This window comes from Mastigoproctus giganteus, chromosome 4, assembly GCF_048544385.1.
Source record: "Mastigoproctus giganteus isolate SK-2022 chromosome 4, ASM4854438v1, whole genome shotgun sequence".
In the NCBI taxonomy this organism is placed as follows: domain Eukaryota; kingdom Metazoa; phylum Arthropoda; class Arachnida; order Uropygi; family Thelyphonidae; genus Mastigoproctus; species Mastigoproctus giganteus.
Window position 1 is genome coordinate 75,373,237 of NC_143578.1, and position 72,089 is coordinate 75,445,325.

Sequence of the window (72,089 nt, forward strand, 5' to 3'; positions counted from 1 at the left end):
ATAGTAATTATATGCATTCTGATAAAGATGAGTGTTAAAGATTCAACTTTATTTAAACATTTATTTTCCTGCATCACTTGTAACTTCAAATGTAACTGAAAATTCTCTAGCAAATTTCTAAGATGCCTATTCATTATGGACAAATAGCAAAATTGCCTCTTGTCACATGTTTTGTAACTTTTCTATATCAGTGTTTGTAATCAAGAATTATGAAATAATGACATTGCCAAGCTTGTAAACAAACAGAGGCATTTCATTTTTGAGTGCATTTGTCTTTGTTGTGATAGCTGGTAAAAAAGATGACAAAAAAAAAAAAAAAAAGAAAAAAAAAAAGGGTACTAGATTATACTTGAGGGAACTGAGGGTCTTCAGTGGTAAGGCCATGATTTTAATGCGAAAAATTGCTGTGAACATATATGGGCCACAAAACATCCTTGCATGCTCACTTAAAGAGTTAATCCTCCTCCAAGTTTTTCTACAATTGTATGTGGCAATTAATCAACTGTAAAATGTAAAACAATTGATAAAAAATAAGGTCCCTTATGAAGTAAAAGATCATAAATTACAAACAAGAGAAATAATACTTAATTACAGCAACAAATACTTAATTCTATAACTGAAGCAAAAATTTCACACATGAAATACTTATGTGGCCTTCCTAATGTGAGTAATAAATAAATAAATGATGTGGGACCATAACCAACGTGTATAAAGAGACAAAGTTACCTATTTTGGTTTCCAAATATTACAATGCCCATTACTGTACAAAAGTGAAAAAATATAAACAGTGTAAAATTATATCACAATTGTCATTCCCTAGTTATAACAGACAAAATAAAATGTGCTTATAAAAATAAATGTTTTTTAACATGAGGTGCAAAACAAGCTACAGCACTAAAATTTTCATTTTATATTACTTTCAATATAACTAAGAACAAGCACCAAAAAAGTGTTCTGCACATTTCTTGAAGTGGATACAATGAGATGGCAGCATACATATATACAAGCATGCATACATGTACATGAGTGAAAGCACATCTAAATATATCTATATATACATCCTACAGTGAATCCATAAATATCTTATTATATACCAAATAAATTTGCATTCAAGCTGCGCATGATGTGTGATGATATATCTTTTCTATACAAAGTTCTCAACTGTGCAGAAGTCAACACGGACAATAAAAGGCACAGGACTAAATCAGATGTGATTAGCAATGCATAGTAAATATCTTCAAAAAAGTTAAAGGCAAATCTATATATATAAGATAAACCAGTCATACTGCAAAATAGCTGGTAAGAACAAAACATTTTGATTAGGGTGTAGCACACTCAAATAAGTGCTAAATGCTAAGTTGAAATATAAAATTACACATATGTGCCCTTCCTTCAGATTTAGTTAAATAGTTACATGTGAACTGCATACATACATATACACATACTCGCACATATACAATATACACACACTTATAAGAATATGCAAGGAAAAATGCAGAAATATATATAATTCATATATACACAAAAATGTATAATTATACACATAAAAGGCATATAGGATTAGAAATATGAGATATAAAATAATATACAATATGATTTTAAGTACAGTGACTAGATTAATGAATAAATATCACAGAGCAACAAAAAAAACTTTAAATGCAGAAATGTTTCATTGAAGCTGTACGCACTATATCTGTCAATGCAGCAACCTGATTCTTACTCTACAGAACAGCTGCAAATATTATACTGCTTCACTATCTGTAAAGAAAAGATCATGCATATCAGTTTGAGATATCTATTAAAAAAATGAGATACTGTTTAAACAAATTACAATTACACTTTAAAGGAATAGATCATACAGCAAGAATAGATCATACAACAAGAGCTACATATCACTATTTACCTTCCTCATCACACAATTTACATGTGTGATGAGATAAGCAAATTTTTATGCATATTTTTAATATCTGTTGTCATTAACTTAGGCCCTGAAGTCGAAGTGTTTGGAAAGGCAAAAATATTATCCAGGTTTTGTGGGTCTGAAGCCTATACAATTTTTGGGCTCTCTTTAAGAAAAAGAATACAAAATTATGAATACAAAAATTATGTACAAAAGTGAATATTTATTTAGAATGAGAAAAGAAATCACAACAAATTAAAAATTAAAAAACCTGACAAATATCACAAACATCACAAAATCCAGAAAAATAATATTTTTATTGACTGCCTGACACACCTCTAATACTTTTTTCCCCTACATTTTTTGGCTGCATACTCTTTGATTGTCTCTTCATATGGTGATTTTGTAATATTTTCTGTAGAGAGAATAGAAAGATAATTCAGTATTTCCTCTAGCATGGTTGATCGAAATTTTTTATTATTATTGATAGTTTAGAATAGTTTCTTTCAGCTTCACAACTCGTTATTGGCAATTTCATATAAATTTCTAGAATTGTTGTAAAATTTGGGATTTCAAGTATTTTTGTGCAGTGACTAATTTTAATTAGTCTTTGAATTGACGACACTCATTAACCAGTTTGTTGCCAAATTCCTTGTTGTAGCAGCGTATTTTGAGTTTGTTATCTTTGTCGATGCCAGTATTTCGTATCAAACCAGAGTGGAAAAAGATTGTGGTTAAAATATCTTATTTTTGCAAATTTTATAAAAACATATTACTGTGTGAACATTTTGCTAGGGGCCCCTTCCCAAGCCTGGGAGGGATCCTGAAGCTTAAGCTTCATGGTAAATCTGCCTTTGCTTTCAGATAGTGTTCAGGAATTAAAAAATTCCTAATGCATTCAGCTGATATCTCATGGTTAAATTATGAGCTGTATCTTTCAAAGAAGTATTTTGGAAACATGCAACACATGTTAAATCACAAATTGGAATACACAATGAAATGATGGGCTACTTTGAACTGGCTGGTTCTAATTTTAAATATGTATTTAGCCATAAAATTTGACTGTACTTTAACCCTTAACATGTATAAGATGTAATGAATAGTTGTATATTTTTAAACTTTAAACATTAAAGCATAAAATTAAGATAAATATTGATATGATAACATTGACATGATAAATTAAGATAAATAAAAAAAAAAATATATCTAATTACATTAAATGAATAAACTAAGATCTGTAAACATTAACCATAAATGGAAATGCCAAACACTATGAGGACTATTGTAGAAAAAAGAACACCACTTATACTATGAAACTAATGCAACAATTAGGATTATGGTTGGAAAAGTGTAGTTCTGCTACCAAAGTATCAAAATACCCTAGCAAAAAAAATTAAAATAAAATTATAAAGATAAAAAAAAAAAAAAAAAAAAGTTATAGTGAGACTCACCACTAGCTGTGCACAACTCCCCACCCAGGGAGCTGCACACTCACACCTACCAAGGTGAAGTGCCACATCTCCAATTAATGGAATAATATAAAGACAGACAACCTACAAGAACTGCTCCTTAAGGGAACATCAGCCCTTATGAAATTCAAAATATTCATATTTCAGTTGTTGACTGTCCCTATATGATCCAGATGCAGAATTAAAAAGTAATGAATATACTGAACTCAAAAATATAAACATAACACATGGCATGGCCACTGCCTTGTCCAGGTCAAACAAACATGACAAATGAAAAGCAAATTTATATATTAACTCTGTCAATCAACAGGTATAAACCAAATGAAAATTATCCAAGAAAACCAAATCATAATAAACAGAATTAACATAAATAAATTATTCAATTATAATAAAATTCATTAAGTTAAATCACATGTATAGTTAAATTAAAACATAATAAAGAGAAATGATCGTAAGCAGTCAAACTAAAAAGGAAGGCGACAGAGGGAGGGAGGGAGGGATAGAAAAAACACACCAATCAAGAGATGGGATAAAAGAAAATGAAGTGGACTGCATTAGTTTTACACCCCACATTAAAAGTAACTTTATTACAAAGACGTGTGGGTATATTGTAAAAAAAGAACACTGCACAAAACTAATGCAGCACATTAATACAATTAGGGTTATATTTGGAAAGGTATCATGATATTCTAACAAACAAATTAAAATAACACACTTCCAGCAGTGCAAACTCAAGGGTCCTTGCCCAAGGAGATGCACCCTTACGCCCACCATAGAAAGTTTTTAGTCATAGTAGTTACTGAAATCTGTATTAAAAACTGAACAATTCAGTATTATTAGGGTACTACCTTGTGGGAATGAAACAGTTTCATGGAGGAAGAAAAGTTTAATACAGTATATATTTGATTATAATTTGACTATTAACATATGATGGAGCAAAAGCATAAGAAATCATGAGTGCTCAATGCATTATACTATTCAGTGCATACTGCAATTTCTCAAAAATTCCATGTATTATTGTTGATTGGGTACTCACAATGATAATCTGTGAATATGCAGGGTAATGATTTCTTGAACTGCCTGTGTGACAACTTCTGAAGGTAGATATATTTAGCATAAATGGGCAATAACATGCTATTGTATGTGCTGTATACTAACACATACAACTTTGCACACTGAAACCATGTTGCTAAGTATAGACAGAATTATAAATTTACAATTAATTATTTTTTGACAATGATACAGTCAATAACTGTATTTACTGCACTCTCTCACCTTAATACTTAGCTATGTCCTTGCTCTTCTTTGTAATTTTCAGTGCATTTATTCATATTTTTACCTTGGCTATTCTAACCAAATGAGTCACCCATCTTTAGACCTTTTCAAAGAAGCTCAATGTCTTTCCTTAAATGTGACCCCCAAATCTGGACACTGTTACAAATGCAACCCTGCCACTGTTTTGTATAATGAAACAATAACTTCTTTCTCCTTAGATATAAAGGTATGGTAATTCACTGATAAGACCCTGTTTGCCTTCCTGGCTGCTGGCTAACCTTCATGCTTTTATTTCCCAAATGTAAAAACTTACATTTGACAGCATTAAAATGTAATTACCACTTCTCTGACCATCAAAAATGCCTGTTCACATCATTCTGAAAAAGTACCAGCCTGACTTGCCATTCATAACTACCCTCTGATCATATCGGTAAATTTCAACAACATAAAAAAAATAAATAATAAATAAATAAATAAATTTTCTGTTTATACTCTGGCACAACAACCAAGTCAGTAGAGTTTACAATACTCTTTATTACCTCATCTATATCATTCAGTAAGATCTGAAACAAGAGTGGCCTTAGCATCAAACCTTTATGGATCCAACTCATAACCCTAGTTCACTGAAGACTATATTTATAACAACCCTCTGCTTTGTGTCCTTCAGTCAACCCTTCAATCTGATCTGCCTCAGGATCCTGCCTGTAACCACAATAGATGCTAGCTTGTACAGCAAGCTCCCATTTGGAACTATGTCAAATTCTTTAACAAAATTCAAGTACATGATGTCAAAACTGTTTCTTGCATTCAACTTCTGTGTAACCACATCATACAGTGAAATGTTAGTATAACAAATTCGTGCAGGCAAACAAAATATTTGTCATAATAAAATTTCATTACAGTGAAAGGCAGTAAAAAAAACAAAAAAAAAAAAATGTTTGAAAAATAAAATGCCTGAACGATTCATACATATTAGAAAATAATTGTACCTTTGTACCTTAACACTCATACTGCAGCCTAGTTTTCTGAACTTCTACAGCATGTCAGTCACAATTGTCTGAAGACCATATTTATAACAACCCTCTGCTTGTGTCCTTCAGTCAACCTTCAGTCAAAAAAAATTGCGCACTACATTTTTAAAGCCAGTCCAAGCACATCTCTTTAATGAATTCTTGAAATATAGAGTTCAGCAGCAGTTGCGGATTTGAGGGCCAACAAAAATTCCTGCTTTGATTTTGTAAGCAATAGGAATTTAGTGCAACATACTTGAAACAATTTCCATCTTTATTCAGGGCTTGGATGAACCCTTTCATTAACCCTAGCATTATATGCAGAGGAAGTAACAGTACTTTGTTACAATCTACTAGTTCATCTTTAATGTTATTTGCATCTTGGTAGTTACGGTTTCCTTTCCGATGGACGCTTCTTGCTTGACTACCCCACTTGTACAGAAAGCAAAGCATTTTTGTTTTGCATTCTGTACAAGCAAGAATAGTCAAGTTGTTCGCTGAGTAGCAGACCAATAACTTTAAAATCACCACACACGCTAACCAACCACAATCCATGTAATGAATTTATTCCAAAAGAAGCTTAACATTTTCATAGTTTTCTTTTAAGTTTGCTGAATGGGATAGAATGGATGCATACTTATTTCGGCTAAGGTAGAGAAAGCCCACATGAGAAGCATGGAAAAGTTTGATGAAATTTACCGATAAAAGTACTTTGTTGTAACGGCATTTGTATCGTAGCTCGCTCGGTAAACAGATGGTGGGTGTTATCAGTCTGGAGTAGAAGTTGAATCCCACAGGAGCTTGAAACCCTCCCAAAATGGAGGGGGTAATAACCTGACCTTTTTTTCTTTAGAATCATGAATCATATTGGAAGTTCTGGCGTCCTAAATAATGTTCGTAATGTAGTTTCACAAGTAAACTTTTTCAAAGTTTGCCATACTTCTCGCGTGGGCTTCCTTTACCTTTGCCTTTTTTTTTCTTAATAAACAATTTATCCACTAGTCCACCAATGATTCTAAAGAAAAAAGGTCAGGTTACCCCCTCCACTTCGGGAGGGTTTCAAGCTTCCATGGGATTCAACTTCTACTCCTGACCAATAACACCCATTGTATGTTTATTGAGCAAGCAACAATACAAATGCAGTTACGGCAAAGTACTTTTACTGGTAAATTTCATCGAACTTTTGCGTGCTTCTTGTGTGGGCTTTCTTTACCTTCGCCCTTATTTCCATTATGAAGAACTCCTTTGAGGCTTTGCTTCGATAAGTCAATACATAGCCTCAATTCCATTGCTTGGTAGAAAATTCCAAAAGAGTTCATAACTGCAGGAATGATATTGCAATATAACATTGAGCTTTCACTGAAAAAAATGGGGAACCAATTATTTTTTATGATGTTTATACCATGAAAAGGTTGCAGTCTTGATCTTAAAAGCACTGCAGATCTTTTACATATATTTAAATCCCTTGTGGGATCGTAGCATTCAATGTGTGTAAATAGCTGTGGCCCAGAGTTGTGAAGTTCTTCATCAAAATAGTTTATATCATCCTCTAGGTTAGAAATGTCAGATTTGGGATGTGATGGCATATTTTCAAGAACTAGCAGAGGTGCTACTGGTAGTTCAGGCTCATAGGGTACTGGCCTTATAAATGAAGTAATGTTGTTGATGTAAAGAATAATGCCCTGCTTGTTATTTGCATTATAACCTCCTACATCTATGGAGCAAGAGTGGCAGTCATTAATAAGATCCTAAGCTTCCCCTCCATGCCATAGGATTGAAAAACGTGGCTTTCTTCTTACACTCCACAATTGCAAGCTCTCCACATATGTATGGCACACATTATGAGACCAAATTTTTATCTTGGTCACCTAATTTAATTCCAAAATATGAGGCACATGTAATGAACTAATGTAACAAAATATGAAAATCACATTAGAAGCAGCTACTAATTAGCATGACTGCATTAGAAACCAACTGGATGCAGAAGGAACACTTCACAGGTTTATACAGATACCAGACTTGCAGGTCTACACACATCCAGGAATGTCTATACCTCTTAGTCACATTCAAGTTCTAACATTCAAGAGAGCAAATTTCTATGTACTTAATTATCTGCTTTTTCAAGATCAGAATCCTAAATGCAGGTTCTTGTTATTTTCTTGTGACTTCTATAAATTCTTAGTGCAAATATCTGATTCTGGTATCCCGTTTAGCCTAAAACCTGAATGCTCTCCCCAAAGTTGCATCCAAGACTACTTCTAATCTCTCTTCCATGGTAATTGCATAGCAATGGAAGCACACAATCGGGTTGCAGGTTTGTATAACCAGGTTTCCCCACTAATGATATGTTATGGGTGTTAACTTTCACTTTCCTCAAAGAAGGAATCATCTACGGGTCATCAAATACATTACTGGTTCCACATTTCATAAAAAACATAGCACAAATGGCAAATGGTTAGTCACTTCCATTTGTCTTGTTGGTATCAAATTGTGATTTTGCGATTTTGTACCTTTGTCCATATGATCTACTCCTCACACATGAATGCTTTAAATCAGTGCTACTCAAAGTGTGGTCCACAGACCAGCACCAGTCTGCAACGAATTGGAAATTGGTTGTGGATGTTTAACCCAATGATTTGTCCTCTACCAGTCTGCGACGGATTGGAAATAAAAGAAACTGGTCCTTCACCACAGATAGTTGAGAAGCACTGCTTTAAAATGATTTGATAAGTAAGATTGTGGGTTGGTCACTCACACACCAGCAAGGCTTTTGTGGATTTATTGGATGATTGGTTTCTAAATCAGCATGTTCGGGAGGCAACTAGAGGGAGCAATACTCTTGATTTGATTATCAGTAGTGATTCTTCATGCATTAAGAATCTGCAGATACAGGAACCACTAGATGGCAATGATCACAGTGTGCTGAAGTGGGATTTACTCGAGGAGGTAACTACCATCAGGGGTAAAGGGAAGGGTTATTGCTTTCATAAAGGCGACTACGATGGTCTGAGACAGTATTTAAATTCTATACAGTGGGACCAACTGATGATGTTACCAACAGCAAACTCAAAATGGGAAGCATTCAAAGAACTTATCTTGGAAGCTACTAGTCTTTACATACCAACTAAGAAATATTGTTCAAGGTTCAGGACTAAATAGATGTCAGATGAATACATATAAATGTATTCATCTGACATCAGATACATATAAATTAACACGTGACACAGAAGCCTATGATAGATATCAGTTGATCTGTAACCAAGTTACAAAGGAGGTTAGGCAGGCAAAGGCAGATTACGAGAAATCTTTGGCAAGAGATGCAAAGAAAAACAGCAAGGAGTTCTTTACTTATCTAAACTCTAGAAGTAAGGGGATGAATCAGATTGGTCCACTTGATATTGATGGTTCAACTTTTCATGATCCTGCTCAGGTAGCTAACAAACTAAATCAATATTCTGCATCTACATTCACACATGAGGAGTTATTCAGGAAGGGGAATGCCATAGATGAAGTAAACACTGGCAGTGAACTAGATGATCTTGTAATAATTGAGAGTAAAGTGGAGGAGAAATTGTTGAAGATAAATACAAGAAAGGCACCTGGGGTGGATGGGATCTATCCAGTTATATTAAAGGAGGCGGCAAAGGAAGTAAGCAATCCATTAGCCATAATTATGAAAGCTTCCTTGGACTCAGGGGAGGTATCCACAGACTGGAGATGCGCAAATGTAACCCCAATTCGCAAAGGAGGATCAAAGGCTGACATAAGTAATTATAGACCGGTGAGTTTAACTTCTGTTCCAGGAAAATTAATGGAGGCACTGGTTAAAGAAGCACTGCAGGATCATCTTGACAAGAATTCAGTTATAGCTCAGACACAGCATGGTTTTGTTAAGGGAAGGTCTTGCCTGACCAATTTGATTGGATACTATGATGTAGTCACAAAAGAACTGGATGCAGGGAATAACTTTGATATTATATATTTGGATCTTAGAAAGGCTTTTGATACTGTTGCACATGGAAGACTGCTGCACAAATTGGAGCAGTGTGGCATTGGTGGCAAATTGTTGCTATGGATAAAGGGATGGTTGAGTGGCAGAAGACAGAGTGGTAATTAATGGACACTGCTCATCGTGGACTAATGTTATTAGTGGAGTCCCTCAGGGTTCAGTCCATTGTTGTTTTCTGTATTTATAAATAATATTGATGATGGTATATCAAGCTTAATGTCCAAGTTTGCAGACAATACAAAGGTTGGCAGGGTTGTTAAGGACACTACTGACGCTATGCTGCTGCAACAGGATCTGGAAAGGTTGAGCAGATGGGTTGAGAGGTGGCAAATGAAGTTTAACATTGACAAATGTAAAGTACTACATATGGGAAACAGCAACCTCAGAGCAACGTATCAACTCTGTGGTATTACACTGACAGTGGTAGAGAATGAAAAGTATCTGGGGGTAATTGTGCAGGCAGATATGAAGTTCTCTGAGCAGTGCAGATGGGCTGCAAGAGTAGCTCATGGTGTCTTATCAATGATATACAGGAATTTTTCTAGCAGGCGTAAGAAGGTGATTATTCCCTTGTATAAGGCCGCACTTTGAGTACTGTATACAGGTCTGGAGGTCTCATTTCAAGAAGGATGTAGAGCTGCTGGAATGAGTACAGAGAAGGAAAACAAGGTTAGTGAACGGAATGAAGGGTTGCTCTTACGAAGAAAGGCTTAAGTTTTGCAAATTACAGTGTCTGGAGACTAGGCACCGGCAAGGTGATCTGATAGAGGTGGTCAAAGCCTTGAATGGTTTGAGCATGCTCAATGCTGATGGGATACTGCCTCTTGCTCAGAATAATCACCTGAGAGGGCATAAATTCAAACTGAGGAAAGACAGATGTAGGATAGATGTGCGGAAATTTGCTTTTAGCCAGCGGATAGTTGGTTGCTGGAACAGACTTCCATCCCTTGTTGTGGAAGTTGATAGCTTAAATAAATTTAAGGCTCAGCTGGACAGGTATTTCGAACGAACGGAGGGGTGAAGTGGAAGGGTTTTTTTTTTGGTTTTTTTTGGCTGATGCTGCATAAGCTTGCTTTCTTGCATCATATGCCTCTACTAATGCTAATACTTATGCTAATGTCCAATGGCTGCAGTTGGCTAAGAACTCCTGGAATTGCAGCTATGCCTTTAATTCAGCAACCATACTTTTCTTGTTTCTGTTGCATGTGATCTGAAATGGTTGCACAATATGAGCTAATTTAAAAAATCCAATTAAATTAGACTGCCAACTGAACATTTTAACCATACCATCTAGTCATGGCTAAAGATATAAACATCACTGTGTGAAGCTAGTATATACTTTCAGATTATAAGATGCAGGGGAATTTTAGGTAAAGTTTTCCAAGAAATAGCTTATGGTCCAAAAAATATGGTAATTGTAAATTAGCATATTTTCATAAAACCATAAAACATCAAAAATGAGAGTAGGGAATGACTGTGATGAGTATATCAAACAGCTATACAGAGAAATAGTGGGCCAACAAAATTAGAATGTCTTATAATGGGGGATTTTAACTAAGAAATCCACACTAGCAAACTTTTGTGGATTTCTTGGATGACTGTTTTATACAGCAGCATGTTAGAGAGGAAGCAATACTCTTGATCTGGTCATCAGCAGCAATTCGTCATGCATTAAGAATCTGCAAGTAAGACCCACTGGGTGACAGCAATCATTGTACACTAATGTGGAATTTAATTCCATCATAGTGCACTAATGTGGAATTTAATTCCACATTAGTGCACTATGATCTACTGTAAAGGGAAAGGTTTTTGCTTTCGTAAGGGTGACTTCAGAGGTCTCAGTTTTTAAATTGTGTGCAGTAGGACCAACTGACGATGTTACCAACAGCAAATTCTAAATGAGAAGTATTCAGGGAGTCAAAAAAAGCTGCTAGGCTTTTCATACCAACAAAGAAATACTATTCAAAGCTTAGACTTAAATGGATGTCAGATGAACTATTGAGACATGTGGCAGAGAAGAAAAGTGCATGGAATGCATATAAATTATCAGCTGATACAGAAGCCTATTGTAGATATAAATTAGTCTATAATCAAGTCACAAAAATCAGGTTAGACAAGCTAAGGCAGATTATGAGAAGTCTGGAAAGAATGCAGAGAAAAACAGCAAAGATTTCCATGCTTACACTAACATTAGAAGGAAGGAGTTGAATCACATTGGGCCACTTGATGTCTATGGGTTAACTGTTGATGACCCTACTCAGGTTTCAGACAAACTGAATAGGTATTTTTCATCTATGTTCACACATAAGGAATTCTTTAGGGGGTGCAAGACGCTCATCAAACTCCAACGAATAGCTAAGTGACTTTGTGATAACTGAAAGGAAGGTGGAAGAGAAATTTTTGAAAATGGACATAAAAAAAGCCCTTGGGGTGGATGGAATCTATCCAATTTAAGTGAGGCAGCAAAGGAGATAATCAAACCCTTAGCCATAATTATGAGAGCATCCTTGGATTAAGGAGAGGTCCCTATGGACTGAAGATATGTGAATGTATCCCAAATTCATAAAGGAGTTCAAAAGGAGACACGAGTAATTACAGACCTGTTAGCTTAACGTTTATTCCAGGGAAAATAATGGAGTCACTGGTTAAAGAAGTAATGCAGGACCATCTGGACAGGAATGCAATTATACTGTAATCACAGGATGGATTTGTTAAGGGGCGGTCTTGTCTACCAATCTAATAAGTTACTATGATACACTAACCAAGAAACTTGAATGCAAAAAATATTTTTGACATCATATACTTAGATTTCAGGAAGGCTTTTCATACTGTTGCAATGTGGCATTAAGGGAAAGTTACTGCTATGGATAAAGGGATGATTAAGTGGAAGCAGACAAAGAGTGGTTATCAATGGGCACTGCTCTTTGTAAACTAATGTTATTAATGGAGTTCCTTCAAGGTTCAGTGTTGGGCTCATTGCTTTTTTCAATATTTATCAATGATATTGATGACGGTATATCAGGCTTAATGTCAAAGTTTGCAGATGATACAAAGGTTGGCAGGGTGGCTAACAACAGTCATCAGGGTGAGCTACTGTTGTTGTTATTTGGTTTTTAGGAGCATTAGCAATAAGGCCATATTGCTCCGGGGATATGCGGTGGTCATTCCCTGACCTTTCCGCATCCTCCGTATTTGGTGGTCACAGGCTCGAACCCCAGTCTAATCAAGAAGCGTGTGCTATGCACTGCTGCTCCTGCCAACCTGGCTACAGAGGCGCCTGGTGAGCTACTGCAACAAGATCTAGGAAAATTGGTCGATGGGCTGAGAAAATGGCAGGTGAAGTTTAACATTGACAAATGCAAGGTACTGCATATCAATAGTAGTAACCACAGAGTAACTTATCAAATGTGTGGTACTACACTCAGGGTAGTTGGAGAATGAAAAAGACCCAGGATTAATTGTGCAGTCAGATATGTTCTCTGAGCAGTGCAGACATGCTGCCAGGACAGCTCATGGGGTTTTTCTAAATGACAATACAGAAACTTTGTTAGCAGGGCGGAGATGATTATCCCATTGTATAATATCTAGAGAAGGGAGTGATTATCCCTGTTGGTTAGGCCAAATCTTGAGTACTGTATACAGGTCTGGAGGTCTCACTTTAGGAAGGATGCAGATCTGCTCAAACAGGTGCAGAGAAGGAAAACTAGACTGGTGAAGGGAACGAAAGGGTGCTCTTACCTAGAAAGACTTCAATTCTGCAAATTTCAGCTTCTGGGAGACCAAGCCTGTGGGGAGACCTGATTGAAGTGTTTAAAGCTTTGAATGGATTGAGTAAGCTGAATGTTAATGGCATTCTTCCACTTGCTGAAACTACGCACATGAGGGGACATAAATTCAAGTTGGGAAAGGATTTTTGCAGGACAGATGTGTGGAAATTTGCTTTCAGCCAGCAGGTGGTTGATTGTTGGAACAGGCTTTCATTTTTTGTTTTGGAAGTGGGTAGGCTGAATAAATTGAAGGGAGAACTAGATAAATTCTTGGAGGGTACGGATGGGTAAAAACTGTGTAGGCTGATGCTGTATAAGTTTGCTTTCTTGTGTCATTTGCCATTATTACTACTAATAATAATTATGTTAATTACTCAGTGACTATAAGCTGCTATAAAGAATTAGTATTTACTTCTGACAAGTACAATGAACTAATAAGCTGCAAGCAGCACAACAATGTAATTTTACATTTCACACTGGTGTAGCTGGTTACAGTGAGTCAGGAAACCAAGCATGGAGACTTATGAAAATGAAAGGGAATCCAGATATAAAATATCATCAGGCAATAAAGTTTGGTTGGGTTTGACTGACTTACTGAGTTTGCAACTCAGTAAGTCAGTGAATGCTTTGAAGCCTGCTCAAAATAGGAAAACTTATGTCTATAAAGTAATGATGATGATAGAGCTGCAAAAAGAAACAAAAAATGAGGAAGCTCATGAAATAATGCTTGAATTTCACTTACCACATACAGGTGGGACTCCATTGCAATGAGCTGCAGAATTAAGCTTTTGTCCATTTTTTGATGATTCTTTAGGTAGTGTTTTCATTCCAAAATCTTCATCTTCTTTTCCTACTGGAAGATAATTTTTATTAAAATATTGAAATATTGTGGAACTTTACAGTTCTTGATAAACTTTGTTTGGAGAGCACTTCTTTTTGAACCATGATAAACATAAGCCTTTTCATGCAACAGTCTAACATGAGAAATCAAAATTAACGATGAAAAAGAAGTTTTTTTTTTTTTTTTTGAGCCACCTCTTGTTTGTTTACTGCAGGTATAAAATATTATTTTATATAAAGAAGTATGTCAAAGTACTGGGATGTTTCATAAACTTTAAGCATATTAATATGAAGCCAATATGCTGATGTCAACTACCTGAATCTGAAAATTGAAATGGTTCAATACAAACTACCTTCTCAGAAGTATTGAAAAACCACACTGACAAAGGTGAGGTAGTGTCTCAATGCATACTGCCAACTTTTAGAAACCTGAATTAGTATTTTATACAGACCAATCATTCTGCTGGAATATTTATTCCAAATTAATAATAATAATTAATGCCCATTTTTTATAATGTTGTAATGACTTTTTATAATAATAATTTTCCATTACAACTGGAAAATTATGTTATTATGAAAAGCTACAATCCATTTGAAAGTGATTTTTTTTCATTTATACATTCTCTTTCGGTCATGGTTTCAAAGAAAATAGGTGGGGGAGGATTTTTTTTCCTGGAAATTATTGTTTCAGCATTCAATTTTGTCTATGGATACTTACATACCCTCAGTGTCAGGAAACAGACTTTCTGCCTTCAGGCTTGGGCTAATGCACACATTAGAAGTAATACCATTCTAAATGGCTAATATCATTTTAACATAAATACCATCTAAAAAAACATGTTAGTTATTGTTTGCAGTATGGTACATTTCAGGTATATTCAATTTTTTCTTTTAAATTAATTGAATTTTATTTTTCTGTGATTAACAGATATGAAAAGTAATAGTCATTTCCTTATCAATTAGAGATAAGGTTATAACTAATCTTATAAGATCGTTATAACTTTATATAACACTTAATAAAACTATATAGTTTTATGTTTTCTAAACTTAGCAGTTCAGTTTAATTATAACTGTATAATATTTATTACTCTCATCCCACATACTTTTTTATTTTCTCTCTCTATGTATATCTCTCCACAAGCAAAACCATGTTCATGATCTTACATAACAATACGTGCAAAACATGCATGGACTGTCTAAAGCTAACGATACTGCATTAAAGCTACATTTAAACTATGATTTTCTTTTTTAAATAAAATTGTATGGAATAAAGAAATAATAATTTCCAGATTTGTATTATATTTGTATTTATATTTGTTCAAATTTAATGAAATTTGAAATGGCTAAACAAATATTTTTAAAAGGACCAAACATAAAATTTCATGAACATTCACCCACTGGGAATAGAGTTGTTACTTGAGGTGGACAGAGGGACAACCATAGTGAGGAAAAGAGGTGCATATCTGATGTATATATATAAAATATATATGCAAACATGCCTAAAAAAGGGTGAATCCTATTTATTTAATACTCATGGCATGAAAACTAGCTAAAACATTGCTTTGCAGGGTTGAAATTCTGACTTAAGCAAACCAAAACTAAAATCACTGATTTATTTATTTAAATACTCAGTGGAGTGAAAACCCAATAAAGCACTGTTTTGCTGGCACAAATTTCTGACTGAAGCAAATCTAACCTAAAATTAATAATTCAAAGAGTCAATAACAGTTGAAGGTTTATATTTAATGTCTCCATTGAAATAATTTGCAAATTGTACAGTTGTACGTTTAATTTGTCTCAGGGACACTATGGTCCCTCCAGTGACAGAGACCGACTTTCCATTAACCAAATATGAGCACAAGACTGACAGGGCTAGTGCTCATATGGCACACTATCCAAGTTAACCCAAACTGCCAATATAATTTTAATAAAACAGCATCTCCACTAAAGTAATCCATTCTTTATTTAAAACTAAGACACTGTCATGACAGTGACCTGAGATTTAGGCTAGTGGATTCCCCTTATTCATCTTTTTCAGGCAATTAGCAAATTGTGGCTGTAACTAGAAAACATTTATTGACCAACTGAGTGGGATGTGGAAGAAAAAATTCCTTTTAAACATCTAACAAAAGTCGTGTGTATTGGGCTGCATTTTCCCTACACAAATTGAACACAAAAATGTGTACAATTTTCAAACTGTTTCAATAAGAATTATATCCCTCAAAACAAGTCATTAGGCAAAATATCATTAAGTGAACGGCACTTCTTGGAGGGGAAAAAAAAGTAAATTTTAAATAAACATAAATAAATATAGAAAAATAGGGAAAGTAGACTTACCTATTTTGTATAAATGATGCAATGACAACAGCCTAGCTACATAACAATGCAGTAATAAGAGAAGGTGAAAACTTCATTACGTTGTTTATTTATTTAATGGGGAACCACCATCCCTATTAGGTCTATAACCACAGAAGTGAAAATTGTAGAATAAACTTTTTTTTTTTTTTTTTTTAAATCTTAGTGGATTACAAAAGATTCTTCTGTTGCAGATGCAAGTGGCTAAAGCATTTAAAATGCAAGTCTACTGACATCTACATATACTGTTCAGTTTGTATAATAGCTGATAACATTCATATGCTCTTTTTTTAACTGTGTTGTTCCTCTGTTAACTGTGTTGTTCCTTGGCCTGTTCTTCATTTTTCTTGGCAAAGATAGCCATTGCAGCTTCTAAATAAGTAAATGCTTGACATGTTCTTGGTTGTTATTAACTTTTGGGAGCAGCATTAGCATTTCTACAATAACATTCTTCAATTTTCAAACTCAAGATCTTTAGTAGTTAAGTCAGTGGTTTTCAACCGGAGTGCCGCAACAACATTCCAGGGGTGCCATGTAATTTGGGTTTAAGTTACTAAACTTATTATTTTTTTAAATTTATATGTTTATTTCATTATAAAAAGGTGTACAGTATCTTTTTAATTTTGTGGTGATCTATAATTGATGTTTACTTAGTACCTCTATATAAAGAATAAAATTATTATATACTGTATACATATAATTTGTATTATGAAATGTAATTTTTATAATTATATTATTGTAATAACTATCTCTCTCTCACACACACACACACACACACACACACACACACACACACACACACACACACACACGGATCTAACAGGCAGAAAACTAAGTAGGGGTGCCGTTATTTAAAAAGGTTGAAACCACTGAGTTAAGTCTTCACCACGTGATTTGAATATTTCGACCATATTAGCCCCCTCAACATTATCCAATCCAGCCATTTTTGCAATCTCCATGTTTTCTTGTTTCTTTGTGTACTTTCCACTGGTTCTCCTAATCTAAGATAATTTTGGATGCAACCAGGGCACAGTTTTCTTTAAGTGATATTTGATGTGAACTTCCTCCATGCTTCTTCTTTTCATCAATGTTTTGGACCTATTTTAATAATTAGGCTCTAAATCAGGGGTGGGCAACCTCCGGCATGCAGGCCAACTATGGCCCGTAAATGTGCATAATCCAGCGAGCAACAGTTTTCAAATATTTATTATTATATATATTTTTGAATTAATGGAATTTCTGATGTAAATTTAAAAAATACTCTGCACATTTTTCCACAAATATCGATCCAGATATCGATTCACTGATAAAAATAAACAGTATCAAATCTCTCATTAAATATTATAAAATATTACAATTTTTGTTACTGGAATCTTATTTGTATCTTGTTACTATAATTGTATTTTTTTAATTTTATCGTGAATTTGTATTACTCTTTTCTTATTACTAAAATTAATTTTAGTAATAAATATTACAATAAATAACATGTTTATGACAATTTTTTCATTATACACCATTTTAATAATTCTAAAAACCGTGGAAAGCTAAAAAAAATTTGGCAACATGTACCTCACAGAGGTACAAGCTGGCCAAATTTTTATTTAGTCTGCCATTTATAAAGGTTTGTCACCCCTGCTCTAAATGGATTCAAAATTTTCAGATGCTGCAATTTTCGGAAGTGAAGTCTTTTATGGTAAGAGTATCTCTTGTTGCTCTTCTCTGTGTCTGTTCCCAACAGATCCACATCCTTCCTAAAATGAAGCTTCCAAACCTGTACTCAGTACTCAATATGTGGCCTAATCATTGCCTTATACAACAGAACGATACCTCTTATCCCTGCTGGCAAAATTCCTGTATATCATTGGGAGGACCTCATGAGCTGCCGTAGCAGTCCATCTATGCTGCTCAAAAAACTTCATGTCTGACCATACAATTACCCCCAGGTATTTTTCGAGCTCCACTACCTTGAGTACAGTACCATACCACCCAATTGGTATGTTATTCTGGGATTACTACTTTCCCATGTACAGTACTTTACATTTTACAGTGTTAAACCTCAACTGTCACTTCTTGACCCATATGGCTAATTTTTCTAGGTTTTGATGCACCATACCCTGATTTCTGTCATTAACTGCCTTGCCAACACCTTTGTATCATCTACAAACTTTGACATTAAGCTTGACATATATTTTCATCGATATCATTCATAAATACCGATAACAAATGACCCAGTACTGAACCCTAAGGAATAACATTAGTCCACGAAGGGTTGTGCCCATTAATAACTATTATAGCCTTCTGACATTCAACCATCCCTTTATCCATAGCAATAATTTGTCCCTAATGCCACAATTTGTATAGCAATCTTTCATGTGGGACAGTATCTAAAGCTTTTCTGAAATCTAAGTATACAATAACACAATTATTTTTTGCATACAGTTCCTTTGTTAATATGTCATAATAGCCAATGATTGGTCAAACAAGATTTTCCCTTAATATGATTGCTGTGTCTGCAAGAATATAGACTTTCTGTGCATTATTTGTGCCATAATTGAGTTACATAGCATAAAATATAGAGGCTTGCCTGTCGTGCTAATTCTAAGAGTTAACTCTTAGACTCTGATTCGCTGAGACTTCTTTATTTTTTAAATCCAGTGGGTTAGAAATATTTTTGTCCATACAAATAATCCATATTGGGAGAGCCACAGTAATGAATAATCAAATCATTGTGGCTATAAAACATAACTAGGTAGATCTCACAACAAACTAACTAGCATATTAGCAGCAATTAGTTTATCTGTTACTTCTACAGTTTTATTAGAACTACTGGTAGGAGTTCTAACTAATAAGTAATATGTGATTTACTTATTAGTTAATAATAAAAGTTATACAATTTCAATAAATTAGATGAACTACATACAAAAATAATTTTAATATTTAATTTAACATTAATCATATATTTTCCATATGTCAATCACTTATTTACAATTATCTTTCACATCTTGCATAATACAATAAAATCTGCATTAAGAACCAATGAACACTGTCTACATTTTAATTCAATTATTTCCGCTCATGCTTCTAAAAGGTTATATTGCAGAATTTTATTACTGCACAGCAAATTTCAAAGAAAGCAGTAAGCATATACAGTACTTCCTTATGTAGGTCACAAACTAAAACCTATGGGCATAGATAACAATTTGACATCACTGTTATTGATGCTATATGTGTACATGGGGCAAGGGCTTTGATATGTAACTGAGCCATTATTGTTGTTTAATACTGTACTATAAATTGGTTTCCCTGTAAACAATTCCCCAATATGGAAAAACATTTACTATGAGAGATTGAAAATCAAGTATTTGAAGCATTACTGATAAGTAAATTCACAAAATTTTTTTTTGTCTGATGGAGTTGAACAAATTCATGGATTTCAAAAGATGAGCAACAATGTATATTTATGTAAAAAAAAAATATATATATATATAATAAATTGTAAATATATTAGTAATACTTCATGTCTTCTAACAATATGCCCATGCCTTTAATTCAAACTTATGATTTTATACATGAGGCAACCATAAAATTTTATACAATTCTGTAGTGCTTCAAAGCTCAACTTGCATGCTAGAATATATAGTAATCAGTAGTGCTGCCTGGTCATAATGCCATCACACTTACTACAGATTCAGGTATAAAGTGGGTGTCAAAATGTCTCCCTTTCTCAGTATGAAAAATCTTAAAATATTAAGTTTTTTTTAAATAATGTTGTTGTTTATTTTACATAATATTACTTTTGCAATATTACTATAATATTCTGTATTTTATTATTCATATTTGATATACAAACAATATGTGCACACAACATTTCCAGTATTTGTATGCTCATTTATTCTTTAATTCACCTTATCATTTATTTATGCCTTATACAGACATATATATAGGATACCTATATCTGTCACTCTGACATTACAAGTGATATGTTCTACAGTTACTGGTAATACTGTACTCTAGGTGTAACAGTTAAACTAAAAATGTTCTTATTTATACTCTGGCATGACTACCAGGTCAATGGAATTTACAATAAATTATCAATACAAACATTAATTGTATTTAGTAGTCACGGGCTTGAACCTCTGTCAACTCAAAGGGCATGTGCACCTGCACTCTCACTCCTAACCTGGTTTTAAATATTATACACCATGCACGACAGCATGATCTCTTTTATACTGTGGTTGGTGTTATAATGCAGGTCCCTTTAAGTCCGCATGCTATAATCGGGGAGCACTGTATTCACTTAAAGGTAACAGAATACTATATTTTCACACCTATAAGCCCTCAAAATGTATGGAAGTAAAATTAATGAATATCTATAGTGTAGATAATATTCATCTACAGAAAGTTAACCAAATAATCAAATATATCAATGGATCAATAGAAGTTAAATAAAAAAAAATAATTGTCAGAATATTTTAAGCAAATTTGTCAACTGTCTTGACAATCAGTAGAGTTGCAAGGTGTGATGATTAGAAAATGCTTTGGAAAATTTTTTAACAGGCTGGGCTTTAAGGTGCCGATAACAGTGTAATCCATGTGTTACAAAATAAATGTCAATGAATTCAAAATATTTTTAAGAAAGCAATAAGATTATAAAATATTTGTTATATAAGTCTAATGTTAATACATTACCATATGTAGCAACATCATGAGTATATCTCACTCTACAGGCTGTGTAAAGTGGACAACGAGACCAGAAACAGCAAATAATGATAGTAACTGTGATGATAACACATGTCAGAGTGACTGATACTGCTATCACAGTTGCTAACCTAAAAAAGAAAAGATGGGAAAAAATAATAAAAAAATTGTCTGTCATAACATACATTTGAAATGCATAAATGACACATTATATACAGTATATAAAACGGCTGTGTCAAACATATAACTGAAATTAAGGCAGGGAATATACACAGGAAAGACAGAGTAATACTTCATAAATCTAGTATTCAAAATCCAGTCCTATTATTAGGAAGCTACGGTCAGTAAGGGACTATGTCTGACATATACAATTGTATGATTATCAGAATTTATCATTTAGATTTATCAGAACTGTTGAACTGTTTTCTTTTCTATTTTAAAAACAGACTTATCATTTTAATCTTTTGGGTGAATGAACTTTTTCAGAGAGAACTGCAAATTTACTATGTATACACACTGAGCTAGCTTGCATTAACAACAGGTGGCCCCTACCTAATACCTCTTTTGGGATATTAGGTAGGGGCCACCATTTGCCTATAATACAGCCCATGTGTCTTGGCATGGGCTCCACAAGGTGTTGCAGGGTGTCCTGTGGTAGTGCTACCCATGCATTGCACAATGTGTCCAGTAGTGCACACATTGTCAAGTGGATGGTCATAGCATGGAATGTCATTTTCCAGTAGGTCTCAAACATGCTTGGCTGGGTTGAGATTGGGTGAGCTGGGCAGCAATGAGAAGGTAGAGAATTCACTATCATGTTCCTGCATCAGTTGGCAACCTGCTAAGCCTTGTGGCATGACATGTTTTCTTGTTGATAGACAAAGTTGTCTGGATACACTGTCATCATTAAGGGGTGTACTTGGTTGTCGACAATAAAAGAGTAGGTGTTCCCATCAAGCTGTTGATTAATGGCGATCAGAGGAGCTAGGGCATGCCACGAAACAATCCCTAAACCGTAACACTACCACCTCCAGTCTACAGAACAACAGTGCATCCAGGTGCCATAGCCTCATGTTGCTTTCTCCAAATGCAGATGTGCCCATCAGCATGACAGAGTTCTACATGTCAGTGGTCCAGTGCTGGCACTGACATACCCATGCAAGGTGCAGTTCCCTGTCTCGAAGCGACCATAGTACCTGCAACAGCCATTGACAATACAAGCTGTCCTGTGCACAGTCCATGTGGACATTGGTCTTGCTATTCCTACATGTACTATTTGGTTACCTGGGCTGCTGTACTATGTCGCTGCTGTGTTACAAGTGAGACATGACTCCTACCACTCGTGGCTGTCCCACACATGAGCTTTGGCTGGCTGGTTGACCACTGTTGAGCCAGTCATGGTAGACTCGTGACACTATAAAATGTTAGCACTCAACAACCACGTTGGCTGTTGTCAAGATACTGGCACCTGCATGTCTTGTCCCCACAATCATTCCATATTCGAAATCAGAAAGATCCTAGCGCTGACCTATTCTTCATCGCAAATACTCAAAAACTGATCACCATGTGTGTGAACTACAATCTTATATCAGCCTTCCAAACTTTGGAGTATTCACTAGCATCACAGTCTAGTCCATTCCTATACAAGGTGTTGCTAATGCAAAGCCAACTCATTTTTTATTTAATTAATTCTGAAATGTACTGTTTGTATCTTATCTTTATCAAATGTGCTATTTAACCAAAAGTTAAAAATGTTTCCTTTATTATTAAACTTTACCTACGAATGTTTAAACATTTGCATCTGTTTCATGTGTAAAAATGTGATGCATACATGTTACCATTAGGAACACCAGAGGCTTTTTTCTTTTTTTTTTCTCAGAGAAAAGGTTTTTGGAATAAGAATTAATGTTATAACTTTATCATTAATGAAAAGGAAAAATCACACAAATATTTAGTATATTTGTATATCTGCAATTGACCTTAACATATACAGGAACATATAAATCATAATTAATGATTTCACCAACAGATTGTCAGATTTTAAGTGGGTTAAAGAAAATATTATTATTCATGTGGACACTAATGATATTAAGCACACACAATCTGACAATCTGTTAGACAAATATAGGACCATGCTGAAGAAATGCCACGATTTAGGTCAGAATGTCTATGTGTCAGCAATTCTGCCCAGGCACGATAGGAGGGATTATATGCTGCAAGCCTTGTGAATTAACTCAAGACTTGAAGGACTCTGCGAGTGAAATTTTTATCAGCATGGCCTGTGCTCATAGGTAGAAGGAATCTTTTTTGTAGAGATGGGATATATTTAAACAAAGGTGGTGCAAAGGTTTTTGTCAGAATTATTGAGGATACCATAAAGGTTCAGGGAAACTGCTAGTTTGGGGGGTAATACAATGATAATATAAATGTGTTTATCTGATAATATTGGTCAAAGTAACGCTTGCACATACCTCAAGAATTCTTGTTTGTTACCACAACAGATCATATTAGCAAGATGTTCTGAGGGCAGAAACGTTTCAAATGAGTGAGTAACCAATGACAGGGAAGCAAGCTTAAATAACTTCAAGGGTTGTGTCAAGGTAGTTAACTATACAAGAAAACTAAGTCTTAATTGTTTAAACAGTAATGTCAGAACTGTCGTCAATAAAATCAGTGAATTCGTACTGCTGGTTAGGACAGGTAACGCTGGGATACAAGTAATAGGGCTTATGGAAATGTGTTGCCACCTGGAAATAGTGGATGATGAGTTTCAGTACAGTACGTACAATGTATTTAGGAAGGTTAGGAAAGATAGAAGTGGTGGCTGGATCATGCTTCTTATCAAAAGCATGCCAGAGTGCGATGAAAGCTTTCCCAGATTCTGACGTTTTGCATGCTAGTATAGAATCTGCATGGTGTGAGATAGTTGGAAGCAAAGGTATAATGAGAATGGGAATAATCTACAGGCCCGGTGATTGTGAAGATTATGTTTGTTATTTGGTTTTTAGGAGCATTAGCAACTAAGGCCACATTGCTCCGGGGATATGCAGTGGTCATTCCGTGACCTTTCTGCATCCTCTGTATTTGGTGGGCACGGGCTGGAACCCCGGTTTAACCAAGAAGTGTGTGTTACACACCGCTGCTCCTGCCCACTGAGGCGCCATGAAGATTATGACAGCTTCTACATGCAAATGGAATGGGCAAGTAAGCAACAATGTCTTATTATAGGCGCAAAATGACTGGAGCAAATGGGAAGGAAACTTGACATGGGGGTCAAAATTTTTAAAACAACTAGATGATTGTTATTTGTATCAACATGTCAGGAAAAGTACTGGGGAAAAGAATATTCTAGAGACCTGATCATCACCCATGAACCAGATGACATAATAGAGCTGACAATACAGGAACCAGTAGCAGGAAGTGATCAAGGAGTTCTACGATGGACGATGAAGAGAGAGGTTGCAGTAGTTAAAGGCATAGGAATGGGTTATAATTTCAGAAAAGGAAATTATGATGCCTTAAAGTGCTACATAGCCTCTATTAACTGGGTAGATATTGCTCAGAAAGTGAATACAATTGAATTATGGTATACATTTAAAACATTAATTACAGAAGCCTTGAATACATATACACCATTAAAAAAAATACTCCACGAGAAAAATTCCAAGTTGAATGAATAATGAAATTGCCAGATTACTTGAGCAGAAAAAGATGGCATGGAAAAGTTACAGAACAATAAAAAGTACTGAAGCTTATAACAGCTACAAATTTATCTGTAATAGTGCCACTGAAAATGTTAAGCTGGCAAAGGCAGATTATGCAAAATCATTGGCAAAGATGGGGATAAGAAATTATTCACATATATAAATGCAAAGAAGAGGACAAATCAGATTGGACCCTTATGTAACGGATGTGGGATAGTATTAGATACCCCATCTAAAGTTGCAGATAAACTCAACGGTTACCTTGCATCGATATTTACATAAGAAAAACCCTGTGTGTCAATGAGAAATTATGGGCGTGAAGTTGAAAAAAATTTAATTAATTGAAATTTCACATTCATATGAAACTGATACCCTATCATATTAAGGGAAGAGGCAAATTAGTGCACTGAACCATTGGGGCTAATCATGAGAGCATTACTGGACTAAGGAGTGATTCCGTTAGATTGCAAAAGTGCCAATAAAAGTGGCGGTTCCAAGAGTGAAGTGTGAAATTATCGGCCAGTCAGTCTAACTTTAGTAGTACGGAAAATCGTGGAGACAATGATCAAGGGTGGAATTCAGGATCATTCAGATAGAAATGGAATTCTGAAGGATACTCAGAAATGGAATTCTGAAGGGAAAATCACGGTTAACAACTGGTTAGTTGTTTTGACACGGTCACTCAAAAGTTGGATTTAGGGAATGATTTTGACATTGTTTATCTGGATTTCAGCAAAACATTTGACTCAGTTCCATATGAGCGGTTACTTTATAAGCTGGAACAGGTTTGAATCACAGGGAAAATCCTTGGTTGGATAGCAGGATGGCTTCAGGGCAGGAAGCAGAGGGTTGCGATAAACGGTTATTCCTCAGATTGGGTTAATGTAAGAAGTGGGGTTCCCCAAGGATCAGTATTGGGACCCCTGTTATTTTGGATTTTCTTAAATGACATTGACAAAGGGATAGAGGGCATGGTGTCTAAATTTGCAGATGATGTAAGATTGGTAGAGTAGTTAATGTTCACTGCCAAGCAGAGCTGCTTCAGAGTGACCCATATACACTTCAGGGATGGTCAGAAAAGTGGCAGTTATGCTTTAATCCAGCAAAGTGAAAGGTCTTACACCTGGGGAACGGTAACCCAAAAATAACTTATACACTTGGTGGAGTTGAACTAAAGTCAGTAGAGGAAGAAAGGGACTTGGGAGTTATGATATCAGACACAAAGTTCTCCAAGCACTGTAGACAGGTTGCAAGGAAGGCCCATGGTGTACTATCGATGATTTATCAAACATTTGCTAGTAGAGATAAAGACGTCATAATCCCATTATATAAGGCTATCGTTATACCACACTAATAGTGTGTTCAAGTGTGGAGACAGCACCTAAAAAAAAAAAAAAAAAAAGACATCCGAGCTTCTTGAAAGGGTCCAGAGACAACTTGCCTGGTGAAATCAGCAAAAGGACCTCCTTATGAGGAAAGACTGAATATGTGGGTTGCACAGCTTGGAAACTGGGCACCTTAGTGGAGACTTGAGAGGCAATAGTAAAATGAATGAGAATGAAATTTTCACAGTTATAAATGATTCTATCACTAGGGGTCATAAATTCAAGTTATGGGGAGAGATGTTTGGACTGGATTGCAGGAAGTTTTATTTTAGCCAGTGAGTTATAAATTACTGGAATAAATTACTACATGGGTGGTAAAGGCTAACAGTTTGGGAAAATTCAAAGGTCAGTTGGATAGTTACCTATTGGAGGAGGGAAATACATAGGTTGTCTATTTCCTTTTCTCTTATTATTATTTATTAATTATTTATTTTAATTGTTTATTTCTTTTGGCTGGTGCAGCATAAATCTTATGCTTCCTTGCACCATATGGCCATTACTAATACTAATCAGTGTTCTCCCCAAGAAAATTGAATGGGTGCACCACCCGGTAAATTTAACTGACTGCCCAGCTAAAATTTAAGCGATTCTCGCGGTACCGTATGGTACTGCTCACTGATCTCGATCAATATTAATTCAAACATACTATGCGAGGTCAATGCAACAGGAGCATATAATGTTAAATTATGCGATTAATTTTTGCTCTGGATCGCTTAAGTCACATTTATAAATAACAGAAAATTTTATATTGCAAAGTATTACACTTCCCCACCCAGCTACTTCATGATGCCACCTGGCTGGCAAAATTTTCCAGGGAGAACACTGCTAACACTAAATCACTCATTTTAGATATGCACATTCTCTTCCAGGCATGTCAATTATTTGTCATTTATTTGTAACTGAAAATGTAATACATTTGAAATAAATTTCCATTCTTTTCTTTATCAGACAACATTTGAAATGGGTCAGAGATAATTAAATCTTTGAAAAATCACCTTCAACTGAAAGCTTGTTACCAGGCAGTGAAGAATTCACAGGTAAGAGAGGATGCTAATTCTTTTCAATCTAAAAGAAACTGCCAAAATGCATTATAATCAAACACAAAGAACAATAGCCTTTAAAAGAGTTTTAATGAAGAAAACTGTTAATGCCTTATCTTAGTTACTCTATTTATTCAAGATGTTGTGCTATTCTTAAATTGTACTGGGTGGTTAGTTGGGCCACTGTGCTACAACACTACTGTGTTACGAGACAAGGAGCGGGCACTACGTTGTTTGTACTGCTTGTGCAAATAGATTATGTCACTGGTTGAACAAAAGGTAAAAATTCAATGTTGTTTGCCATACCCATATGCAGGGAACCAAAAGGCAACAATGGTGATTGTTACCTAACCAAATTGTTGCTTAACCAAATCTGAATTCAGCAATGAGGCTAATCCCTTACGATAACAATATGCCAATTCCGGTACCGCCACAACACAGACTATTCTTTAGAAGTAAATGGAATGTGATGATGGTGTGATTGGCAGAGACCCAAGAATTTCAGCCAATCCTGAGTACACACCTGACAAAGAGACATTGGGGCCAGAGCGGTTTACCCAAGATGAGTTGGAATGACCAACTCATATTCGGTAAACAGCTCTGGAATCAGAGATCTAGTCTTCTCAAGATAAAGCTGAACTTCACACTTAAGGCTAAAGCACAAACACTTGGTTAAGAAGAATGCCAAAGTGTCTCACCAAAAAACAAACCATGTTTTGGCAATATTCTTTACAGTAAATTGTCTACTCTGCTACTGCCATGATATCAATGGAATTTAAGGAAATGTTACAAGCATATCTGTGACACACACACACACTTTTGGCGCCTCCGTAACCAGGTGGACAGGAGCAGCAGTGCGTAGCACACGCTTCTTGATTAGACCGGGGTTCGAGCCCATGACCACAAATATGGAGGATGTGGCAAGGTCTGGGAATGACCACCGCATGAGCAATATAGCCTTAGTTGCTAATGCTCCTAAAAACCGAACAACACACACACACACACACACACACACACACACACACACACACACACACACACACACACACACACACACACACACACACACACACACACACACACACACCATCTGAATGGAACTTCTTCATCTCCTTACACTGAAGTTTAAAAGATGTTTCAAGTGGGAACTTAAAAGCCATTCATCCTCATTGCTCACTCTCTCCTTGGAAAGGTGATACAATAAGACAAAGACTGGGTGGTTGGTGCATCAAGTCAAATGGTATAATAAAATATAAATTTATAATGGTACTTTTTTTTTTTTAAATGAAAACCCCAAACACGAGAGGTATTAGAACCTATAGTACTTAGTACCGTGCTTGGGTTGGAGGTTGAGAAGACGATGTTTTGTTATGTTTGTTATTTGGTTTTTAGGAGCATTAGCAACTACGGCCATATTGCTCCGGGATATGCGGTGGTCATTCCCTGACCTTTCTGCATCCTCCGCAAGATGAAAAGTTGGTTCTGTGAGTTTGAAGTTGAACAGTAAATGGATGTTGGCTGGTGGCGGCACGTGTTCGGACTGTTTTGAAAGAGAGAGCAGGAATTATAGAAGCCAATTCAGAAGTACAGTGCCCATGGAAATATCTGTAGAAAAGGCATGCAGCAGAAACAGTACATCTATGAGACAGCGAGTGGAAAGACTCTGTTAGAGAGGAGTCATTAATTAACCTAACTGCCATCTTCAGAATGGAATCTAGAAGCCTGAGAAAGGCTTTGGGGGCACCGCCCCAGATGTGGGAACAATATTCCACGGTAGAGCGGATTTGTGATTTGTACAAAGTGAACAGCTGTTTGGAAGAAAAGTAATGCTGAGAGAGAAAGAGAAAACCAAGTTTTTTAGATGCAGAGGAAGCAATATTTTTAATGTGCTTGTGCCAAGTGAGATTAGAAGTCAGGGTAATCCCCAAAAGAAATATATCATTTTGCCTAGAAAATGAAGTGTCACCAAAGATAAGCAGAGGAGCAGAAGAATCCTTTTTGCGAGATATAAGACAAGACTGAGTTTTAGAAGGATTGAAATCAACTAAGTTGTCTTTCCCCCACTGGAGAATTACCTGGAGATGGGTATTTAAGGAATTGGTAGCAAATATTCAAGAAACTGAAGTTGATTGGGAAAGGTTTCTCAAAATGGAAAGTGGAATGCAATGTGCTATCATCGGCAAAACTATGGATAGGATTTCCAGTCAATGGAAGACGGTCATTAATATACAAGAGGAAAAGAGTGGGGGAAAAAAACTGAACCTTGGGAACACCAGCATTAGTGGAAAAGTTAGAAGACAGAGAGCCATCCACCATCACCCTCAATGAGCGATCAGGGAGAAAACTGGATAACCAATTACTAAAAACAGTTGGCAAACCATAAGATGGAAGCTTGTTTAGGAAACCTTTATGCCAAATACGATTGAAAGCCTTTGAGATGTCAAGAGCAACTGCTTATGTTTCGCCGAAATTTTCCATTGAGAAAAAACTGGATTACCAATTACTAAAAACAGTTGGCAAACCATAAGATGGAAGCTTGTTTAGGAGACCTTTATGCCAAATACGATCGAAAGCCTTTGAGATGTCAAGAGAAACTGCTTGTGTTTCGCCAAAATTTTCCATTGAATGGAAAAATGGGTAACATAAGCCAGAAAAATGGGTAACACAAGTCCATAAATGGGTAACATAAGACAGAATGTCACCAGTGGATTGACACTGACGGAATCCATACTGGCAATCACTGATCAGACAGAAGGTTTCTAGGTAGTTTAAGAGTTGGCAGTTAATTGATTTCTCCATTACTTTAGAAAGAGTAGAAGTAATTGCAATGGGACGATAATTGGATGGGAGGGATTTGTCACCCTTTTTAGGAACTCGCTGGATATGAGCAAATTTCCAAGCAGAAAGAAAAACACCTTTGGAATAAGAAAGTGAAAAAAGGCGGCAAAGAGCAGGAGTAAGTTCAGGAGCACAGGTTTTGTGAACAAGTGGAGAAATACTATCAGGATCTGCAGCTTTCTTAGCATCAAGATTCATCAAAATCCTTCTGACATCCTTTTGACGGAAGACCACAGGAGGCATTAAATGGAGCATGTTGGGAATGGTGGGAGGTATTTTACCAAGATCATTGATACAGGAGTTGGAAGCAAAATGGGTTGCTAGCAGGTCAGCTTTATCCTTGGCTTAAGTGACAACAGAACTATCTGGTTTTGACAGATAGTTCTGTTGTCACTGTGTTGCGGCCAATAGCTTTTGGCAAGAGACCAGAATGCTCGGCTACCATTAGAACAAGAAGCAAGTTTTCTACTTTTAGCCTGTTCAAAATCTAGTTTGGACTGATTAATAACAACTTTACAAATGTTGTGAGCTTTGGTGTAGACAGAAAATGAATCTGAAGATTTGGGAAACAAGCCATCATGATATGCAACGTTCTTCTCTTGAACAGCCTTAGCCCATTTATTGGAAAACCAAGGTTTAGATAAACGAGATTTTAAGGTGGAGTGTGGAATAAAGGATTCCATTCTTGCAAGAATAATTTCACTGACACGATATGGGCAAACGTTGACGTCAGAAGTTTTGAAACAGTAATCTGACCAAGGAAAAGAAGTAAAGAAATCTCGCAGGTCATCCCATTTTGCATTCCTGTAATGCCAAACAATACGAGGTTGGGAATAGCCATGAGATAAAGGCTCCATTGGAGAAGAGACAATTACCAAGTTGTGATCTGAGGTGCCTAAATGACCACTCACTTCAAACTTGTACTTAGAAGGGTTGTTTGTGAGAAACAGATCAAGTGTGTTGGCTGTATGGTTAGGATTGTCTGGTATTCTTGTAGGTAAATGAACAATCTGTGCAACGTCATTAGTAATTGCAAAAGCCTCAGCATCTTGACCAACTGGGTCGGTGTGACTAGAAAACGGAAGCCAGCTGGAGTTGTGAACATAAAATCACCAAGGAAAATTACCTCACTGTTAGGAAAGTTGGACTGGAGAAAGTCAAGTTGTAAAGAGAGGAAGTCAAAGAGTTCCAAGTGATTAGTGTAGTTGGGAAAATGGTAGAGACAACTGATGAATTTGACACAATGAGATAGAGAGATTTTAAGCCAGAGAAGATTCCAAATTACCAATTCTCTGACAGGGAATATTGGAACGGACATATGCACAAGTACCACCTTTGAGGCAAAAGGAATCATACAGCGAATAATTTGAGCAACTGATATGAGCAGTATTTGAATCAACCGATAACTGAGATTCTGTCAGAAAAAGTACATGGGGTTTGACAGAGTACAAGTGGAAATGGACATTGTTGATTAGAATTGAGACCACGTATATTTGTGAAACGAACTAGGAAGTGTTTGGGAGGTTTAGATCTTTTTGCAGATAAGCTTACTCTATTAGTTTGATAATTTGTGGTGTATTCAATAGTAAGAAAAAGTGGGAGGGGACATGCTGTATTGAAGTAATGAAATTTTTGGATATGCCGTAAATATGGTAAGAATATACCCAGATCCTTGACATAACGTGTCGTCGACAATGTCCCCTGCATACACACTAATCAGACTCCCTCCAGTCACTATCTGGTAGAGTAACAGTAGCAAGATTATACACTAGCTGACCTGGAAGCCTCCTAAAGAGTTAGCAATAGGTTCGGTCCGGTGCATACTAACTAGCGGCCGGCCTGCGAATACCGTTTTAGAGCTGTATCCTAGAAATGTAAGAAAGATTGGATCTCACCATGATGTTCATCATAACCTCAAAAGTCATCAGTCATACTGCATGATGGAAAAGATGGGGAAGGGTTGACTGGAACTTAGCTCTGGAGACTAAACGTGGGTTCCACCACTTCAAACCTTCAATAAGCAAAGTGGTGGTATTTCATCAGTTGATGAGTTATCTATCACCTAGTATTGCCTAGTAACACAGAGGAGTGGCATTCCTCCATGTGGTGTGGGCACCACACCTCGACCCCTGCTTACGTTGGTTCACACCTGGGTGGTCACCCACAGTGTGCATGTGCATGGCGGTCATACCCAGGGTTGCTACAGTCCCACCATCGTGAAGGTGGAAGCAGAGGATTTGGTTGTCACAGACCGTCCGGACTTCGCCGAAATTGGGTCCACTTGACTTGAATGTCACCCGAATATCAGTTCCATCAGCATTTTAGACTCCCAGGTAGCAAGTAGAGCTTGTCTGGCATATCTGAGAGAATGTCTGTGAGAACCTCAAGGTATAATTAAATTAACAGTCCAGCTGGTGCATATATCTGCAGAGTGCCTATTGTGATAATTTTTTTTTGTCAGAAAAGAAAGGGCTATCAGAGTGATGAAAATTACAATTTAGTATCTTCAATTATTGCATTTCCTTGTGATCTGCATCATTAATTGTTTTGGTAATGAAGTTTGGCCATAAACAAATAAAATAACATTTTTTCATTCAACCTAATGAAGCAATCATTAAAAATATGAATTTAAAATTAGTGAGGTCTTTTTGTCCAATTCTTGTAGCATGTTATTGTTGCAAAGTTTTAGGAGCAGCTCAAATTGTTGATGTATACTGACTTGAGTACACAATAAATAAGAGTACCGTTACCAAAGAAAACAGAAGTTTCATTTTTGCAAGTAAAAATGTAAAGTGCTGGTGTAAATAATTCCAGGACCAACTACCAGGAATGTGCTAGTTTCGTTTTCACTATGCATCCTAGCAGCTTCTTCCCACAGCAATAAATCATGCCAGTGAAAAATTTCCAAAGATCAGTGCTGTGAAAGTGGGGAATCTCTGTGAGATCTCAAATTAGAGATTCTGCAGAATGAAATGCTTGAAAAATGCCTTAATGCATTAGAACTAAGAGTATGGCAGGCTTTCAAATAGCTTAATGGAACATTTTTTGGGTAAACAGGTGTCTCCCACTTACAGAGATGGAATTCAGAAATTGATGCACACAAAGAAATGGAATATTGTGTCTTCGAAACTTCATTTCTTGCATTCACATTTAGACTTCTTTTCTGAAAACCTTAGCACAGTGAGTGACAAGCAGGAGGTATTATTTCATCAAGACATAATAGAAATAAATTTTCTGTTTATACTCCGGGATGACCAAACGGTCAGAGGAGTTCACAAGATAGATAGAATACAAGAAACAGCACCGTATTCAGCAGTCACAGGCTTGAACCCCGGTCACTCAAGGCATGTGTACTTATGCACCCGTGCACCTGACCACTAGGCTACGGCGGCCTATAATGGAAAACTGCTACCAAGCTCTCTGGAATGAATAAACATATGCATGACAGACTACTGCTGGATTTAATACCATTAAAAATTGTACATATCTTTTTTACAATAGTATACTGTATTATTTTAACTATATGTATAAAGTGTATTGTGTTCAAACTGTAGAAGTAATAAAAATGTAATTGTAACCAGTCTCATGTGTGTTTTTAATGACACCTTAATTAATCTGTACTGATATCATTAGCAGTCATATCACAAAAACACTTTAAAGAAGAAAAACAGTTCTGTAAAACATTTAAGAAACATTCTGAAGAAGCAATCATGCTAGAAAAAATATTTGAAATTAGAATATAAAACTGATTCAGAAAAGTGTATTTACATCTTTGATGAAAGGGGGAGGTGGGGGTAAAAAAAATTTCACTTAAAGCTTTCTGCATTGAAAGACATGCTATAATTGTTGTAATAGCAATGTTACACTATTCTGCCTGTCCCTTGGAATATCAGATAATTGTTCTACAGTAGTTAATGATCTGTGTATTTTACTACCAGCAGGGTCAAAAGGCATGAGGTTTTGAAAAATTCAACAAGGGAAGTACACAGATTTTCAAGGATGAAAACTGGGACAAAATGCACTCTGAAGAGAAAAAAAATTGTGACATTACCAGGACTCATCTATAAAGCCAGAGTGACAATTTACTTCCCTGGCTATTTTAGGACACCATAATGTTAGATCTTTAATTATATTTTTCTTTCGGTAAAATTATCAATCAGTGAATTGAAAGTAAAACAGAAAAATTCGAATCCAGGTACGATTATCACGAAATACAGGCACAAATGCCCAAAACTGGCAATCCCGGTACCCGCATATTGCCGGTTTTTTTGGAATTTTGGACAATAAATCTAACCAATTGTGAAATGTGAAGTGTATTCAGCACAGTGTAAATTGTCAGGTGGCACCAGAAATTTCCCTCAAATAAAGGGCTAATGCATTAGCATGTAAAAAAAAAAAAATTACATTGTGTGGTAAAAAGTAATGCACAATGTAATTTTTTTTATTGTCAGCTGAAGATGATACTGCCTGCATATAGGAATAAAAGAGAAGACTTTTAGATCCCTTTCACCCAGTGACACACAGAACACTTTTCTGCTGCAATTGCAAGACAGAGAAAAGACACCTTCTTTCTCACCTGCAGCAGACCTGGCAGGATAGATGGACAACATCCACTAAGGGAGCATTTACAAAGAAATTCATCCCTGAAGTAACATTTGCGTTTCCAAAAGCCCCAAGCTGGTTTCCCCCTGGCCTGTACGTAATGTACCTCCTTACAGGCTCAGGGTCGATACAAGAAAAATTAACATCTCTGGGCATCACAGAAGATCCATGCTGCAACTGTGGCACTGATGAATCTTGGCACCATATAATGTATGACTGTCCTGACTATGAAGACTTGAGATCTATTCTGATCACAAAGATTACTAATTTGCCAAAGGAACATATACTAATTCATACCCATGACAATTATAAACACTTCACCACTTTTGCACAGGATGTCTCAACAGATGACATCCTGTGCAAAACCACCAAGACCAATAACTTGAAACAGATTCTGGGCACCCCTCTCCAGTAGCATCAACCGTCAATCTCATCGAAGCTCAATTGAACTGAGATTCAGTTCTTTCATCCAAGTTCCATCGGGCTGATATCTGCAACTGAATCTGCAGGCAAGATCAATCAATCAGGCTGTGATATTACCTGATTTAAACTTTGAAACCACACAATCCATCGAATTGTCACCAGAATTAGAAAAAACAAGGAAGTGACCACAAATCCCAGACGAGACCTGATCCCACGCAAGACTCCAAACCCAGACATTGGAGACACCAGCAGCAGCTTCTCTTCCACAAGCCAAAATTGGCAATCAAACGGAGCATTCTAGCCTGGTTTTCTTTAATCTCCTCCCCAACTGGAGAGGAGGAGACAGGTTCCTGTCTCCTCCTCCCTGCTGCCTGGTGAGGCATGGGGGGCCAGCCTCACTGACTTTCTGGGTTCACCTTCTCTATCATCCCCATATCTCTGTCCTTTCTTCCCCCCAGCCTTCAGTCTCCTCCGCTACTCTGTCTTACTCAGTGTACACCACACAATTTATCAATTAATAATGTCCAAATTTAAACCGTGCTTACATAAACCTCTCTCGGCCTTTTATATTATAGCACTAACCCCCCCTTTTTTTCCACGTAGGTCCTTGCCACTGAACTCCTCGGAAAATAGATGGCAGGGCCTCCAGAGTGTACAAAAAAAAATCTACTGGGTACATGACCCGGCCACCCAGGGCCAAGTGCGGTAACGGTGGGTCACAACAGGGGCCCAATGGCTAAATGGTCAGCAGAACAGCGGTACACAACACTACACATCCTTCCCCTCCCACACTTTTTAAATCTCTGGCCTACACAGAGTTCACAAACAGAATACACAATGCAGAGATGTGGGGAACCCCTGGTGCCATCAGACAACTAACACACTTTGCTGCTTTGGCAGCTGCGGCAAAGTGTTCCAATAATAGCATAATTTTCCATTACCCTACAATCAATGAAAAAAAAAACCCCAGCATACAATCACCTAGAGGGCAAACTACATTAATACAATAGGTTTTATTCTGAATTCCTTTTGATATAATGCAGGTATCAAATAATTTATCCTGAAAGTTGGAGACATGAGCCAAGTCAGATTTTCAGTTTTATGAACAATACAGATACAATACTCTATTATCAGCTGACTGCACCCATGTACATTGGTGACAAAAATTGTGAACAAAATTCTCTATTGCTATGTTCAGGTTCCTTTAATAATTTTTTAATTTACTGATTAAGTAAAATAGTTATACAATAATAATTAAAAAGGCAAGAGTACATGGCTGTAACAAACATTCAAAAACTCAACCATCAAGCAAATTTGTTCCCTCTGATACCATTCCTCATTTTAAAGATCAATAAATATTTTACTAATAATAATGACTAATAAAAGAACTAATATCAATAAAGATTTATTTTCAAAAGAAATGTAAGGAATATCAACTCTGACTTGCTATGTTTAGAATGAGCCAAAACTGCTCACCACTATTAACAAATTGCTTGACTTCCTTGTCAGTAGCATTCAATGAGAGAAGAATACAGAGGTATGTCATGAACATCACAGATGTTGATAAATCACAAACTGCCGACTGGGCTAGCAGGGTGGGTAAAGTGCCTGCCTGGCAACCCAAAGGTCGCGGGTTCGATTCCCACCTCGGGCTTGGATCAAAGTACTGCAAAAACCTTGTGAGGTGCATTATGACCACAGAAGCCTATGCGTCAACAACTACCAAAAAAAAAAAAAAAAAAAAAACAAACTGTCCATATCACAACACTCACAGTGAACTAACCATTTATATAGACTAGTTATGGCCATGTTCATACACACTTTAAAATAAAAAAAAAACAGTGAACTGTAGCTTGATCTGCTGAAAAACAAGACTTTGTCATTATCAAGCAATCTCTCATTGTAGGCAACTTTGGATTTATCAAGAATCTCCATCTGATCATCAGCAGAGGGGAAAAAAAAAAAATAAATGCATAATGGTTGTTAAAGCCTGTCTGCTTTTGGGTTTCACAAACGCTGACAACTAGCATCTTAATAGGTTTCATTTTTCTTATTTAATAAATTTCCATTTATACTCTGGATGGTTGAAGCCAGAAAAAGTTTACATTACAGCAGGCCCTTGTTATAATGTGGTTCGCTTTACGCTGTTCTTATATTATAACCCATATCTGACTATAACGCTGTCACAAATCACTATAACGCTCTTTTACAGATTGCATTTTTGGCATATTTAACGAAATCGTTTTTATTTGATGGAGTTGACAGCTTAAAAATGAATAGCAAAACAGCATTAAAACATTTCCCACACCAACTTGAGAAATTTTCTCACGCTCAGTGAGATTTTCATGCACGCTAATTTAATTGCAGTACAGTGACTTGTTACGTAGTTCTGAGATCAAAATTTTAAAAAATTATCAAGTATATTGCTTGTAATATTTGCATTATATGCATTTATCCGAAATCTAGTCATCACTCAGATGCGTGACAGACATAAGACAGTTTACTCGAACATTGTATCGTAATTAATGCAACCAATGCAGTTACATTTTTGAAGAGTTAATAACGGCGGATAAGAATAAAAAAGCAATGTCTGGACGCAGTATGCAGACTACAAATGAAAGAAAAAGACTGAATTTAAAAATTAAATTAGACGTTTTGAAGCAAATCGATTCCGGTCAACGACAAGTGGAATTGTGTGCCATAATTTAGGACTGGCAAGTTTAACTGTAAAAACAATTATAAAAAATAAAGAATTAATTTTAGCAGCAGGAAAGACAGCTGTTCCACTGCAAGGAACTAGGGATAGGCCGGCTATTAGGATTGAAATGGAGAGAGAGAACCTGAATGAGGCATATACAGGTAACCCCCACTTAACGCTGATAATTCGTTCCGGAAAAACTGAGGGCTAAGTGAATCCACACTAAGTGAGCGCAGCATTCCCATAAGGTATTTGTGAGTTGTGGTCGGTGCCATAGGATATTTCCTAATCAATAATAAATGGTAGTGAAAAGATGCACAAATGTCAGTCAAAATATTTAATATTCAAATATTTGTACATATAAAATATTCTACATTACATACATATATAATTATGTGGTAGCACATCAAAATTAAACTTAAAATTCCAATTAAAATCACGAATTTAATTGATGAATTCAATCATGAAAAATGTGTAGATTTTGGGTTGTACTTTAGCTCTCTTCCTGCTAAACTAAAAGGGGTTTTAATTTTAAATCCCCTGCAGCGTTACCACCCAACAATAAAGTCAACCGATCCTTTGCTGCTTTGGAACTGGCATGTTTTTTTTTCTTCTTTCAATATGAAACTTCTTTTAGGCATTCATTTTTCAAAAGTGTCCTACTTCATCTATGTTAAAAACTTGTTGAGAAGTATAACACATAATACCCCTCTTCAATAATTTTAACAAGTTCTTTTTTTGAAAGTTTTGGCTCCTTGATCTGCACTTGCGGCTTCTCCCTGGATTTTAAATCTATTCAACCAGCTCTTACTAGTTTTAAATGGTTGCACATTTTTTTTTTTTTTTTTAAGGTGAGTTTTCTTCAGATCATCATATAGGCTAATCTCTCTCTCTCTGTTTTTTTTTTTTTTTTTTGTAATATTTAACTTAACTGAATTCTGCATTGGATATTATCTTTAATAAAGTTAGTTAAGGTCTCTCCATTTCAATCCTAATAGCCAGCCTAGCCCTAGTTGCTTGCAGTAGAACAGCTGTCTTTCCTGCTGCTAAAATTAATTCTTTATTTTTTATAATTATTCTTATAGTTAAACTTGCCAGTCCTAAATTATGGCACACATCTACCTGTCGTTGACCTGAATCGATTCGCTTCAAAATGCCTAATTTAATTTTCAAATTCAGTATTTTTCTTACATTTATAGTCTTCGTACTGCGCTCAGACATTGCTTTTTCATTCTTATCGGCCATTATTAACTCTTCAAAAATTTAACTGCGTTGGTTGCATTAATTACGATACAATGTTCAAGTAAACTGTCCGTTAAGCACGATGTCTAATACTCTACTGGGTGATTCGGATAAATGCATATAACGCAAATATTACAAGCAATATACTTGATCATTTTTTAAAATTTTGATCTCAGAACTACATAACAAGTCACTGTACTGCAATTAAATTAGCATGCGAGAAAATTTCACTGAGCTTGTTTGTTTGTTTGTTTGGTTTTTTTTTTTTAAGGAGCATTAGCAACTAAGGCCATACTGCTCCGGGTCATGCGGTGGTCATTCCCTGACCTTTCCGCATCCTCCGTATTTGGTGGTGACGGGCTCGAACCCCGGTTTTTAATCAAGAAGCGTGTGCTACGCACTGCTGCTCCTTCCCACCTGGCTATGGAGGCGCCATTTCACTCAGCATGGGAAATGTTTTAATGCTGTTTGGCTATTTATTTGCAAGCTATCGACTCCATCAAATGAAACAATTTTGTTAAATATGCCAAAAATGCAATCTGTAAAAGAGCGTTATAGTCAGATAAGGGTTATAATACAAAAATAGCTTTACAGCGAATCAGCGTAAAGCAAACCGCGTTATAACAAGGGCCTGCTGTGTTATTATTATTATTAGCTACATGGTGCAGGGAAGCCTGAGGCTTAGGCTGCACCAGCCAAAAAAAATAAATAAATAAATAAAATCCTGAGTTACCCTGAGAGAGAGAGAGAGAGAGAGAGAGAGAGAGAGAGAGAGAGAGAGAGAGAGAGAGAGAGAGAGAAAGACAAAAGTAGAAGGGAATCACCAAGAAAGAGAACAATGATGATATCCAGCTTAGGATATCAAGCCAATACTCACCAGATGTGAGCCCCTGGTGTTAATATGGCTCACTATTATAAATGATTCTAGAACTAGGGACCACAAAAATTTAAATTATAGGGAAAGACATTTTAGAATGTGTTGTAGGAAGTTTTCTTTTAGCCAGTGAGTTGTTAATTACTGGAATAAGTTGCCTCCATTGAGACATAGCTTGGAGAAATTAAGAGTTCAGCTTGGTTACCTATGCTAAGAGGGAAATACATGGATTGTTTATTTTCTTTTTATTTTTTGTACATTTATTTTTTATTATTTATTTTTATTTAGTTATATATTTTATATTTTTGGCTAGTGCAACAAAAAGCCTGTAGTTTTTCTTACACTACATGGCTAATATTAAGTATGCAGGTTTTCAATTTACATATACCATTGCTTCATAAACACTTCAAAATAAAAAAAATATAAAAAATAAAAAATGTTATGTACCAAAGTTCGTAGTGCCTCCGTAGCCAGATGTGCAGAAGAGGAAGTGCGTAGCACACGCTTCTTGATTAGACCGGGGTTCGAGCCCGTCACCACCAAATGCGGAGGATGCAGAAAGGTCAGGGAATGACCACCGCATATCCCGGAGCAATATGGCCTTAGCTGCTAATGCTCCTAAAAACCAAATAACAACAACAACCAAAGTTCGTGAAATATGAAAAACAGCTCCCAAAAATAAGGCTCTGCTTATAGTGCTCTTTAGGGCTAGTTCCCTAGAAAGTGCTATAAGTGTAAATCACTTCCCAGAAGTTATTTATAAATCACTTCTAAGAAGTGCATGCTGTTTCCATAAACTGGGAGATTAGTTTATACTGAAGTAATATTAGCAAAGATTATAGTAATAAAGAGGAGATGATTAGATGCAATTACAAATTTCTACCACTCCCAAGAGATTCACAAACGGACTCCTGTTCTCTTTAACAGCCAAATTAAACAAACCATATTCCCCCCCCCCTCCAACTCTGTATTACATGTACAGGAAAAATCACTTCTCATTTACAAACTTTCAATTTACAAATTACTTCTGAGGAATGTACGGTGATGATAAATTAGATGGTTACCATATACCAAGCAGACAGCTGAACAGCAGGTAGAACTTAAGATCCCTCTGTCAGAGTATCAACTAACATACACAACTCTGACAGCTACAAAAACATAAAAATTAAATGTTGCAAAACAGTTTTTTGGTTTTTCTATCTGATTATATGACACTGTATTGGTAAACAAAAGCAAGGCACACCGCCTCATCAGCTGCAAGTTATATTTCTTTATTATTAATTAAAGTGTTTAAACGATGGTAAATATCATCAGGTTGGGTTTTTACTACTGGGTTCCATATGGGCAAAAAGCTTGGTTCAGTGGATGCTGTCTGTTAAATTCAGGTCCATTAGATCAAGAGTTTATATATTTTAATATTTCAGAATAATAGCATTAACAATAAAATTCCATCATATGTATTAAATATATATGAAATAAAAACAGCAAAAAACTTACGTGTTGTCAATTTCATAAAAGTACCTCGCTTGAGGGCAGCACATCTGATTGCCATGGGTGCAACATTCTGTATAATGTTTTGGATCTGATGGACCAGGGCAATGGTACTCAGAAACAGACATATCAGGAGGCTTCTCTACATCACCATTAATACTTGCATCCCTTTGCATGTAATGATATCCTCGACACAAAGTTGCATCTGAAAATGCATATGGAACAGTATTTATTTATAAAGAACTACACAACATTAAAAGCAAGTATTCAAAAAAAAAGTAAAAATAATTTTTTTTAAAAAGAAACTTTAAGAAAGAAAGAAAATTCAGCCAATTACAAAAAAAGCCCCATTTATTAGTTACTCCTGGATCCACATACATCTATCATTCAGTAAGTCACCATTATGACAACTACTACACAGTCCCATTCAGATTTCCCTTATAGGTTGTTGTCTCCTCAAGATTTGATTTCATTTAAGTTTTTCTAGCTCATGAGCCTTCCTAAGAATGGCAGTTGAACATATACACACTATTGGGTGTATGTGTTCCTATTGTAGGCTTCCAATTGAAGAGCTGTATTAAAAAGTTTTTTTTTTTTTTCAATTTCCTACATAATGGTACAGATCTCACATATAAACTGCTAGCCACCTTCACAATAATTTACCTGTGTGCTGCACTGCTATAAAACACTATTAATGGAAATTCATTGGCAAACTATTCATATAAGTATTGTTTATAATGTTTTATTTATACTCTGGCACAACCAAATAGGTCAGAGTAGTTTGCAATTAAATATTTTGCAGTCATATGAAGTTGAACCACAGTCCACTGAAACACACACACATGCTAGTGCATTCCTGCAATTGACCACTCAGCTACATTGGCCCAAAAGTGTACCTGAATGTAGACCACTCCTTCCTTCATGAGTATTGCATTACTTCAAGAAATAAGTACCAATGAGGTAGAAAATAGTTATTTAGGAACTGTTTATATTTGAATACAGAGAGGATCCCTAACTTCCTAATGAACTCCCTAGGATTACACCACTTCAAAAAGGAGTGCTATATTTCTCAATAAGAGAAAAACAAATTGAAAAGTGAAGCAGTAAAAGACCGATACAACTTACTACAGTTACAAAGTTATGTGTATGTAAAAGAAAAAAAAAAAATTCCTGATTTTGCCATATGAAATATATATATATATATATATATATGCAATTCACTCAGCATTAGTTGCGACATATGATGCAACAAAGCAAGCTTATGCAGCATCAGCCAAAACAAAAAAAAAAAAAAAAAACATATTACAAATCTATGCTATTTACAAAAAAAATTTTCTTTTTTTTTTAAAACAGTAGCCTGTATTAGAATAACCAAAGCCAAGGAAAAGACATATCTACAACTATCATTTATGCTTAATTTTCTACTTTACCAAAGATGAAGCTTTTCATCTGAAGTGTATGCCGACTAACTCTCTTACATTTATATGGCCATGCAGGCAATCATTTGGAAATTAGCATTAGTATTAGCAAATGATGCAAAGCTTATACATCATCAGTAAAAGAAAAAAAAAAAAAAAAAAACATTTTACTTATCCATTTACTCTTTGTCTAATTCTTCCTTCACTTTATTTAATTTATTCACTTCCAAAACAACAAATGGAAGTTTGTTCTAGCAATGAACCACCTGCTGGCTAAAGGCAAACTTCTGCACATCTATTTTGCAACCACCCTTCCTTGAGGTATTGCTCAAAACATCAAAGGCAGATATTGTGGAGATTTCAGAGATGTGGTGTCACACAGATATAACGAATGCAGAACTGGAATTTGGGGAGTACAATGTCTACAGAAAGGATAGACAGGATAGGAAGGGAGGAGGGGTTATGCTATTAGTTAAGAAATACATAAAATCCAAGGAAGTGAAGCCAGTCGACATTGCTCGACAGTGCAGTGTCGAGTCAGTTTGGTGTGACATAAGCATTGGGAGATCAAAATTGAGAGTAGGAGTGTGCTATAGGCCTAATGACTCTGATGAGTGTAATAAGAAACTGTACGGGGAAATAGAGTGGGCCGGTAAATCAGAGAGTCTTATAATGGGCAATTTTAATTTCCCAGATATTGACTGGAATTTGGGGGCTGGTCACTCACACACTAGCAAGGCTTTTGTGGATTTATTGGATGATTGTTTTCTACATCAGCATGTTCAGGAGGCAACTAGAGGGAGTAATACTCTTGATTTGATTATCAGTAGTGATTCTTCATGCATTAAGAATCTGCAGGTAAATGAACCACTAGGTGGCAATGATCACAGTGTGCTGAAGTGGGATTTACTCAAAGCGGTAACTACCATTAGGGGTAAAGGGAAGGGTTATTGCTTTCATAAAGGCGACTACGATGGACTGAGACAGTATTTAAATTCTATACAGTGGGACCAACTGATGATGTTACCAACAGCAAATTCAAAATGGGAAGCATTCAAAGAACTTATCTTGGAAGCTACTAGGCTTTACATACCAACTAAGAAATATTGTTCAAGGTTTAGGCCTAAGTGGATGTCAGATGAACTAATGAGACATAAGGAAGAGAAGAAAAATGCATGGGATACCTACAAATTAACACGTGACACAGAAGCCTATGATAGATACAAGTTGATCTGTAACCAAGTTACAAAGGAGGTTAGGCAGGCGAAGGCAGATTACGAGAAATCTTTGGCAAGGGATGCAAAGAAAAACAGCAAAGAGTTCTTTACTTATGTAAACTCTAGAAGGAAGGGGATGAATCAGATTGGTCCACTTGATATCGATGGGTCAACTGTTGATGATCCTGCTCAGGTAGCTAACAAACTGAATGAATATTTTGCATCGACATTCACACATGAGGAGTTATTCAGTGAGGGGAATGCCAGAGGTGTATTCAACTCTGGCAGTAAGCTAGAGAATCTTGTAATAACTGAGGGTAAAGTGGAGGAGAAATTGAAGATAAATACAAGAAAGGCACCTGGGGTGGATGGGATCTATCCAGTTATATTAAAGGAAGCAGCAAAGGAAGTAAGCAAACCCTTAGCCATAATTATGATAGCTTCCTTGGACTCAGGGGAAGTACCCATGGACTGGAGATGTGCAAATATGACCCCAATTCACAAAGGAGGATCAAAGGGCAACAAGTAATTATAGACCTGTTAGTTTAACTTCTGTTCCTGGAAAATTAATGGAGGCACTGGTTAAAGAAGCACTGCAGGATCATCTAGGCAAGACTTCAGTTATAGCTCAGACACAGCATGGTTTTGTTAAGGGGAAGTCTTGCCTGACCAATTTGATTGGATACTATGATGCAGTCACAAAAGAACTGGATTCAGGGAATAACTTTGATATTATATACTTGGATCTTAGAAAGGCTTTTGATACTGTTGCACATGGAAGACTGCTGCACAAATTGGAGCAGTGTGGCACTGGAGGCAAATTGCTGCTATGGATAAAGGGGTGGTTGAGGGGGAGAAGACAGAGAGTGGTAATCAATGGACACTGCTCATCGTGGACTAATGTTATTAGTGGAGTCCCTCAGGACTCAGTATTGGGTCCATTATTGTTTTCTGTATTTATAAATGATATTGATGATGGTATATCAAGCTTAATGTCCAAGTTTGCAGACGATACGGTTGGCAGGGTTGTCAAGGACACTACTGATACTATGCTACTGCAACAGGATCTGGAAAGGTTGAGCAGATGGGCTGACAGGTGGCAAATGAAGTTTAACATTGACATATGTAAAGTACTACATATGGGAAACAGCAACTCCAGAGCAACGTATCAACTCTGTGGTACTACACTGACAGTGGTAGAGAATGAAAGGGACCTGGGGGTGGTTGTGCAGGCAGATATGAAGTTTTCTGAGTAGTGCAGACGGGCTGCAAGAGTAGCTCATGGTGTATTGTCGATGATATATAGGAATTTTTCTAGCAGGGATAAGGGGGTGATTATTCCCTTGTATAAGGCAATGGTCAGACCGCACCTAGAGTACTGTATACAGGTCTGGAGGCCTCATTTCAAGAAGGATGTAGAGATGCTGGAACGAGTACAGAGAAGGGCAACAAGATTAGTGAATGGAACAAAGGGGTGCTCTTACGAAGAAAGGCTTAAGTTTTGCAAATTACAGTGTCTGGAGACTAGGCACCGGCGAGGTGATTGATAGAGGTGTATAAAGCCTTGAATGGTTTGAGCATGCTCAATGCTGATGGGATTCTTCCTCTTGCTCAGAATAATCACCTGAGAGGGCATAAATTCAAATTGAGGAAAGACAGATGTAGAATAGACGTGAGGAAATTTGCCTTTAGCCAGCAGGTGGTTGGTTGCTGGAATAGACTTCCATCCCTTGTCGTGGAAGTTGATAGCCTAAATAAGTTTAAGGCTCAGCTGGACAGGTATTTCGAACGAACAGAGGGGTGAAGTGGAAGTGGCTATTTTTTATTTATTTATTTTATTTTATTTTTTTTTTTGGCTGATGCTGCAGAAGCTTGCTTTTTTGCATCAAATGCCTCTACTAATGCTAACTCTCTTACATTTATATGGCCATGCAGGCAATCATTTGGAAATTAGTATTAGCAAATGATGCAAAGCTTATACATCATCAGTAAAAGAAAAAAAAAAAAAAAAAAACATTTTACTTATCCATTTACTCTTTGTGTAATTCTTCCTTCAATTTATTTAATTTATCCACTTCCAAAACAACAAATGGAAGTTTGTTCTAGCAGTGAACCACCTGCTGGCTGAAGGCAAACTTCTGCACATCTATTTTGCAACCACCCTTCCTCAATTTGAATTTATGCCCCTCATGCATGTAGTCTAAGCAAGAGGAAGAATCCCATCAGCATTGAGCTTGCGCAATCCATTCAAAGTCTGAACCTTTTCTCAATCAGATCACCTCACAGGAGCCTAGTCTCCAAATGCTATAATTTGTAGAAGTGAAGCCTTTCTTGCCAAGAGCACATTTATGTTCCCCCCCCCACCAATCTCGTTGCTACTGTACCTGTTCCAGAAGCTCTACATTCTCCCTAAAATGAGGCCTCGAGTTCTATACGCAGTACTCAAGATATGATCTGGCCACTGATATACAATGGAATAATTGCTGCCTTATTCCTACTAGCAAAATTCCTGTATATCACTGAAAAACCCAATGAGCTGTCCTGGCTGCCTTACTGCAGTGCTAAGAGAACTTCTTATCTAATTGCTTACAACCCCAGGTCTTTTTAATTTTTCACTATTCTGAGGGTAGTATCACAGTTGGTAAATTACTCTGAGGTTACTGCTACCCATATGCAGTACTTTGCATTTATCTATCTGTACCTTCCAAGAATTTTTCTAGTTCGCTCTTGAATTTATTCAACCCATCCACTTGCACAACAATGGATGGGAGCCTGTTCCAACAATCAACCACCTGCTGGTTGAAGGCAAACTTCCACATATCTGTCCTGCAACCAACCTATCTCAAATTAAATTTATGCTCCCTCATGTGTCTTAACAAGAGGAATAATCACCTCCTTATCCCTGCTAGCAAAGTTTCTGTATGTCATTGACAAAACCCCAATGAGCTGTGTTGGCTGCAAGTCTACACTGCTCAGAGAATTTCGTATCTGACTGCAAAATTAGCCCCAGGTCTTTTTCATTTTCCACTTGAGTGTAATACCATACAGTTGATAAGTTACTCTGGGATTACTGCTACCATATGCAGTATCTTGCATTTCTCAATGTTAAACTTCAACTGTCATTTCTCAACCCATTGACCAATTTTCTTAGATCTTGCTGCAGTAGCTAACCCTGATGACTGTCATTAACCTCCCTGCCAACCTTGGTATCATCTGCAAACTTGGACATTAAGCCTGATATACCCTTATCAATATCAATGATAAACACTGAAAACAATAATGGGGGCAACACTGAACCCTGGGAGAACTCCACTAATAACATTAGTCCACAAAAAGCAGTGCCCATTGATAACCACTCTTTCTTCCTCCACTGTACCATCCGTTTATCCATAGCGGTAACTTGCCCTTAATGCCACATTGTTCTAGTTTATATAATAGTCTTTTATATGCAACAGTATCAAATGCCTTCTTGAAATCCAAGTATATGATATAAAAATTATGTTTTGCATCCAGTACCTTGGATCACTGCATCACAGTATCCTATCAAATTGGTTAGACTGCCCCTTAACAAATCCATACTGTGACTGCAGTATAATTGCATTCCTGTATAGATGGCTCTGCATTATTTCTTTAATTAGTGATTTCATTATTTTCTCTGGAACACATGTTAAGCTACTGTTGGAGCAGTGTGGCATTAAGGGCAACATGTTGGAGCAGTGTGGCATTAAGGGCAACTTGCCCTTAATGCCACACTGCTCCAATTTGTACAGTAGTCTTCCATGTGCAACAGTATCCAAAGCCTTCCATGAAAGTATATGAAATCCAAATTATTTTTTGCATCCAGTTCCTTTGTGACCAACATCATAGCATCTAATCAAATTGGTCAGACAAAACCCATGCTGTGTCTGAATTATTACTGCTATCTTGTCTAGATGATCCTGCGGGGGCTCACAACTGGTGATTTGGCACACCCAGGGTCCTGAGCTGGATATCATCATTCTTCTCTTTCTTGGTGATTCTCACTCACTCAGGGTAACTAGGGAATTTTTTTTTTTTTTTTTGGCTGTTGCAGCATAAGCCTCAGGCTTCCTTGTACCATATAGCTAATAATAATAATCTACCTTAGCTTGCCTAACCTTTGTGACTTGATTATAGACCAATTTATATCTAAGCCCTGGCCTCCTGGCTGTGGCGGGCACATTATTGTATCTTTAGTGTACAATAAAGATTTTCTCTACCATAAGTTTCTGAATCACTTGATAATTTTATATGTATCACATGCACTTTTCTTCTCTGTCACTTGTCTCAATAGTTCGTCTGACATCCATTTAGGTCTAAGCTTTGAACAGTATTTCTTTGTTGGTATGAAAAGTTTAGTTACTTCTGTGATTACTTCCCTGAATGCTTTCCATTTGGAATTTGATGTTGGTAAAATCATCAGTTGATCCTACTGCACAGAAATTAAAAACTTTCTCAAACCACTGTAGCCACCCTTATGAAAGCAAAAGCTTTTCCCCTTACCCTTGACAGCAGTTGTCTTTAATTAAATTCCACATTAGTACACTGTGATTGCTACCAGCCAGTGGATCTTTTACCTTCAGATTCTTAATGTATGTAGAATCACTGCTGATAACCAGGTCAAGAGTATTGCTTTCTCTTGTTGCCTTTCAACATGCTGTTATAGAAAACAGTCATCCAAGAAACCTACAAAAGACTTGTAGTTTGTGAGTGACCAACCCACAAATTTCAGTCATCTGGAAAGTTAAAATCCCTCATTATAAGACATTGATTTACTGCCCACTAGATTTCTCTGTATAGCTGTTTGTATACTCATCACAGTCATTAGGCCTATAAAACACTCCTACTTTCAACTGTTTTCCTAGTGCTTATATTACAACAAACTGACTCAACATTGCACTGATCACCCATGTCAACTGGATGCACTGCCTTATATTTAATTTTTGTCTTAACTAAAAACATAACACCCCCATCCCTTCTGTCCTGCCTGCATACATTGTACTCCCCATATTCAAATTCAGCATCATTTATATCTGAGTGACACCATGTCTCTGCTATCCCAACAATGTCTGCATTTGATGACTTAATAAGTACTGTACTTCAAATTCAAAGTTTATTTACAATTCTCCTGACATTAGTGTACATGCATATGTTCTTACTATTAGTTACCCTCACACAGCCCATGTATTCACTTGTTCCATGATGGCCCACAGCAGGGCCTGAAATTCTCAACACCTTACTTTCCAGGCTGCTGCATTTTCCAATTGAAGCAGTGCAAGAATCACCTTGTCATGGAATATTTTAAGCATAGATTAGAAAGCTGTATAGCTATGAGGACCATATATATACCTAATTTAGTTTTTAAGAACTGTAACTGCATTAGTTATAAAGTTATCTCACAAAAGATATGTCAGTTTGTTTAACTAATATTACAAAATAAAAAGTTTACAGTGTTGCAACCTGCCTGTATTATGACTTGCAACATCTTGTGAATAATTATTCAGAAGGTATTGCAAGAATTATATGAAGAATTATTCATAGAATACCTTCTGAATAATTATTCAGAAGGTACTCTAAGTCGTGATATATATTGAATAGTGCTTTTTTACAGTCAAAAGACATGCTGAACTCCATATTCACTAACTCACTTTTATGTATTTTAATGAATGAATAAAAATGAAATATCATATGGGAACTATTTGCCCATGTGGGCAACAACTGCTATGGAACAGCTAATTACTGCACATTGTACTCTCTGATAGTTCATCCCCAAAAAAAAAAAAAAACTTTAGAACCCTTGCCATGTCTTTGTATTTTATCTTTTATTTTTCTTGGGTTATGTTAATAAACATTTATCCTTTTTTCTTTTCTTTAATTTCAAAAAACAGGGAATGTTTTAGTTTATGGGTTATATAACATGGGACTAGATATTGCTTTAAGCAAAGATCAGAATTTCATTAATTATTTCCCCCCCCAACTTATCAGCTAATATGTTGGTTAAGGTGCACTCTGATGCCAAAGTTAGCAATAAATTCTACTGATTGTAATGGCCTGAAAGAGTCTTTGCTAAAGTCATAGAAGAAACATTAAGGGTTTAGGAACAGTCCTAACTGTGGTGGGGAGAAAGTAGGAGATCCACTGGAAACTTAATCAGCCACATCAAGGTGCACCACTTGTTCCCTCCTCAGAACACTGGTGAGAGACTTCAAAATAACATATGCATGGGAAGCCATGTATCAACCAACAAAACCTACTTAAGTAATTATAATGGATGTGTAAAGGTAGTTAAAAATTTAACTTGTTTATATAGTAATGTCAGGACTGTTATTAACAAAACAAGTACATTTGAGTTGCTGGTCATGTTTTCTAAAGTTGATAATGTACAACTAATTGGTGTCATCCTGAAATTGGTGATTATAATGTGTTCATGAGAGACAGATGGTGTGAGGGAGTACGTTTCTTATCAAAAGTGAATTGAAAGCAGTCAGACTGTTACAAGCATCTGGTTAAGTCTAGGTAGGTACAGAATCAGTAAGGTGTGAATTATCTGGTGATAATGTAAATTTAACAGTAGGGGCTTAATGATCATGGGGAATATGATAAAAATCTGTTTAGGCAAATTGAATGGGCAAGGAAGAATGCCTCATTACAGGGAACTTTAACTTACATTTTACTGATTGGAATTTATGGTTAAGCACAACATCTAGCAGGATCAGGTTTTTTGAATTGCCTGGGTGACTTATTTATTTCACCACGTTGGAGAAAGTATAAAGTAAACTGCAGCCATTATCAACCCACTGCAGGATGGAAGCCTCCTCAACAATCCATGTTGAGGGAAATGGACCATAATCTGCCACGTTGGTCCAATGTGGGTTGGCAGAATGACCATATTTAGCAGTCAGGGGCTTGAACCTCGGTTACTCAAGGAGCATGTGCTACTGCACTCCAGCTCATGACCACTCGGCTATGGAGGCCTTCCGCATTAGCATTAGTAGAGGCATATGATGCAAGAAAGCAAGCTTATTCAGCATCAGCCAAAAAAAAAAAAAAAAAAAACCCTCTCCCATTTCACCCCTCCGTTCGTTCGAAATACCTGTCCAGTTGAGCTTTAAATTTGTTTAGGCTATCAACTTCAACAACAAGTGATGGAAGTCGGTTCCACCAACCAACCATCCGCTGGCCAAAGGCAAATTTCCGCACATCTATCCGACATCCGTCCTTCCTCAATTTGAATTTATGCCCTCTGAGGTGATTATTCTGAGAAAGATGAAGAATCCCATTGGCATTGAGCATGCTCAAACCATTCAAAGCCTTATACACCTCTATCAGATCACCTCGCCAGTGCCTAGTCTCCAGACTCTGTAATTTGCAAAACTTAAGCCTTTCTTCGTAAGAGCAACCCTTTGTTCCATTTACTAATCTTGTTGCCCTTCTCTGTACCCGTTCCAGCAGCTCTACATCCTTCTTGAAATGAGGCCTCCAGACCTGTATACAGTACTCAAGATGTGGCCTAACCATTGCCTTATACAAGGGAATAATCACCTCCTTATCCCTGCTAGAAAAGTTCCTGTATATCATTGACAAAACACCATGAGCTACTCTTGCAGCTCGTCTGCACTGCTCAGAGAACTTCATATCTGCCTGCACAATTACCCCCAGGTCCTTTTCATTCTCCACCACTGTCAGTGTAGTACCGCAGAGTTGATACATTGCTCTGGGGTTACTGTTACCCTCAACTTAGTCCTCACTAAGGATACAAAGTATTATCAAGAATTTTACAGTGCAGGAACCACTAGCAGGTATAACTATAGTGTTATAAAGTGGGCAGTGTCCAAGGAAATTTCAGTGGTCAGAGGTAAAGGAAAGTTTCAAATTTAAGAGGGAGGGGGCTAAAGTGGGTTGAAAATCTTCTTAGGCTCTATCAACTGAGGCAGTAGTTCCAGGTAACTGACAAGAATGCTTTGTGGGAAATGTTTAAACAAATTATCCTGGAAGCTACAAATATATTTGTTTCAGTGGTAAAGTATCACAAACATAGGTTGCCAAAATAGGTGACAGGAGAGTTGACAGATCTTATAGCAAAAGAGGGAAACATGGGATAGTTACAGTTCATCACATGGCTGCAACATATGAAAACTATATGCAAATATAACTATATAAATACTAGATTAAATAAATAAAACTAAAGCTTTTCTTATTTGAGTATAAGAAATCATTGGCAAAACAGCTAATCATGGGAAAAAGGAACTTTTTCATATGTCAATTTAAATAAGACACTCATTCCAATCAAATGTGGCAAATAGCAGTGACCCAATCAGCTAAGCCCCTGTCTAAAATTGTGAAATCACAGGTAGTCTAACTGGAATTGCAGATGAGTTGAGCAAGTATTATGCATCCATTTTTACAGTTCAAAGCATATTTGAACTAAGGATGGAGGGGGGGGGAGAACAGAGGGAATGAGTCAAATTGCAGTAAGATTAGAAATATAACAATCTCTGAATATTTGCTGACTAACCGGGGGGGGGGGGTGTATACACAAAATAATAGGCTCTATTAATCACTTGCAGGCAGAAGTGATTCTTGCACTGCTTCTATTGGAATGAGCAGCAGCCTGGAAAGCAAAGTGCCAGGGATTCTTGCTACTGGGATTCATCATGGAACAGTAAATACATGGGCCATGTTAGAGTAACTAAGTGTAGGAACAGGTGCACATATACTTGCATGTACACCAATGCTAGCAACATAGTAAATAAAGTTGATGAATTTGAAGTGCTAGTCAAGACATCAAATGTGGACATTGTTGGGATATCAGTGACTTGGCATCACTCAGTTAATTTGAACATTTGGAGTACAATGTGTACAGAAAGGACAGACAGAATACGAAGGGAGGAGGAGGAGTTATGTTGTTAGTTAAGAAACAAAATCTAAGGCAGTGTATCCAGTTGACATGGGTGGCCAGTGCAATGTTGAGTCAGTTTGGTGTGACAAGCACTGGGAAAGCAAAAATGAGAGGAGTGTTATAGGCCTAATGACTCTGGTGAGTACAATGAACTGTACAGATAGAGTGGGCTAGTAAATTAGAATGTCATATAACAGGAGATTTTAATTTTCTAGATTCTGGAACTTGTGGATTGGTCACTAGCACACTAGTAAGACTTTTGTAGATTTATTGGATGACTGTTAACTACACCACCAAGTTAGAGAGGCAACAGGAAACAGCAATACTATTAATCTAATTATCTGCAGTGATTATTCATGCATTAAGAATCTGCAAATAAAGGAACCACTAGGCGGCAGTGATCACAGTGTATTGATGTGGGATTTACTTAAATATGTAACTACCATCATGGGTAAAGAAAAGGGTTTTTGCTTTCGTAAAGGTGACTACAGTGGTCTCAAGCAGTTTTCTATACAATGGAACCAACTGATGATGTTACCAACAGCAAATTCTAAATGGGAAGCATTCAAGGAATTAATCATGGAAGCTATTAGGCTTTTCACACCAACTAAGAAATACTGTTCAAGGTTTAGGCTTAAGTGGATGTCAGACGAACTAATGAGACTCATGGCAGAGAAGAAAAATGCATGGGATGCATATAAATTATCAGCAGATACAGAGAACTATGGTATGGTATACATCAGACACAGAGAACTATGGTATACTATGATCTGTAAGCAAGACACAAAGTAGGTGTCTGGCATATTAGGCAGATCATAAGAAATCTTTGGCAAAGGATGCAAAGAAAAACAGCAAAGACATTTTAACCAGTATGTAAATATATGTAAACTCCAGAAGGAAGGGGATGAATTAGATTTGTCCACCTGACATTGATGGTTTGACTGTTGAGCTTGCTCAGGTAACTGACAAACAATGAGTATTTTTAACTTATATTCACACAAGAAGAATTCTCTAGGGAAGTGGAGGCCAGAAGTTCTTCAAACTAACAGGAAGCCAAATTATTTTATAATAACTGGGAGGAAAGTGGAAGCGAAATTGTTGAATTTAAACATAAGAAAGGCACCTGGTGTGGATGGGATCTATCCAATTTTATTAAGGGAGGCAAGAAAGGAAGTAAGCAAACTCTTAGCCATAATTATGAGATCATCCTTGGATTCAGGGGAGGTCCTCAAGAAGTTCAAATGTGTCCCCAATTCACAAAGAAAATCAAAGGGTGATAGGAGTAATTACAGACCTGTTAGTTTAACTTTTGTTCCAAGGAAAATAATGGAGTTACTGGTTAAAGACATAATGCAGAGTCATCTAAACAAGACTGCAGTTATAGTTGAAATACAACATGGATTTGTTGCAGGAAAATCCTATCTGACCAATTTGATTGGATACTACTCAGATGTGGTCACAAAGAAACTAGATGCAAAAAATTATTTTGATATCATATACTTGGATTTCAGGAACACATTTCATACTGTTGCATGTAAAAGACTACTGTGCAAATTGGAGAAGTGTGACATTAAGGTCTAGTTGCTGCTATGGATAAAGGGATAGTTGAGTGGGAATTCCTCAAGGCTTAGTGTCGAGCCCATTGTTTTCTATATTTATCAATGATATTGATCGTGACTTAATGTCCAAAATTGCAGATGATACAAAGGTTGCCAGGGTTTTTAATGAGAGTAATGACAGTATGCTATTGCAACAGGATCTAGAAAAGTTGGGCAGATGGACTGAGAAGTGGCAACTAAAGTTTAACATTGACAAATGCAAAGTACTGAATATGGGTAGCAGTATCCCCAGAGTAACACTCTAACCGTTCGGTACTACACTCAGGATAGTGGAGAATGAAAAAGACCTGGAGGTAATTGTGTAATTAGATATGAAGTTCTCTGAACAGTGCAGTCAGGCTGGTAGGACAGCTCATCAGGTTTTGTCAATGATACAGGAATTTTGCTAGCAGGGATAAGGAGATGATAATAAGGCAATGGTCAGAACACACTTTGAGTACCACATACAGGTCTGGAGGTTTCATTTTAGGAAGAATGTAGTGCTGCTGGAATGAGTACAGAGAAGGGAAACAAGACAGGTGATGGGAACAAAGATGTGGCTTTTACCAAGAAAGACATCAGTTCTGCAAATTGCAGCATCTGGAGAATAGGCACCTGCAAGGTGATCTGATTGAGGTGTATAAAGTCTTGAATGGTTTGAGCAAGCTCATTGATGATGGCATTCTTCCTCTTGCTCAGATTACACATAAGGGATTACACATTACGCATAAATTCAAATTGAGGAAAGACAGCTGCAGAATAGATGTGGAAGTTGATAGCTTAAATAAATTCAAGGAAGAACTAGACAAATATTTGGAGGAAATGGGAAGTGTTTTTTTTTTTTTTTTTTTTTTTGACTGATGCTTTATAAGCTTGCTTTCTTGCATCATATGCCGCTATTAATGCTAATAAGCCAATATCACGTGTGGAGCGACACTGATGGAATCTATACTAGCAATCATTGATCAAATTGGTTTCAAGGTAGTTTAGTATTGGCAGTTAAATGGTTTTTCCATTAGTTTAGAAAGAGTAGAAATAAGTTCAACGGGACAATAATTGGATGAGAGGGGTTTGTCATCCTTTTTCAGAAATGGCTGGATATGAGCAAATTTCAAAGCACAAGGAAAAACACCAATGAAATAAGGAAGTGTAAAAAGGCAACACAGAACAGGGCAAGTTCAGGAGCACAAGTGGAGAAACACCATCAGAACCTGGAGCTTTTTTGGTATCAAGATTGTTCAAAATTCTTCTGATATCCTTCAGATGGAAAACCACAGGTGGCACTGAGTGGACAGTACTGGGAATGGTAGGAGGTGCTTTACCAAGATCATCGATACGAGAGTTAGAGGAAAAGTAGAATGCTAGTAAGTCAGCTTTATTCATTAGCTGAGGTGGCAATAGAACCATCAGGTTTTAACAGAGGTGGTAGTACAGATAGGAAAAGTTGCAGCCAATAGCTCTGGCAAGAGACCAGAATGCTCAACTACCATCTGGAAAAGAAGCAAGTTTTCTCCTCTTAGCCTGTTCAAAAAACTAGCTTTGTAATTATTAATAACTGCTTTAAAATTGTTGCAAGCTTTGGTGAAGGCAGAAAATTAACCTGCAATCTGGATGCAAGTCAATTGCAATATGCAATACTTTTACCTTGAAGAGCCTTAGCACATTTATTAGAAAACCAAGGTTTGGATACAGGATGAAATTTTAAGATTGAGTGCTTACGTTAGTTTGCATCTGGGTAGTCACCACCATTATACCAGGAGACTAGACTTACTGAAATTCAGTCCACTTGAATCAAGTTACCTGAAAATCAGTTCCATCAGTGTTTTGGCCTCCCAGGTGGCAAGCCCTAGCTGTCATACCAGAGATAATGTCTGTGACTGGTCTCAAGGACCAAGTATAGCTCCAACAACAAACCTTGAGGGATCTGCTTATATAACCCCACGGGCTCACATCTGGTGAGTATGGGCTTGGCACACCCAGGGTTTTTTTGGCTGGTGCAGCATAATCCTCAGGCTTCCTTGCACCATACAGCTAATAATAATAATAATATCATCCCTGCTCCACTGTTATAAATTTGCTTCTTCTGCCTCCTTTCCTTCAGAGCCACCTCAGGTTCTTGCTTATTCCAATAAGCTCTGGCATGTATAGCAACCTCCCATGTGGGACCACAACAATTTGCTAAAATCTAAGCATATAATATAGAATATAGGATATGGAGAAATATAAGTTGTGTTATATTGGTGGGCATGTTTAGTTTGGCACTACCGGATCCTCTGATAACTGTGAATAATAGATGGTATAACGTGTAAATAATAAAATTATCACAAACCAGAATGCACCTGGTTTGTGATAATCCTCCACTCACCATTCTCTTTCCATAGTTTCAGCTGGATCTTTGTTAGTAATTCCATATCATGGCAAAATAATTCAAGCAGCACAACAGTGACCTTGCCTTACTTCACTGGTCTACACAGCCATAAAGTTTCAACAAACATTGAATCATTGGGATAAAGTCAAAAGAGCCATTATTTTTCATCAAGTTAAACAAGCTCCTCTGTGGACGAGGGTGAGGGGAACACAAATATAAGGTTGCAATGATCCATGTACTCTCAAAACCACAGGTTTGAAATGTTATTCACTGAATTCAGGAAGCCACATGAATAACCTGCAAGCTCATTTGGCCTTTACATTTCTTAAACAATGAAACAAAGAACAAGAAGAGTAGAAGTTCTCATCTAAATGAGAATCTGAACTAAACTATTATCTTGTTATTATAATTTTTGTTATTCCTCTAAATCTGTACCCTTGTTAACATTTATAGCTGCCCAATTCCCAAGAGCAGTTGCTTTCAAACACAATGCAGTATTCTTCATCCCATTAACATGTGCTTGTGTGATAACCATGCTCTTTAATAATTATGTAAGATGGATAATCTCTTACATGCCGGGGGAAGGTGGAGCTGCTTCTCCTTTCGGTTGGTTGTTTTGGTGCACTGACAACTTTGTTCACAGTACACCAATGAATATGATCTTTATCATGTATTATGTCTCTATAAGTGTGTGTTCACAAGCTCAATTTGCATGTTGTGTAAGCTGAAAAACCTAATAAAATTCATGGTGAAAAGCAGTACTCCCTCCATATTTATTCTCCTGTAGTGGCAATCAATGTATGCATGTGCCAGAGTTTCTCCAGATATATAAATATAACCTACTGGCAGGATTATGAAAACTTATGAGCTTAGGCTTATTTTTAACTCTTTCAACAAAGTTTTTGAATTTTTAGTATAGAAATCCATCAGAGTATACCTTCGTGGTATATGCATGTATAAATAATGAAATACAATGCTTCAACCTTCAGAGGCATCATGCTTTAAGCCTGGTTGCAATGGGCCTATAAACTTGTTTTACAGCTACAGTTTTAAAATGCAAGGTGTTGGGGAGGGGCTATTGAATTGATCCTATGACAATACCCACCAAAAACAAAAGGCATCTCTCATGCATAGTGACATATGCAAAAAATATTCTTAGACTAGTATTAGTACTGGAACAATGATGTAAGGAAGCAAAATTATATGGCATCAGCCATTAAAAAAAAAATAATAAATAAACCTAACCTTCAAATTATAAAGCTTAAATCTCCAATCTGTTAGATAAAAAAAAAAAGGCATTTATTGTCAAAAATATTATCATAGAATATTGCTATGAATCTTTTTATTTTAAGCCATAACCGGGCTGTAAACTCTATAAGAGTACGTACATATACAAGAAATATGATAAGATCCCAAATCAAAGCTACCATTATACTGCTGTAGGCCGAAATAATGAGCACTTATTCTCGAACTACTGTGTTTAAGACAAATAAATAAGTAAATCAAAATAATACGAATAAAGAAAGATAAAATAACACCACAATGATTAAAATAACTGAGAAAATGATGTTCACACTGAAAATATTTTGTCTTCTAACTACCCTTATCATTATTCCCCAGTAATTTACGAAGTACATGCCCATCTTACTTTACAGTAAGGATACTTAAGCTAATCGAAGATCAAACTTAAAGAACACAAAATAATAAATGCAATGGCCAAAAGAATTATTCAATATACGCAGAATTCTATAGATGAATGGAAATCATTTGATTTCTTGAATTATTCCTTAAGCCTAATCAAATTTATATCGTAAGTCATTTCCTGTGAAATATATTTTGAGAACTTTTGCTAATAAGACAATCAAGAATCAATAATAAAAATCCTGATTTCAACTGCAATCACTCACCGATTACGGGAAGACTACATAGAGAAACAAATGAAAATATGGCAAGATTTAATACGGGATGCCAAAGACGACATTCCCTCCTCCTCCTCATCAACATGTCTGCCATATTCAAGTGTATCCCGAAAGGGTGAGAGAAACAAGGGCAGTGCCGGCTATTCTACTGACAACAATATCCGAAACCCAACTGGTCATCGGCTAAAGAGTTAAAAGGTAACTTTTCAAAAACGGGCTTTATAAAACAAGTTACAATGGACAAATGCAATTATGCATAACTTGCACTTGCACAGTCATGCAGATAATATAACGTTGAAATGAAAGAGAAACTCAACGTAAAGAATGATTTATTATCCTCCACTCATTACCACTGCCTTGGTAAATTCAGTTGTAGAAACATTCGTGTTTTATTTTCTAAGTTAATATATAGTACAATTAACGGAAAGATACTTAATCATTCCTTACATATGGCTAAAATTAATATCAATATTGGCAATATTGGCATGGAATGACATGTAATTGCTTCCTATGCAAGGAAGCAATTACATGTCATTCCATGGTACAGTTGCGTCAGGGCCCTAAGCTCATGGAGGCCCAAAAGCAAAAGAAACAAAATTGTATGGCAGTCTAAAAACATTGTACCAGCGCATAATGGCTTGCTTCCTTGCAGTGGCATGAGGGTTTATGAATATATTTAATTTTTACATTAAAGCTTCTCTACATAGACAGGGGTTAGAATTTGAGAATACGCATTGCTGTTTTAGAATAAGCACTGAGGCAACCAAGGCAGTCTGATGTCAGTAATTATGACTATTAATGCATGTATCTGTGGTCGATTTATCTGTTTTTAAGGCTATAAATGAACGTATGTGCCATCGCACTAGTTCCAGAACTGTTATGACGTTTGATGTTCGCAACAGCAATAAGTAAACACATGGAGTAACTTGTGGTAAGCTTGGTACTTTCCAAAAATAACTTATGTAGCAGTCACGTGTTCCCAATTCGCATGCGCATTATGCAGTTACATGTATCAAAATCACACATGCAACTATAGGTGTGTTAAGAAATCAAGTGTGTCCAGGTCTGGGAAGCCATTTTTACCTCTAGTTTTTGATGAATGAAAAACATGAATTTCTGAGTGTGAGAGAGAGAGAGAAAAAAAGCGACATCTTGCTTAATAGGGACTAACTGGACCATGGTATTATTAGCATTAGCATTAGTTGAAGCATATGATGCAAGAAAGCCAGCTTATATCAGGAAAAAAAAAAAAAAAAAAAAAAACCTTCCCATTTCACCCATCAAATCACTCCAAATGTTTGTCCAGTTCAGCTGTAAATTTATTTAAGCTATAAACTTCCACAACAGCAAATGGCAGTCTGTTCCAGCAATCAACTACCAGCTGTCTAAAGGTAAACTTCCGCACATCTATTCTACAACTGTCCTTCCTCAATTTGAACCTATATCCCCTCAGATACTTAATCTGAGCAGGCGGAAGTATCCCTTCAGCATCGAGCCTGCTCAAACCATTCAAGGCCTTATACACTTCAATCAGATCACCTCGCAGGTGCCTAGTCTCAAAATGTTGAAACTTGCAGAACTTAAGCCGTTCTTCATAAGGGCACCCCTTTGTTCCTCTCACCAATCTTGTTGCCCTTCTCTGTACTCGTTCTAGCAACTCTATATCCTTCCTAAAATGGTGCCTCCGTACGCAGTACTCAAGGTGTGGCCCAATCATTGCCTTATAAAAGGGATAATCTCCCCCTTGTCTCTACTAGCAAAATTGCTATATATCATTGACAAAACTCTATGCTCTGGCAGCCTGTCTGCACTGATCAAAGAACTTAATATGTGGTTGTACAATTACCCCAAGGTCTTTTTCATTTTCCACCTCCCTGAGTGTAGTACCACATTGATACGTTTCTCTTGGGTCACTGATATCCATATGCAGCACTTTGTATTTGTCAATGTTAAACTTCAGTTGCCACTTCTCAGCCCACCAACCTAATTTTAGGATCCTTTTGCAATAGCATACTGTCATTAACAACCCTGCCAACCTTTGTATCTTCTGCAAACTTGGACATTAAGCCTGACATACCTTCATCGATATCATATCGAAGTCGAAAGTGAAAAAGACCTGTGGATAATTATGCAGTCAACTATGAAGTTCTCTGGCAGTGCAAATGGGCTGCCAGGGCAGGTCATGGAGTCTTGTCAATGATATATAGGTTTTTTGCTAGCAGGGACAGGGAGATGATTATCTCGTTATACAAGGGAATGGTCAGGCCACACCTAGAGTACTGTGTACAGGTCTGGAAGCCTCATTCTAGGAAGGATGTAGAGTTGCTAGAACGAGTACAAAGAAGGGCAACAAGATTGGTGAGGGAAACTGAAGGGTGTTCTTACCAAGAAAGGCTTAAGTTCTGCAAATTGCAGCGCCTGGAGAGTAGGCACCTACAAGGTGATCTGATTGAGGCGTACAAGGCCTTGAATGGGTTGAGCAAGCTGAATGCTGATGGGATTCTTCTTCTTACTCAGATTAAGAACCTGATGGGCCAGGGTTTCAAATTGAGGAAAGACAGTCGTAGAATAGACGTACGGAAATTTGCCTTTAGCCAGCAGGTAGTTGATTGGTGGAACAGACTTTCATCTTTTGTTGTGGAAGTTAACCTAAATAAATTTAAGGCTGAGCTGGACAGGCATTTGGAACGAATGGCGGAGTGAAATGGGAGAGGTTTGTTTTTTTTTTTTTGGCGATGCTACATAAGCTTGCTTTCTTGCATTGTATGTCTCTGCTAATGCTAATAGTAAAGGTGATAAAAATTCTTTTATACGTAGGCGGCACAGTTGGTTTATCATCGTCCTCTCCACACTGGGTGGAAAAAGAATCAGGTGGTTAGAAATTCGTCACTAGCCCGAGGAATTTTTATGAGCCGTTTCCATAACGAGGCTGTTAGTTGGTCACCAGCGAGGGTAACATAATTTTCTCATGCCAGTATACATTAAATCGACCACAGAAGACCCGTAATTTACAGATATTATATATGGCACAAACTCTAACTCGCTGATGCACCTAAAACTCTACAACAACCAACCAACCTAACGGCTTCAGGAGTTCTTAACTTCATTATAATTCTTTTATTGTATCTGATAGACCTACCTCCGCACACGGTTAGCACATTAATTATGACACCATGTGGAAAAGCTTGGGTTCGAATCTTGTCTCGGTGGAAACTGTTATCAGATTTTGGTTTTTTTTTTTTTTTTATTGCAACGTAATCCTCTTAGTCGGTTTCGGGCGATTGATATGAAAGGTTTTTCTCCCGGAAATTCACATTTCTGGTCAAGAAAATCGACCAAAAAAGACTTGCAATATTCAGATGCAGTACACTGAGTGTATGAACTTTTGGGTGGAGGAATCCTAAGGTAAAAAATAATTTCTAAATGTACTCTCTAAATACGTAGGTCAGAACTGCCCTTGGGTGCCTTGGTGTGAATTCTAAATAACTTATGAACTTCTTTTTATGAAGGATGAAAAACTCATCTTTCCGGGTTTGGATTAAGATTCTCTGTAATGCTTTCCTTCTAGACAGAAATACTCACTGAACAGTAGCCTTTCGAACAGTGCTAGCCGTGAAGACGTATAATATATGTAATCCGTCACCAGTATTTGTGTGAAACATTTCTAACCAGGCCTCCATAGCTGAGTGGTCAAACTATTTATTGGGGTCACCTAGAATGTTAGTTCAACTACCCATATGTATTGTGTCTGTAAATTGGGGATTCTCTGGTCGATTTGCCTGTTTTTATGGACAAAAAAACCCAAGTTTCTGGGGAGGGGGACCTTGCTATCTACGCTTGAAACCGACTTACTCAACCACGGATGAAAAAAGCCAATTGAAGTTCCCTATGTCATCGACGGTATTCGAATCCGAGCCTTTTCAACCCAGAGTGGGGAGAACGGTGACGATACCACTGTGCTACACGTGCAGACTTGCTGAGTGGTGAGGAGGGAGAGAGCAGTAGCACGTGCTCCCTCCTGACCACTCAGCAGCCAAAGAGCAGTAGTACAAGCTCTTTGAGTAGACTGGGTTTCAAGCCCCTGACTGCTAAATACAGTCGACCTGCCAATCCGCACAGGATCAACTTGGCAAATTATGGTCCATTTCCCTCATCATGAATTATTGAGGATGCTTCCATCTTGCAGTTTATTATTATTATTATTAGCTATATGCTGCACCAGCCAAAAAAAAAAAAAAAAAAAATCTGAATTATCCTGTGAGAGAGAGAGAGAGATGACTGCAGTTTACCTTTTACTATTTATTGGTAGTATTTTAAGTATTTATTTTAAGTATTCTTTTAGTATTTTAAGATATGTTTTCTTTTAAAAATAACGTTTTAAATCCACACTGTTAGAATTCTCCGTGAACTTCAAATTTTCCTTAGTCTACCTGTGTATGTATGTCATTTAAAATTTAAATGACATACATACATACACTTTTTACATACATTTAAAGCCAGGTCATTTAAAATTCTTATCACTTAGTATTCACATTATAAGTGACCTCGATGCTTGTTTTTAAATGATGAAAATGTTGAAGCTATTCAAGATGAACAGGTGGAAGGAGCTAACAGGATATTGTTATTTTTGTCGAGCATACACTGCTCGACAAAATTAACAGAACACATAGAAAATGTGGTGTAACTCGTGCAGCCTGCGATGAAGCGGGACAAAATTTGGTGTGGTGGTGTACCGTAAAATAAAGGTGAAATGAGGAGACTGCGAGAAACTTCGGACGTGCATAAGGGACATTTATAGGGGTTGAATAAGAATTACCGAAAAGGTCACATTACAGAAGTCGATACAAGATGCTCAAAAATACGGTCACATAACATCGGTACGGCATATTATCCCCTCCATGGCTAAACAGCCTGACAGTAGTGAACTGTGCTCAATATAAAGGTGTCTATGATTCTGTGGCAACACATTCCATTCTTCCACTAGCGCAGAACTTAGTAAAACAATTGACTGAAGAGTTGACTGTCAGTGTGCAATGCGACGCTCGATGGGGTCCACATACAGTGCTGCCACTTTATTAGGTACACCTATATAGCAGCGTGTTGAGCCTCGTTTAGCTTTCAAAACAGCCTGAATTCATCTAGGCATGGATTGAACAAGATGCTGAAAACGTTGTGCAGGAATAGAGTACCATACAGACATGAGTGTGTCACGCAGTTCCTTGCGATTCAATGGAGGTTTAGGCCTGCAATAAACAGCCCTTTCCAGCTCATCCCAAAGATGTTCAATCGCATTGAGATCGAGGGACTGAGCGGTGCACTGCAGCAAAGAAAAGTCATTGTCATGTTCCTGAAACTGTTCCATTGTGATTCGGGCTTTGTGAACCGGCGCATTATCCTGCTGGTAGTAACCATCTGACTGAGGATAAACTGTCAACATGAACGGATGCATTTGGTCAGCAACGATCTTTAGATACGATGTGGCATTCAGACACGAATCTATGGGTATCAATGGACCCAACGTGTGCCAAGAAAACATTCCCCACCATAACACTGCTCCCACCACCTTGCACAGTAGTCGTCAGACATGACAGGTCCATGGATTCATGTTGTTTTCGCCAAATTCTGAGCCTTCCATCAACATGATGCACCAGGAACTTCGACTGTCAGACCAAGCAACTGTTTTCCAATCCTCGATAGTCCACTGCTGGTGTTGCTGTGCCGACAGGAGGCGTTCTCTCTTGTTCTTCATTGATAACAAAGATACACGATGTGGCCGTCGGCTGTTGTAGCCCATTCGCGGAAAAGTGCGACTAGTGGTCCGTTGCGATATTTTGTTCTGCGCACCAATGTGGTATTCTGAAGTGATGTGCGACATTGCGGGCCGTCTGTTTGCTTGCACAATTCTAGCCATCCTCCTCTGACCTCTCTCATGAACAAGCGATTTTCTTCCACCGGAGTGCCGTTGAGAGGATGTTTTCTGTTCGTTGCGCCATTCTCGATACACCCTTGAAACTGTGGTGTGTGAAAAGTTCGGGAGAACTGCCGTTTCAGAGATGCTTTGTCCAGCATGTCTTGCAACTAGTACCATGCCACGTTCGAAGTCCGTTAGATCACTCCTCTTCCCCATTCTTGCTACGGTTCGTACGCTTAACTGATATTAGAAAGGTTGTTCTGCTGCATTTATATCCAAAACTGTGGCCATGTGACTTGCAACGTTGTGGGACAAACCATTTGTGTGCACAGCAGGGGTGTACCTAATAAAGTGGCAGCAAAGTGTACGTTCGATCGGATTTAAGTCTGATCATTATGCTGGCCATGGCAATCGTTTGGATATCTTCAGTTTCAAGATTTCAGTTGGCTCCTCCACTCAAACAAGGATGCTTTACAGTTGACGCACTCCAGAATATCCTTACAACTACCGCAAACTCCAATAGAAAATATTTCCTGATTATTGCCTAGACTTTGCTGGGGCGTCCTCAGTCTACTAAGAAGCTACCTCACAGGCAGAGAAATAATTGTCAATGCACTATATTGCAGAGTCAAATGCCAGGTTTACAGGGGTTATCCCCCAGGGCTCGGTGCTGGGGCCGCTCCTTTGGAATGTTGTTTTTTTTTGTAGAGTAGCATTAGCATTAGCATTAGTAGAGGCATTTGATGCAAGAAAGCAAGCTTATGCAGCATCAGCCAAAAAAAAACCCACTTCCACTTCACCCCTCTGTTCGTTCAAAATACCTGTCCAGCTGAGCCTTAAACTTATTTAGGCTATCAACCTCCACCACAAGGGATGGCAGTCTGTTCCACCAACCAACCACCCGCTGGCTAAAGGCAAATTTCCGCACGTCTATCCTACATCTGTCTTTCCTCAATTTGAATTTATGCCCTCTCAGGCGATTTTTCTGAGCTAGAGGAAGAATCCCATCAGCATTGAGCATGCTTAAACCATTCACCTCTTTATACACCTCTATCAGATCACCTCGCTGGTGCCTAGTCTCCAGACACTGTAATTTGCAAAACTTAAGCCTTTCTTCGTAAGAGCACCCCTTTGTTCCATTCACTAATCTTGTTGCCCTTCTCTGTACTCGTTCCAGCAGCTCTACATCCTTCTTGAAATGAGGCCTCCAGACCTGTATACAGTACTCTAGGTGTGGCCTGACCATTGCCTTATACAATGGAATAATCACCTCCTTATCCCTGCTGGAAAAATTCCTGTATATCATTGACAATACTCCATGAGCTACTCTTGCAGCCCGTCTGCACTGCTCAGAGAACTTCATATCTGCCTGCACAACCACCCCCAAGTCCCTTTCATTCTCTACCACTGTCAGTGTAGTACCACAGAGTTGATACGTTGCTCTGGGGTTGCTGTTTCCCATGTGTAGTACTTTACATTTGTCAATGTTAAACTTCATTTGCCACCTCTCAGCCCATCTGCTCAACCTTTCCAGATCCTGTTGCAGCAGCATAGTGTCAGTAGTGTCCTTGACAACCCTGCCAACCTTTGTATCATCTGCAAACTTGGACATTAAGCTTGATATACCATCATCAATATCATTTATAAATACAGAAAACAATAATGGACCCAACACTGAGCCCTGAGGGACTCCACTAATAACATTAGTCCACGATGAGCAGTGTCCATTGATTACCACTCTCTGTCTTCTCCCCCTCAACCACCCCTTTATCCATAGCAGCAATTTGCCTCCAATGTCACACTGCTCCAATTTGTGTAGCAGTCTTCCATGTGCAACAGTATCAAAAGCCTTTCTAAGATCCAAGTATATAATATCAAAGTTATTCCCTGCATCCAGTTCTTTTGTGACTGCATCATAGTATCCAATCAAGTTGGTCAGGCAAGACTTCCCCTTAACAAAACCATGCTGTGTCTGAGCTATAACTGAAGTCTTGTCTAAATGATCCTGCAGTGCTTCTTTAACCAGTGCCTCCATTAATTTTCCTGGAACAGAAGTTAAGCTCACAGGCTTGTACTTGATGACTTCCTCAACATTAACCTGAATGAAGTTATCTCCCAGGCCTATGCAGATGATCTGATCCTGGCCGTATCTGCAGACTGCAGAGTGCAGCTAGAAAATTCTGCAAATCAAGTTCTCTTGATATTACAAAACTGGACAAGGGATCATAATCTTCAAATCTCTTTAATGAAGACTAATTCCATCTTACTGAAAGGGTCTCTCAGGGGACGTCCACAAATCGAGATAAACGAGACCACAATATGTTTCACTACTGAACTGAAATATCTTGGAATAATCCTGGACTCAGGACTTATATTCCTCCCACATTTGAAACACTTGCAGACAAAGTTAAGGAACTACACTGCCTTGGTTGCCAGAGTTACGCGTAGGGATTGGGGCCTGAACCGCCGCACTCTCTCGCTCTTCTACAAAGCAGTATTTCTACTGGCGATTACATATGCTGCAGGGATATGGTATCCGAGAGAAAAAATAGCAGTAAACAGAAAGAAGCTCGAAACCATTCAAAGATTTATCCTCCTCACCATTACCAGGGCCTGCCCCACTGTCAGCACCAATGCCATTTAGGTGTTGGCAGGTGCCCTTCCTTTGGACCTGGAGGTGATACGTTGCGGGCTCCTCTACCAACTATCAAAAGGCACATCGGTGACGTTCATGGACCACACCATTGATCCCACTAATAACTTGATTGCTGAAAAGAAGCGCCTTAGCCTCCATTTACAGCAGATATGGCAAGATAGATGGGCTAACTCTACTAAAGGAGATATCACTAGGAAATTTATTCCACATATCAAGAAGGTGTATCCCAAGTCTCCTTCATGGTTCTCTCCCGGCCTGTACACAACTTTCATGCTAACAGGTCACGGATCCATCACAGCCAAACTCTCAAATCTTGGAATTATTGATAATCCTCTCTGCCATTGTGGAGAGCTGGTCTCACCTAATGTATGACTGCCCTTTGTATGAGGACCTTCGCTGCATTCTGATTACCAGAATTAACTTCAATCCAAAACTCCAGGAGCATTACTTGTTGGACAGCGACAGAGAGAGAGAGAGAGAGAGTACAAGGCCTTTTCGCAATACTGCTAGGAGCTCTTCACAAGAAGAAGATCCCTACCGCTGAAACGAATGCACACCTGATTAACTCGCCTTGCCCAAATTCAAGCTGGACTGTCAACGACTACCATCGTTAATGGGATGGGACCTCTGTTCCATGAACAACAACACTGTTTTGGACCTTCCTGATTTAGACTCTTTACAAATTGTGATATTATGCAGCTCTGCTGACCCAGTGACCAAATGGACAGAAGTCCTGAAACCGCCCCCCAAGTCAGACTGCAGTGAACATACATCTCTAAAGGCCGACCGGGCTAGCCGAGTGGGTAAAGTACCTGCCCGGCAACCCAAAGGTCGCGGGTTCGATTCTCGCCTCGGGCTTGGATCAAAGTACTGCAAAAACCTTGGGAGGTGCAATATGGCCACAGAAGCCGATGCGCCAACAACTACCAAATCAAATCACATCTCTAATTTTGACTTAACAAAAGGGACAAATCCGCAGTGAGATCCGTACTAGTTACACAGTCTAATGATAACCACACACTTGACGACCAGACCTGAAAGCTCCGAACTCGTGGTGACAAGTATACATCGGGCGGGACATATTACGTACAGTCCCAAGTGTGACAGCCTTGCCAGACTCTGAAAAAAAAAAGACAAAATGTGACGGGACCTTCGTCCCAGCTATGATGACACTCCAAAGCACAGCTCAGCTGCTGCCATTAAGCTTTCTTTGGTGGTGGAGAAAAAGCTTTCTTTTTCTCCACCACCCAGGCAGTGGGGTGGTTACCCCTAGTCGCCTGTCCCCTCGCCATCCCTCTTTTCCCTCTGGTGGGGCATGGGCCTGCTCCACTGATTTGGGAGTCTGGGATCAATGGTGTGGTCCACTGAGCTCTATGTGCGGTGGCGTTGTCGTGCACGGAAAAAAAAATAATAATAAATAAATAAAGATACGGACCAACCGCACACCTAAAAAGTTGCACATAGGGTTCAGTGTTCTGTTCTCGCTACCTCTGCGCAGTTACGGCACCTCTATCAAAAACATGACGTGGTGCATCTGTTGATCATTATTCAGCCCCACACGAAAACACCGCCTCCACAAGTACCTCTTTCTCTGGTGTAGAGGGCTTGGACCGCATTCCTCGTTGTCTTTGTCTGCGCTGTAGCACAGTGGTATCATCACCGTCCTCCCCACACCTGGTGCAAAAGGCCAGGGTTCGAATCCCGTCGATGACGCGAGGAACTTTAATGTGCTTTTTTCACTCCATGGCTGAGTTAGTGCCTTCTCAGGCATAGATAGCAAGATAGATTTTTTTCTCCCAGAAACCGGAGTTTTTTCGTCCAGCAAAACAAGCAAATCGACCACAGAACACACGCAATTTACAGACAAAATACATATATGGGTATACGTAATCAAGTACGAGTGGCCCTAATTTAATAATAATTCCTCGTTGTCTCCATATGAAATAGCGTCTAGAATCTGTTCGTAGGTTAAAATGGACATAAAAGAACCGAACTGTATCCCATTTGTCAGGGCTCCAAGTCATATGTTCATGGAACCAATTTCTACGAGCTCTACTGTGGTTTTTGGTTAGCAGTGATTTTTCAACCGGGGTGCCGCAACAACATTCCACGAGCAACCTAATTTGGGTTTAAGTTACTTGTTATATATATTTTTATTTTTTTTTTTATATTTCATTATAAAAAGGTGTACGGTATCTTTTTAATTTTGTGGTAATCTATAATTGATGTTTATTTAGTACCTCTATATAAAGAATAAAATTATTAAAGATATATAATTTGTATTATGAATGGTAATTTTGTTTATAGTTATATTATTGTAATAACTAATATTACTTTTTAATATTACACACACACAGAATCGGTTCTAACTGGCAGAAAATTGAGTAGGGGTGCCACAAAATAAAATAAATTACTTAGGGATGCCGTTATTAAAAAAGGTCGAAAACCACTGGGTTAATGGAATACAAACCATTGGCTTCCTTGCATAGAGTCCACTTGAATTGAGCCAGTCCAGATGGAAATGTTTCATATGTGACCGCAGCAACCTCAAAAAACAGTTGATGACAGGACTTCGTAGGGTTCCGTCTTGCTGTTAGAGCCAGATAGCGGTCTGTTCCGGTTGACATAGCCCTTGGACGACCTTGGCCAGCTCTTCTTGTAATGGTTCGTGTAATGTGCCACCATCGCCTGCTCGGCTTCTGATCGTCCAACTCAAAGAATCATCTATACCACGATGCCTTGCCATCCTGAACTAGAGATGTGGTTGTCCCACTGAGCAAGCTAAAAACGGGAATGAAGTGATATGGTTGCGACTCGTGTTTTTATAGGCATGAATAATTTGCATAATATACGGCTCTGTAAGCTCGATTTCTATTGGATGCTCAGAATTTGCATGCCAGCATGCTACTATATTAAATATTCCCCTTCGGCAATAAAATATTTACAAAATAAACAGAACAAAAAACATTTTGTTCTGTTTATTTTGTCGAGCAGTGTAATAATACGGCCACCAGCTCAGATATTCTCTCCTAAAAATCGACCTTTTAGGAGATAGTTGGTTGTTGTAGGGCTTTCGGCTCATCAGCAACTTGTTGATGATGAGCCGAAAACATATATACTGACAAACATATATACAGCGCAAACATATTGCGCTGTATATATGTTTGTCAATTGCGTCTGTTCTGTGGCCAATTTGCTGGTTACTGGACGAAAAACCCGGATTTCCGAAATTAAAAATCATGCTACCCTCTTCTGGACTGTCTAACTGAGCCACGTTGTGGGGGGTGGGGGGGAGAGCACAAAAATTCCCTGAGTCATTGACGGGGTTGGAGCTTGGGTCTCTTCCACTCGGTGTGGGGAGGATAGTGATTATGAGAAGTATACTACCCACGAGAGCCCTTTTAGGAGAGAAAAATTATAAAATCTTTACCAGAAATCAATCAATTCAGAAGTAGAAGTGAAAATGAGGGCCTCTAAATAGCTTCTATAATTAGGCCTATTTCATCCTTTATGAAAATGTTTTGTGTCTAAATAGCATGCAATCTATGAGAGTGGCTCAAACGAAAACAGCGAAAGGTAGAAAACCAATTATTTATTGAAACCTATGATAAGGATTCTCAATATTTTTTAATGGAATACGCGTTTTCTATCGCTCAACCACTACAGACTGGATTATCCGCCGTAAAATCTCAGCAACTGCCCAGGGTCAGTCTTTTGACGAGAATGGCCATTTTTTTTTTTTTTTTCCAACAATGAGTTTTCCAAAGTAATTAAATGTTGCCGAGGGACAAAAAAAGTGCTAATCCACCCATGAGTTTTGAAAAGTAATTGCTGTAGATCTCATCAAATTTATAGTTACGGTACCCCTTTTAATTAAAACAAGCACCCAATTTCAATCAACGTTATTTATACATTTTAGAGCCCTTTGCAACAGTAAGGATTTGAATATATTGCCTTGGGTGTCATTGAATGGATAGCTGGCCTAGGACCCTCAGGTTTATAAATCCACCTTTGCTGGATATTATCAGAGAATTTGGTTGCTTAATGAGCCACTCATGCACTAGAAGAAAAGTGCTGTCCCTGCAACACCTCTTTGAGTGATTCAAAAAAGTGACGGTTACTTGGCATTAAGTCAGATGAAAAGGATACGCACATATTAAAAACGCAAAATCGAACAGCCTCAACACTTGCACAAACACTATAAGATAAACATTGTGCGTGCCACCATAATTTTTTCTTCAAATCAGGTAACAGATCTCTGGAAAATGTTTTTTTTATTTTATTTACTTTTCTTCGCGATAATTGGTGTTTACTGTTTGGATTAAATGCGATTTACTTAATAAGGTAAGAAGTTTGATCAAAAATTTCTACGACTATTTGGTGCATACAATATTTTTTTTATAAACGCCCACGCCCCCTCAAAGTAATTTTCTCCTCCCCAATGAAATGCAAATGTTCCATGTTT

At 37.4% G+C, this 72,089-nt stretch overlaps 1 protein-coding gene across 1 annotated transcript; it reads right to left on the reverse strand.

Moving 5' to 3' along the window:
- Positions 1 to 1,678: 1,678 nt before the first annotated feature.
- Positions 1,679 to 59,143, reverse strand: LOC150086841 (uncharacterized). The gene is made up of 5 exons (XM_090371615.1): positions 59,046 to 59,143; positions 41,627 to 41,825; positions 21,315 to 21,454; positions 14,173 to 14,283; positions 1,679 to 1,758 (listed from the first exon to the last, which is right to left on the reverse strand). The coding sequence occupies exons 1-5, from the start codon at positions 59,140 to 59,142 to the stop codon at positions 1,742 to 1,744; spliced, it is 564 nt and encodes a 187-aa protein (XP_090227741.1). The 5' UTR covers position 59,143; the 3' UTR covers positions 1,679 to 1,741.
- Positions 59,144 to 72,089: the final 12,946 nt, after the last annotated feature.

Excerpts from the sequence above, each read along its gene's own strand:
- LOC150086841 (XM_090371615.1), bottom strand. The coding sequence starts at position 59,142 with ATGTTGATGAGGAGGAGGAGGGAATGTCGTCTTTGGCATCCCGTATTA. Across the intron at positions 41,826-59,045 it reads ATGTAGTCTTCCCGTAATCG|ATGCAACTTTGTGTCGAGGA; the intron begins GTGAGTGATTGC and ends ATGCATTTTCAG. Across the intron at positions 14,284-21,314 it reads TCATGATGTTGCTACATATG|TAGGAAAAGAAGATGAAGAT; the intron begins GTAATGTATTAA and ends ATTATCTTCCAG.